General features: G+C 48.2%; 1 protein-coding gene and 1 pseudogene across 1 annotated transcript; both read right to left on the bottom strand.

The window, feature by feature from the left end:
* Positions 1-11,010: 11,010 nt before the first annotated feature.
* On the bottom strand, positions 11,011-11,098 carry LOC138570633 (U6 spliceosomal RNA; annotated as a pseudogene).
* Positions 11,099-19,740: 8,642 nt separating this feature from the next.
* Positions 19,741-52,113, bottom strand: AQP8 (aquaporin 8). The gene is made up of 6 exons (XM_069647367.1): positions 52,001-52,113; positions 36,982-37,240; positions 30,498-30,624; positions 29,784-29,998; positions 25,819-25,953; positions 19,741-22,702 (listed from the first exon to the last, which is right to left on the bottom strand). Exons 2-6 carry the CDS (start codon positions 37,230-37,232, stop codon positions 22,660-22,662), a joined length of 771 nt encoding a protein of 256 aa, XP_069503468.1. The 5' UTR covers positions 37,233-37,240; positions 52,001-52,113; the 3' UTR covers positions 19,741-22,659.
* Between the last annotated feature and the right edge of the window lie 19,976 nt (positions 52,114-72,089).

The raw sequence follows: 72,089 nt of genomic DNA, 5'->3' as shown, positions 1-72,089 counted from the left end.
AGGCGTGATTTGTCCCCGATCACACATATGGGGAATGTCATTTTCCATATTTGACGTGGGGTCTACATGTAAAACATACATAATGCAGTACTTGTAACAGGGTAACCAAAATCTCTAACGCAGGCTACAGCTAGTGTATGAAACATCTATAGATCAATGGACACAGAAGTACTCGTTATCTGTGTCGTTGCTGTGTTAAACAAGCCAAAAAAGCACTGACCTGGGGAGCTGTGTGATGCTTTTTACCCAGGAGAAAAATGCTGCATGAGCAAGGCCGGAAAATTAAATAATTCACCAGGATTTAGTATCAACAAAATTCCCTGATTATAAATGTGTATATGATTCAGCTACCACTACGGTAGAAGAAGCCTATTAGAGTGGTCTGCGTGCACACAGGAGAGTGCACCTGATAATGTTATCTTTGCTGGAGAATAATACCTGGGAAAGGTTCTTTCAGTCTACCCAAGCCCCCTCATCGTTTTAATTATCTAAGCATAATACTGGATGCCAGAGGACTTAAAAAGCCCCCACCATTTAATGTAATATCATTGCTGCACACATGGCACCACACAGTTATTTTAAATTGAAACAGCCACAATTTGCTTCTCACTCGGGGACTCAATGGCAGACTTCAAGGCGCGCACTGCACAATACCCTGTTGTCAGACAATGGCGTAGCACAAAATGTGTGCGGCCCCCTCTGGGCCATACTGTGGGCGCACCCAAGCTCCTTAACAAAGAACAGGGCACGCCACACCCCAGGCCAGCCCGGAGCACCACGTGTGTGCAATGCCCATGATTAATATGCCGCTGCAGGGGCATGCACTACTGCAAGTGAAAGAAGTAAATATGTTTTTTAATCAAAGCTTTAATGTTTCACGTAGCGTAGAAAGAAGGGGGCAGTGCCTGGTCCGCAAATATAGCAGCCACAAGTGGTGGCTGGTGAGTTGTTTTTTTGGAGGGTGTAAATATTTACCGCAAATTACTTTGGGACATTTTGCAAGTCCGGTGTTGGTGCCCTATCTTATAAGAATCCGAGTTTTGAGAACTGGGGTAATTACCTACCGCTCTGCTCTTACATATGGCATGTATTTAATTTCAACATTATAACAAGGGGGACATCACAGTTGGCCCCTTCTTTACTCTGTGGACCGCACTTTGCTGTCCTTTTACTGAAACTGTGCCTTTCTGCCCTTTTTTCTAAAGTTGTGTCTTTTAATATTAAAATGAGTTGGCACCCCTCCATTCACGCCTGCATCTACGTGCCCGCTATTGCTTCATTTTTTCAACTTTTTCATTCTTTTTCTCACTTTTGGCTTATCTTTTCCAACTTTTTCTTAAACTGTAACCTATCAAGTTTTTCACTATGGCAGTTAACACCAGATACCCAGCAGAGATAGAGTGCGGCTGTTCGCCACTGCCTGACAGGCCAAACGCGGGGATTGTGATTCAATCCTGTTGTACACTTTCAGCCAATGAAGAGAGCCAATAGCAAGACGAATGGAGTCCTGCATGAAAGTGCATCCGGCGAATTGTGAAGACCCTGAAGGCAAGCCGGAAATTGGATGAGGAAGCCGAGTTGGATGGCATTGTTCTAATCAATTCTGGAGGAAATTGATACGTGGATAGACATCGTCAAATATGCTGTACATAGGTGCGGTTGAGTACAGCGTGGTAGATGGAGATGGAAAAAGCAGAAATGAGTGACTACCATCACCTGTAGCTCAAGTGGACAAGGAAGGGCAATATTAATCTGAAGGCATCACGAGCATGCGCCGGCTCTAGACAGCCACTCGCATGAGGTGGGCACAATGGCCGGCGCCTTGCGTGCAGTCAAGTCCCCATATGCGGGCTTCTGATCTTAGTTGGATTCCCTTTACTCAGTTTGTAGACAGGGATAAGCAAGTGTTGTGAGCACAAGGGTTTCCTCAATTTTTTAAGGTGGCTGTGGTATGTGAGGAGAGATACAGCAGAAAAAAATGTACATATACCACTAGCTAGTTTGTAGACAGCCAACCCTGGATGTCTGAAAGGCAAGCTCTGAGTCTGGTGGCGCTGCAGGATCCTGAAAAAAAGGCCGTCCCTCTGTTGATTCCTTTTTGCAGCGGTGGAGATTGGATCAGAATTGAGGAAAGCAAAGAGTGAAAATGCCATATTTGAATTTAAATTGAAAAAGTCTGAGGTTCCTGCCAAACCTGCACTTCTAATTGAAAACAAAGGACAAAGAACGGACAAGCCTCGACTGACCTCTCCTGAAAGAGAATCGTTCCAGGAAATAGAAGATTATAAGGCGGGTAGACCATATCTGCGGATGAAAGCCCAGCATATTATTAAAAGACCAGATCAGCACCTTAGAGGGCAAAGTTGAGGCATGGCAGTGGGGGCATAGAGCAGAATTTGAGATGGTGCAGAGTGCACGCTCGCTAAGCAGCTCCTCCAGAAGAAATTATAGCCCTGACTCATAGAGCGTTTTCCAATGGGATTTTGCCATTATGATTCTGTGAATTAGGCCCTATATCTTAACAGAACTTTTTTTTTATCTCTGAAAGGCAATCACTATCAGCACCCTGTAGGGCCGTGGCCCCAAGTGTCCCCCCTGTCCTAAAATGAACTTCATCAGCATGGCTTCAAATGCCAGCGGCTGCCCGGCATAAAGCATGGGTCCAGGCCGTGTGCCTGGTGCAGCTCGGCACTCACAGGGCTGTTGGTGAACTGGACCACCCGGGAGCCAGACCGAGTGGGCCCAGAACAAAAGAGCCGGGCTGCATATGTGGGACAGCTCAGGAAGATTAGGGCCACCTAGCACTGAGCCATGTGAGTGGTGCTGCCTGGATCAGGTGGTGTGGACATGCCTCCTATCAGTGTGCCCCGGGTGCAGATGAGGTGGTCCCTGAAGAGAAGCCAACCCGGGCCACGTATGCTAGAAGTGGCACAAAGGGAAATGAAGGAGCGGAGCCAGGTTACCAAAGTCTACCCCCCACCCACCTCGGCCTGGACCGGGGCAGTAAAGAGTGCAAGTCCCGGGCAGGAACACCCATGAGGCCCAGACGAAGAGCTGCGGTGCGCGCCTTGCGCCGCACAGATGCAGAAGATGGAGAGGGGTGGGCGCTCAAAAAAACTCCATAATGGGAGTTCCAATGATGTGCCAGTGGCATCCCCATAGCTACGGGGATGCCACCAGAAGAAATTAATGCACATCCGATGTGGTGGTGAGCGTGGCAGCCCCGCAGGACATAGGGCTGCCCCACGAAGATGATGAGGGCTCTCAGAGGGTCTGCTCCCTAATTTACCCCACTCCTTGAGCTACTTCTGGCATATGCCATATGCCCGTCAGGCCCTGAAGCTAGTCAGCCGGAGACATGACCATGCTGCATGGTCTCTGCCCACCCCGCTTGCACGGCTCGGGGTGGGTGGCTCTGTACTTCTACCCACTACGCAGTCCTGGGGTCTTTTGATCTGGGACCACCCAGACTGTCCCCCGGGTAAGTGCCTGGGCTTGTTTATCAATGCTGATGGAGGAGCAATCCCTTTAAATGGTTACACTATCATTAGCAGATAGGATTGAGGACTTTAGGATTGAGGACTTCTCAAGAGTGAAGATCACAGCAAGCCGTACAATTGTAAAGTTATGACCTTTTTGCTTCGCCATGAATTGTGTATGTTGGCGCGGATCAGTTCTGTTTGTAACAGTTTTCATATATTTGGGGTATTGAGAGACACAGCTCAACTTAGTTTGTTCTCATTGATTGTTTGCATGGCTATGTATTATATTGATATGTCTATTTCACAAAGTGTGGTCTTTTGGGTTTGCGGCTTCTGTGTAAGGCAATACAGGTACTGCTTCCTTGATGTGACTCCCATTAGTGATCCTGGAGTTGGCAACAGGCTGACAGCGCCTGTTGATAGGAAGGGGTATGTGCCAAGCCAACAGCAAAGAACAGGGTCGGAGACAATTAACGCCCTTGTGTTGAGGATGGTCCAACCTCAGCTGTATTGGCCTGACATTTATTTCGCTTTAATCCTTGGTTGTGAAAAATGCTGACTTTGCTTTCACATTTCCTGCATTCGTTAATTGATATTTTTCTTATTTTTCGTAGGTGATGATCAAGTTTAATGTTAAACTCCCTGCTTCGCACTGAAGAGGATTTCTCACCACATTACGGCAACGTTTTTCATCCTTATTTGTATGCAAAAAGGACAGTGGTCCAGGGATTAATATCGGTTTCCAAACCATCAATCAGCCTCACACCTCTAGTTCACCAGAAGGGATCCGAACAGATTGTAAACACAAACAAATTATAAACCTCCTTGTTCAATTTCGGTAACGTGGACTGAACAGCAGGCTTGTCTCGGAAAGGTTGTGGATCATGGGTTTGTTGCATCACAGTGTAGCGGAATTACAACACAGCACACTTCAGACCAGGACTCTTTCCACTGGCAAGGAATGTGACGCACAATAAAATGCTTTTTATCTTCATTGATTTCGGATTCTATTTTGAGAAAGCATCCAACCCGACTCACACCCACCTTAACGAATACCCCATGTCGCAATGGACTATGAAACAGACCAGTGTGTAACAATTAAATATTTATAAATTTTTAGAATTCAAATAAAATCAAGCACATCAAAATGAGGGCAGCAATCTCCTGTATGGTGACAATACAAAGGCAAAGCTTATAATAGTGTTAATTCACCTTTGATTCAAATCATAAATGGCACTTATGTTATGCACTCCCCCTGCAACACTTCCCGAAACCCGGGCTAACTAAATTATGTGTAGATGGAAAGCAGTAGCAAGGAGTCAGCAAAAAGTGGGAAACATTGGTTTTGAAATTCGACCCATCACTCCAAAATGGGAGGCCAAAACCCTCAAAATGAGGGAAATGGCATACTCGTATTTCACTGGTTACTGAGAGGTCAGTTTACATTTTCGGTTGGATAGATAGGACAGAAATTCAAGTAGCTCTACTATAGAGACAATGAAGCTGACAGGCTACTGGGCAGGGCACGGAAGCAAGTGAACACAGGTAAGAAAACGATTTTGGGAAGGAAAACTGCAACAAAATCACACTCGGCAGAATTGCAATTTCTTATTTCACACAGGCTTTAAATTGTGAAACAGCTAAGGAAGTGGGCTTAGCAGTCAGAATCGAAAATCAGTTTTTGGGAGGGGAAACAAAGACACATCACAGAAAAAGTACTGAGGTAACAGGATGATGCTTTATGGGATTATGTTTGGGTTTTTTATGGGAAAAAGTTCAATCGGATTTTAAAGAAAAGCAAATAAACGGGCAAAATCGGTTTTGTTAGCACAATGATTAGTTTTAGTAAGATTATATTTTAATGGCTATACTATTCAATAAAGACACTGCATGCAAGGGGGTTCATTTGCAATTTTAACCAGCTTGCGCCGCGTACCTCCTTATAGGGGAATTAATTAATTTATTTCAAAGAATACTAAGGATTTAAACAAATAATTGAAAGAAATGGAAAAGAAAGATGCTAACAAATATGAACTAACATGGATTCTTCTAAGAAAAGGGTAAACAGAGAATACTAACAGTTTGGGATGTGACTAGGGTTCATATGGGGTTTTTATAGGATTTGAACAGAATGAAAGGTAAAATAGCGGGATATGCAGGTTTAGGGTGCGGGGTGATGTTGATACTTACAAAATACACTTGAATTGGGTAGTTTGGATAGCCAGCCGGGTCTCTGGATGGCAGGGTTAGGGATCTAGTCACTGGGTGGCAGGGTTAAGAGATCTGGTCACAGGGACGGCTGGGTTCTCTTGGATGGGAACAGCTGGACAAAGTCTGGTCACGGTGGATAGCAAGATGAATCAGCTGGACAAAGGGTCTGGTTACTGGATTCTCCTAAAGAGGGATCATCGGCCTCTCCTCTTTTCTCCCTGGATTATTGAGATGGATGTGGTTCTGGATAGGTAGTTCTGCCTGGACCTGGATCAGTGGTTTTTCCCTGGATCTGGATTTGGGTCTGAGTCAGCAGGTCAGGAAATCAGGCAGTCAGTCAGTCAGGAAGCAAGTAGTCAGTAGATTCAGTCAATTCTGTCAGTGCAATGCAGGTCCAGTTCAGTTCAGCGCAGTTCCTTGTGTCTCTCTGCCTCCGGCTTATATAGGCAAAAGGACATCAGAAACTTTTACTATATGGGTGGAAATATTCTGGACTTACCCCTCAAAGGGGATAGACCAGGCTACTAATGCCCTCACCTCCCTCCAAACTGATTGGTTTGGGAGACGTGGCCTCAGTTTAAGTGTGTGCGTTTTATTACTTGCTTTGTCTGACCAGTTACTTTTTTACCAAAAATAAGTTATGACACAACAACCTTATATTTACAATAGTCACCATCATACACAGATCAAATATTTCACAAGGAATTAAATCGTCCGATCGCCAACGAGGCAGCATCACTTTTGGACACAATTTTGCAGTTTTCAGGAAGCACATGACCTCTAAAATTCTGCAAATGGCTACATATATTCCTGCTAGTATCAGGCATGTTCTCCCCAGTTTCAATGTCTGTACCATTTATGCTTCACCCAAAAATGAATGCCTTTTTGCTGCCATCCCAGTTCACCACATACCAGAAAGGCGCACATGGTCTCATTGTGCTTGTCCACTAATCACATTAAAACTGTCATAATATCATATTACTGCTTATTCAAAAGGTGGGGAAAAAATGTCTTAAAGTATAAATGTTCTGCATTGTCAATGAGGTGAATTTTTCACAGATAGGGGTGGTCCTCAACCCCCTACAGCCAAATGTCCCCCCTGGGTCACCTTGCACAATGGTTTCCATGACTCCCCTTTTGAAGTCCTCCAGTGGATACTGGGAATAAATGGTGAGGAAATCACACCTACGAGCCAAAACACAGGCCTCGACTCTTCCTTTGTCCTTGGGAGCAGTTCTGCCAGGCAGTCTGGGGGAACCTGTAATTATCACTCTATCAGGTGCAAGAGAACAGAGCACATATCCGTGAAGCCTTAGTCACTGGTAGGTGTGAAATTAGCCTTGCTTTCCAACTGGTTTTGGCTGAAATTCCTGGGCCTAGCAAGGATGATTTGTCTTTTGGGGGAAAAACAGAGAACAATATGCATATGTTTTTAGCCCTCCTACCCCCAAGTACAATTGTGTTTCTGTGCGAGCTACAGTATTATTTCACATTTAATTTCACGAATGTCATTTTCCTGCTTTGCAAAAGCAGATTTCACACGTGTGCTTTTTCTCGTATGTTACTGTCATAAATGCGGTCTCCTTTGCATTTATCTTTCTGAAAGGCTCTTCAAAGATCTAGTCAGTTTCTGGACACAGTGATATGCTCAAAATAGTTTCTTGGTAATTGACATGAAGCAAAAGAGAGCATTTTTCCTTTGAAGTACTTTGCGTGTGTTGATTTATTTAAAAAGGTAAATCCGAGCAGTGCGGATTTAAAACAGAATTCTTCTGCTTTTCATGGACTTTCCTGATCAAACAATGCCGTTCTAGGAGGGATGGCCTTAACTGATGGTGTTCAAAATGAAATACACAGACAGGGCTGTGTTTTACTAGAAAGGAATGGGTGGTGTTTGAAATGAAAGCAGCACCAGTGCGATGTCATTTAAAATGCAGGTCTTTTTCCTGTGCAGCTGTGAATGTTTAAATGACAGAACAGCAAGGTACAGCCATTCTGAATTGAAGTGATTCTCTCTGGTTTCACATGAAGAAAGCAAAATGCAGCCATTCTTGGGGTGGCTAGGTTCAAATCTTGCCCCATATGTGCTCAGCAGACCAAAGAGCAACCGTTTTTGGGTGACTGCTGAAATGCAGTTTTTGTTGTAGGGGAGTTCTGTTTTGGGCTTTAAATGTACCCCACAACAGTAAACATACAATTATTACCCAATGATAAAAGGGACTGTCCAGTCAAGGTTGTATTAAAATATCTACTTTATTATTAGCACAACAGACAGTTCTAGCACACTACAAAATGCAACCCACCCTGTAAAGGAATGCAGAGGACAGACAGTTTCAAAGAAGGAACAGGGATGCACTGTGGATACTGACGGGAGGGTAGTTGGTAAAGTAATTAATTGCAATAGTTCATGGATGCTTAGTTTCAGCACAAAGGGAGGAATGGGTCATAGAATGTCAGTAGGGGCCTTCGGAGAAGGACCAGGGGGACAGCACCACAATGTACCTTGTGCTGTAAGAGTTCTTGTTGCTCAACAGGATTGAGTCAGTTTCCGGGCGCTTTGCAGCTTCTGTGACAGAGTTCAAGATGGGAGACCGCTGCGGGTATCAGGCAGCAGGCAGTTTGCCGAGCAAAGCTGGATGGAAGGCTGCAGGCTCGCCAACACGGCGGCTCAGGGTCAGGAACTGTATCAATGCTGGTCAGCGATTCTGAAGCACTGTTCGAGGCATCTCGGATGGCTTTAATGACTGTGGCATAAACACAGTCAGCGGTGCAGTCGGTTGCAGCTTGAGGTGCTTGATTGGCTCGAAAAGTCCTTTAAGGAGGATGATGGTAGATGCTTGTTGATGTACTCATCCTAGCTTCTTCACTGGGCTTGTGTCAACCTTTAAGGCAGATGTCCCAAAGCTGAGGAGAGTGTTGCAGGCAGCTGCATTGTCCTTGGTTAGGTTCAGAGACTCTCTGGCACTCCCCACCTAGGAAGCTTGCTGCAGAGCTTAGCAGGGCATGCTGTGTGCTGGCTGGGTATCGGTTCTGGAGTTGCTGAAGGGTCTTCTGGATGCAGTATCTCCCTCTGTTCACTGGGAGATATTTAGGGGAGAGATCTTGCTTCCGTCATGGAGGTCTTGGCCTTCCTTCACTGGTGGAAGATGTAAGGTAGACTGCAGCTTCAGCCAGGGACCAATGTTGAGTTCTTCTTGTTACTCCTTGCAAAGTCTTCAGATGATCTTCCCAAAAGAAGGTCTCAGACCTCTTTGAACTCTAAATGGATGAGGGGGATAGGTGGAGGCTACGCCTACCTTAATGAACCAATCCTGGGTCACCACCAACAATCTCCTCTATGAGTGCGGTCATAACCAGAGTTCTTTACAACAGAAAAGGTAAAAGGTGAAAACATGTACTACTAAATCCTACCCAACTTCCTGTCTGTTGTGGATCAAAGGGTCAGGGCAGATCCATGGGGCCTTTGTTATTTAATTAGATTGGCCATGACAGGGTGGGGGGCTTGGCCCTTCCCCTTCTGGAGATGCATTGTGTGCTCCACCTGTCAGATCCCAACTAAATATGACAGGGGTGACTGTGCCTGTTAGCTCGGTCCACCCAAAGTACACAGGTCTATGTGTATGTGTGTGGTGAGCATAGGAAAATGAGTGTAGATTAGCCATACACATTTTCCAGAGGTTGATCTACCATCATTAAATTAAGAAAAGCCCAGGAGAGTGCACACCCACCGTGCGGATGGTCGAATTTCTCACACAAGTGGTGTTTCAAGAGGTCTGCAGTGGCGAGACCCTATTAAACTGTTAAACTCTTCAGTATCTACTGTTGTAGGTGGTTCTTCTACTCACTCACCTTTGGGGGAATTGCATAAAGTGGGCATTCTGATGTGAAGTGTGGCACAGAGGCAAGTGGAGTTTCAAGTGTTCTGCAGTGCCGAAACCCTATTAAACTCTTCAATATCTACTGTTGGAGGCAGTTCCTCTACTCATTCACCTTGGGGGATTTCATAAAGTGGTCATTCTTGCACGGTGTGGAGGCAGGTGGAGTTACAAGTGGTATGCAGATACGAAAACCTGTTTACTGTTAAACTCTTCAGTATCAAATGTTGAATGTCGTTCCTCTACTCACTCACCTGTGAGGGATTGCATAAAGTGGTCATTCTCGCACAGAGCGCGGCGCAGAGACAAGTGGTGTTTCAAATGGTCTGCAGTGGTCCGTGGGAGTCAGCGGCAGCAGACCCTTCTGTAACGCGCTCTGTGTCTCTTGCAGAAGGAAGTGGTGCGTAACTCAAAACGGTAGGATTTAAGTAACTTTGTCCCCCCGCTTCAATGTCCTGTTTGAGTCTATGGTTTGCATATTGAGGAGCAAAACAAACCAGACCACAACGAACACAATGTCAGATGGCTCTACTAGTCTTCAGCAGGGCTACGGCTCCTTTGCTTATGCATCTATTCGGATTGTTGTCACTCATACTTTAACGAGCCAGCATGAGTCGGCTTGTAATGACCCTGGGGAGGCTCTGCAGGGCTCCTCCCCACAGGTCAGTATTTTGGACCCTCAGTCGTATGCCAAAGTGGTTGCTTCCGCTTGTGGGGGTGAATTATTAATGTCAGAGAAACCTAGCTGTTCTTTTGTCACTTCCACTATACCGGGGGTTATGGTCCTGTGGGATCGGACTACAGAGGGACTAGTGTTATAGATATTGAAGATATGAATATTGAAAGTCAGATGGACCTGATCTCTGGTGTTTCAATCCTAGCGCCCATAATCTTACATGAATTAGGGAAAAGGGTGAGTTTATCCTTGGATTTTAAATCTAAAAACTTGCATCGGTTAGGCGATATTACTGAGGTGCTGTTGCATCGCCCCTCCCCTGTTACTCCAACTGAAGTTTGTACTGTACACCTGCTAATAATATTAGTTCAGAAATTGAAGAGAGCGGAAGTAATCATAGAGCTGATTGTCTGATACTGCAACTTCTCCATGTTCTCCAAGGGGTTTATTACGAGCAAAAATAAGACAGCCCCAGACTATGTAAGAGAACAGAGCTGTAATACCGTGACGGAGCAAGTTGTTGATGCAATTTCGTTTCCCGTAATAACACGGTTATTAAGTACGATGGACAGGGGTTATGATGTCCACAATTTCAAAATGTGGGAAGTTCGTTTGGTGTTAAAGGACTTGTGTGCAAAAAGGAACTTTTTAGAAAGTGTAATCAATGCTATAAATTAGGATTTTAAGATTCATGTTAGGGTCTTGTTAATCCTAAAGAGGATGTTTGTATGGATGTTTTTTTCTTCATTTTTTAGTTGTTTTTTTTTTATATCTGGAACGCTTCAGGAATTTGCGTGTCATCCATGCTAATCTTCTCTGTATCGTTCTAATTTTAGTACATGTGCCAGGGGCGTTGCCAAGTCTGTGTCTGTTGCTCCTAATTTGGTCCCTGGTCATATTGACTGGGCATCAGCCCCCTTGCCTGAGGGATTGGACCTCCCATTGTTTAGACATTCTCCTCAGATTGTTAGTGGGGAGGCCATCAATAGGGAACCAGATGATAAGTCGTTATTGACGGTTTCCAGAATGGGGAGTCACTCCACTAAAGGTAAAACTCTAAAGAAACCTAAGAGTTGTCAGGATACTTCAAATCATCACTATAAAGGCTCCAGTACGTTTTTAAGAAAATTGAAGCTGGAGCTTTTAAATTCAAAAGAACAATCACTGAATACAATGATGGTTAAGAAAAAGACTGGTGAGCGTAATTGGCATGTTATGAAATGCCCTTCATTTTGGTCAGCTCCTACTCTAAGCCTGAAAAAGCTAAAGACAAGATAACACACACTACTCCGGCTCAGGGAAAGAGTGCTATTACTCGTTTCCTTAAGCCGATGCAAGTGCAAGGGAGAGAATCTTTGTTTAACTTGAGCAATATCTCAACGTATCCTGACTCTGTGGAATTACTGTCAATGGAGAAACAAAATGAAATATTAGAGGGTCAGGATGCTATTTTAGTACCTGTTGGTAAGCTGCAGAATTGCAGAATAGTACATCAAGTGCCCCTCACTTGGAGGGGACAGAGGGCTGCATGTTACATCCATCGGCCCCTGTTTTCTGCCCTAAAGATGTGTCAAATAAAACACCCACTCAAGTGTTCCCCATCTTCTGCACTTTGGGAGAGAAGAGGAAGTGAAAGGGATGGTTGTTGAACAATATAGTTAAGAAGAACATAGATACTATTGAAAGATCTACGAGCAAGGGGCACACAACGCTAGTTGATTAAAGGCGTTCTATGCTTACTGAATAAGCAGGGGGGCAATCCAAAGACTTCTCCAACTTAGACCCCTATCATTTCTTTTTGGCTCGTCTATTTGGGAAAACGGAAGAACGTCCTTAGCATCGACAACAAATCACGTGCTTGCTTGTGAGATCCCTAACCTGCTCTTAATCACATCACAAGATTTGGCACAAGTCGAATTAATTGTTGATAATTGCGTGCATGTAGTTAAAATTCATGTCCACTCAAGGAAGGTGAGAAATGCTATTTTAGCTCAGAGTCAAACATTCTTAATGTTGAGTTACGAAATATTTGAATGTATGGGCTTGGATGGTTCTATATTCCGTGATCCACCAGGACTTCGTGCCTACGTTTCATATGCCGTTAAGCGCAACACTGGGTGAAATAGCTTAGATAGGGGTAAATCTCATTCTACAGAAGTACACATAAGGTCTGTCAATTAAGACGGGCCCGTGATAACTCTTTACATAGAGAATCAAGGAGCGAATGGGTGGCTGAATGAGGACCCCGATTCGTTTTATTGTCTTGGCATACCTGGGGATTTAACCATCTGATAAATCAAAATGTTTCATTTGAAAAACATATGGTCCTTTGCTTCCAAGAATCCTGGTGCACGGATGTAGAGGTACACCCAACCAAAAGACTTGCTTTGCATCTGTGCCTCCATTTCTAAAAATCGTTTTGGGTTGGGTGTACTTCTACATCTGCGCACCCCTCTTGCCAAAAGGGGTGCCCAGATGTACAAATACATCCAACCCAAAAAGATTTTTAGAAATTGAGGGACAGACTTGCTTTGCATCTCTGCCTCCATTTCTAAAAATCGTTTTTGGTTGGGTGTACGTCTACATCCGCGCACCCCTCTTGCCAAGTGGGGTGCACATATGTACAAATAAGCCCAACCCAAAACGATTTTTAGAAATTGAGGGACAGACTTGCTTTGCATCTGTGCCTCCATTTCTAAAAATCGTTTTGGGTTGCGTGTACCTCTACATCCGTGCACCTGGGTGCACAGATGTAGAAGTATACCCAAACCAAAACGATTTTTAGAAATTGAGGGACAGATGCAAAACAAGAGCCTCTTGCTTTGCATCTGTCCCTTAATTCTAAACATCGTTTTTTTTTTAACCTGGTTTTTACCTGGTCCGCCAGAGAGAGACACAGTATGGATGGAACAAAGGGCCATCCATATTGTGTCTCTTCTCTGCCGCCCGGGGGGCGGGCTCAGCTCTGACTTCATTCTGCCGGCGGGTGCCCGGGCCCTGGAGCACCCGCGTACTCGGCGCCCCTGCCTTTTTCTGTGGTTTGTAACAGAATATTACTGTAACAAAATGGGCCATTTGCTATCTATGATGTTGAAATAGGTCCTCCCCCCCTCACTGGCTCACTGGACGGGCAGATGTGGTTTGTGCGGACTAGGTCGCTGTGTCCGGCACCCCCAGGTAATTGCCCATCAGTTAAATGTTGGTGTTGGGGTTGGTGGGGCTCGCCACTGCTAGGGGGGGGGGGTCGGCAGTGTGGTGAGGGGGTTGGGGTGGGAATGCCGAAGTTTGCGGGGGGTTTAAATGGGATTGTGGGAGGTGTGGGAGGGTGGTATGTTGGGTGAGTGGTTTAAGTTACAAAAGGATTCACGTCATCTCACGGTAGGTTGGTGTAAGATGTAATGCTAGAACCTTCAAGAGGCATGACAGACTGTAATATCATAAGCTGGAACGTCTGTGGGCTAAATAACCCAAGGAAAACTAAGAAAGTGATCAATTACTGTGAGAGGCAAGGGGCTAAGGTGATCATGTTGCAGGAGACCCACTTGATGAGGAGGGCCAACGAGGAGGTCGCAAAAACCTGGGACTCCAACAAATATTACAACTCGTACTATAATTATTCGGCAGGGGTGATGACACTGATTCACAAGACACTACGATTTCACTTGCTGGAATTGGTGGTTGATCCAGGGGGAAGAGTCAGGGATGTCATTTCACCAAAATGCCAGGGGGTAGCGGATGTGATATCACATGACCTCTGACCTCTGATGACATCACAGGAAGTGATGTCATTTGACCCAACCCTGAAGTGACATCACAGGGAGGGATGGAATACGACCCCCTGACAAAACAGGAAGGGGCATCATAGTCTTGTTCTTAAGTACAGAACGAAAAATATGGTAATGATATCACTATAATGTGATATACATTTCAAACAAGAATGGATCCCCATATGTATCATTAATATCAGTGTTTATAGGCCCATAATACCCAATTAATGTCAATTCAAGCATAGGTCCAGGGCCAAATGATGTGTTATTATAAAGCACTTACGCTTACGTGCTTTATATAGAACAAATATACATACAATATCACCCGACCTGTGTTGGTACTCATTTATTGACCTCAGATGAATGAAAGGCTGAGTTGAGGTGTTTAAGAACAGACTAAATCAGTGAGTCACCCCCTGAAGTGAGCCTGAAATAAAACGAGTCTAGCAATTATTGTATAGAATTCCATAAAGACAAATTATTTGTTATTCCTATACTTTCTCAAAGTTTTACACTTGTGCAGCACCGCTTTGTTAATATTTTTTTTTTAAGAGGCCTGATCAAGAAAGCCAGCCACTCCATAAACAAGGAGCCAGGAACTTACATTTAAAAAAATAAAAATAAAAAATAAACTTTTTTTATTTTATTTGTTTTAAGGGGTTGCAAGGAAGAGCACAGGGGAAGCAAGGGAGACCACAGAGGTCGTAGTTGTGACCCCTGGTGAGCCCCAAATGACGTCCCTGGGTACAGTTGTCATTGTGTCAGGGAGCTGGTCCCATGGTCTGGTGACATTTGTGAATATTTATGGCCCCAATGTTGATGGCCCTGGTTTCTGTGCATCCCTACTCTCCAGCTGATATAAGTATATGCACACGAATATTATCTGGGTGGGAGATCTGAATGTTGTTTTGAAGAAGTGACTGAATAGATCAGGGGAGAGTGCCTGCCCGACATCGCAGGTTGCGGTCCACGTAGGAGGGTGCATGGCAGAACTGGGCCTAGTGGATGTGTGGAGAGTGCTGCATCCGGGGTTGAGGGAGTTCTCCTTCTACTCATCAGTACACAGGATGTCGTCCATGCTAGATTACATTTTCGCTGGTACGTATTCAATGAGGATGACGAAAGACTGCGTTTTACTCTCAAGAACACTGTCAGATCATTCTCCGGTCCTGTGGTCTCTGGAACTGGGTAGGGGGATGCTACCCAGGCCCAGGTGGAGGTTTAACATGGCGGCCCTGGTAGATATAGTGTTTTGCAGCGAGGTGGCTGATGTGGTGCATCTATATTTTAAAGAGAATGTGGGCGCTGTTGACTCAATGGCGTTTGTCTGGGAGGCATTTAAAGTTGTCCTCTGGGGGAGGTGTATGTCCCTGGAAATTGGTATGTTGAAAACAATTAGGAGGCAATTAACAAGTCTGCCCGATTTCTTTGTTGAATTTGGATACGAAGATTGATTGCGAAAATACTAATGTATAGGTTGCTCCCATTTGTTTTGGATTTGGTACATGTGGATCAATCGGACTTTTATTCCCGGGAGCATTAAATCTTTGCAGATTCTTCTCCATTCTGGCTCAGATTGACCCGAAGGTACACGCTGCCACTGCTCTTCTGAATATGGAAAAGGCATTTGACTCTGTCATGTGGGGCTATCTCTTTGCGGTGTTGCAGGCCGTGGGGATCCCACCATACTTTCTCTCAGCAGTGAAGTTGTTATACTCTGATGCGTCTGCGAGAATAGGTCTGTTTGGAAAATTCTCTGACCATTTGAAGTTGGGAGCGGTACAAGACAAGGTTGCCCACTTTCCCTGCTCCTCTTCGCCATTGGCTATTGAGCCATTAGCGTCCAGATTGCGGAAATTGCATTTCAATCTGGGATTGGCGATGGGGGGTAAGAGGAATTGGTAGCTCTTTATGCTGATGACACGATACTCTATTTTAGGAACCCTGGTGAGAACTTGCACCATTTGGCACAAGAAGTGGGCGAGTTCGGGGAGTATTCTGGCCTTCAAGTGAACTGGTCTAAATCAATATTATTCCCTCTGACAGCAATAACGAAGAAACCTGGGGACATCGAAGAGTTTAGATGGGAACAAGCCTCTGTGAAATATCTGGGTGTGAGGGTTAGTAGGGATTGCCGGTCTCTCATGGCGAAAAATCATCTGGCATATCTGGAAGTCCTGATTAAGAAGTCGGACAGATGGTGTATGCTTCCCTTATCATTCTTAGGGCGGGTAGCTATTACCAAAATGCTGGTAGTCCCCAAGGTATTCTATATGTTCCAGAATATCCAGGTCTGGCCTGGAGTATCCTTCTATAGCACTTTGAGGTTGTTGATGGTTAGGCTGGCGTGGCACCCTAAGCCCCGAAGGATCGGGTGTAAATCCCTTGTTCTCCAGTGGGACCAGGGGGGCATAGGAGCACCAGATATGGAGTTCTATTTCATTGCAGCCAATTTACAATTTGTTTCATATTGTATACCGGGCTCACCGCTATACCCTCATGTCCATATAGAGAAATGCTCTGTGCGGCCGCATGCAATTCAGGAGGTTCTGGTATCCAGGAAGGTGGCAGATAATTGCAAATTTGACCCAGTCACATGCACAGTGCATGCATGGAACAGAGCACTTGGATGGCTGGGGGTTGAGTTCCCGTTTGACCCGGGGCTTCACCTCTGAAGGATTGAGTGTCTTGCCCCCACTTGTGACGAAGCGTTGGAGAGTGAATGGCGGGGGCCGGGAATAGGCACAATGGGGGATTTATATCCAGAGGGCGAGTTTATATGTCAGGAGGTATTTGCTGCTAGGAGGGGGGGGCTTCAGTAGACAGCTTCAGTATATTCATATTGGGGCTGCTTTTAAGGTGTGGTCCCCCACTTTCCCGGCTCTCCCGCAGCCTCTCCCTGTTCTGAAGTACCTCCTTCACTCTGCATCTGGCAAGAGTGTGGTGTCTACTATTTACAGAACGATACAATAGGACTCCCCAAAAGTGATGCTGAAGTGTTAAGGGGCAGTGGGAAAGGGATGCTGGGGTCTCATTCACTGATCAAGATCTAGATCACATAAGGGAGCGTCCAATACAGGCTTGCAACTAATCCAACTGAAAACCCTTCCTAGGGTATACTTGACGCCAGCTCGTCATGCTCTATTTGAGAAATCTAGTGCCCAAGGTGACGGAGGCCAGCTGCCGACACCCTTCACATGTTGTGGTCCTGTCCCAAGTTGGGGGAGTAATAGGGGGAGGTAACGGGCACCCTCGAGGAGGTACTGCACTACAGTGTACCGTGCTATTTGTTGTGCTGTATGTTTGGGTGGCTACCAGGGATCCCGGCTTGGAGTAGGAAACTGTTGACTACAAGCATGATAGTAGCTAGGAAATGCATACGGATGCAGTGGGCCAGCCAGCTTCCCCCGATGCTCGTACATGGCTGAATGGTCTAACCAGGGCAAGCTAACTATATAGAGACTATGGACTGCTGAGTGGACCAGGAGCGAGACCCAGAGATATATGGGACCCCCTGAAGTCCTATTTACTTGCGCAGTGCTCTGACTTGGCCGCTGAAGTGTCTCCCGCTGAAAAATGGATGTTTGACACCTCAGTCCAGTATTATTGCAGTGGCAGGCAGCCCTCCGTACTGTATTGGCATGTGTAACATATTTGCACTGTCCCATGTATCAGTGGGTGAAAAACTGTGTATGTGTGACGTGAATCCATGTTTAATAAACAACATTTTTTTATTTTTTTTTAAAAGAAGCTGGCTAAAGGGACATAGATTTTTGATGTCCCTGAGAAATGCCGAAAAGATGTTTGAATGCTTTCCCGTAAAGATGGCAACTGATTAAGCGCACGGGGCAACATTTTACGCAGCAATGTCAACATCACCAAAGATGTCTTGAAAAAAGGCAGAGCGTGTGATCCTAATAGTCACTGGGGACCGCGAAAGCAGGACAGAGGAGCAGACCCACTATCAGTGCCTTAATTCTTACTTTAGAGAATTTGTTATATCAAATTGGGAGTCAGCGCACTTTCGGCGCCGAGTCGTGGAGCGGCATCAATGGGATCTCCAGATGTTGTGCAATTCAGCAGAGGTGATGCCTTGCATGTCAAAGACGCGGACAAACGTCAGGTGGTGTGGGGTTGGTGGCGCTCGAAGTGCTGGCGGCCTTGGGTGGGGAAGCACAGACTTGCCTTCAGTGGTGAGCAGGCTCGGCTGGAATTGCGGTACTGTCATTTTTTCCATACCGCTGAACTTGGAATGTGGCCCAAAGGCTTTGGGCCTAGTTCACAGAACGTTTTCCAATGGGGTTTTGCCATTATACAAGGCTTCTGTGAATTACTCCCTTTGGTCTGACATCCGAAATGACTGAGCAATTGTGTTGCACATTAGATGATTTCTGGCTGTGTTTTAAGTGGTGAGTATTGGAACAGCTATCATCACAAATAAAGCCAGCTGCGGCTCTTTATTGGATAAAAAACACTCTCACCTGCCATCCTTGGCGATAGCTTGAGCGCTGCAAATTTCTAATTTGTTTTCGCAAAGATGGCGCTTAAGATCAGAGAAAGAAGAGTAGATATTGTTGCGTTGTCCCGTGGTTTTGCCGACAACAAACACTTACCATTACTTCGAAATTATATATGTATTTTTGCGGTAAGAGGTAAAAGGGGTGTGGGGAGTTGTTTGGGGTGAGGGTGGGAGTGGAGGTGAAGGGGGATATGGCCAACCCCCATTCCTGGATATGCTGCTCAGGATACCCCCCCCCCCACCCCCACACTGTATGACCACGAGGGAAGTGAAAGAACTGCAACCGGGCTCCAAAAACACCCGTGCAATAAAAGCATTGAGGTGCTCAGGCCCAAAAGCTCGTTCTTAGTGTGTGAATTCACTCATCTCAGGCGCACTTCCGCTAATACCCTTTCAGCTCATATCTCTGACGTATTTGGAAAATGTGCTCAAGGTCGTAAATGTTCCTGACCTGTACTTGTAAGCAAAGGGCAGAGTCACACAGCACCCCATTTCGCATGCATGCATACGCAGGTGTATCTAAAGATAGCCACCAGAAGATGGAGGCAGCAGTTTACTTCTGTGATGCACGCATTACACTGACCAGAGGAATGTCAATATCAGATACGTTCAGTGTCAGCGCTATTGAAGCTGCACAGCACTGCCTGTGTGGCAGGTTGCAAAAGGGACCAATGAGAGATACAGAATGAAGGCTAGGTCGACTTATCCGAAAAGTCTGGCATTGGGAGACCAGCGCACATCACCTGCGGGCAGAAGTTCTGGGTGGCGCTGGCACCTGCATTCTGAACTCCCGGGGCTTGTGCCCGCTGCCTAGGTATTTTTCTTAGCAATGTGTGACTCCGATTGTAGTTGGGCGAACGCAATATGTGGTAGGGTGCGTGCAACAGTTTGTTGTAGTTAGCATGGAACTGTCAGGGAATGCACAAGAGGGACACAGTTGTAGCCATGGCGTTGGGCCAGACGCGAGTGCGCCCGTGCCGCAGTGGAAGAGAGCAGCAGAGATGCTGGCTAGCTTTGCCTCACAGGAGCATTTCTACGCGCCTGCGCAGTTAGGAGATTTGGTCAAATCTGTCTTTCTGATGGTGCTCTACAAAATATTGTACTTGCTGCGACTTCTAGAGGCGGAAGTTCCCAGTCCCTCTGAACCACCCCCCACCCCCCTAAACACAGCTGAGGCTCACAGTAAGCAACACAGTTTTACATTGTTTTGACAATATTTATTTTAAAAAGTCTTTCTAGTTCTCTATGTACACGTTTTTACATATTACACAAGTGTTCCTGTCCAACAGCAGCAGGTCTGGGGTTCGCCTGGCGTGCGCCTCGCTGCTTTATCGTTTGCAATAATGTGCATAAAAGTCTCTAAATACTGCCCCGCCGTGACGTCACCATGGGTTATTTTCCCTCGCGGGTCTTATTGCGGCGTAATCGAGCAAAGATGTCATCAGCCATGCCGCAGAATGTGCCGGTTCAGAGGGACAGGTTGCGATTCGCATTGTCTGTGCGTGTGTGTTTTGGAAGGATTGTTGGCTCTCGTCTTGAAGTGGGGAGTCAAAGAATTCATGGGTAAAGCCAAGCCTGAGCCGAGCCATGGTGTCTGGCTATTTCTAAGGGCCGAATGCGAGCCACGTCAGCAAACGATTCACACCTTGCCGCCTGCCCCCCCATCCTAAAGCACAAAACCCATACCTGACATCTTGCCTTCTCGAACCCTACAACAAAAACCCAGTACCTGACATTTTCTCCCCTGTACCCCACCACACGAACCCATACCTGATATTCTGCCTCCCGGCCCTCATAACAGGAAAGCTGTGCCAAGAATGCCAATTCTGGAGCATATGGCATAGTGAAATTAAATCATTTGTCCAGGATCACACACTTTCTGTAAAATGAGATTAATCCCATCTGTATTTTACGACACGTGTCTGCATGTCTTTTAATCTCTAGCTGACATAAATGTGTGTTAATGTATTCTTTTAAGGAGCTAAAATAATGCTGCTTCATAAAGATACCTTAAAAGTACATGGATCAAATTATCAACCAACCTGACAAATATATACAACCTTATCTTATGCAAAAAGAGTGGTTGTAGCTTTATTGTGACCTTCCTGAATGGGACTCTACATGTACCAGAAGGCAAAGTAGTGCCAACCTAAACAATCCTGTATTTTGCAACTGTACTTTCAAGAGACAAAATGACAAAACTATGTGAAAACGTCACCTACTTGTAGTCATTGGTTCATACAAACATGGAGCTGGTTATTGAGCTGGTTATTGTGCACAGATATTAATGGGTTTAAAGGGGAGCTTGCCTCAGTCATTAAGCAGGCACAGGTCGGAGCAATAGGCGGTACCCACATGTCCTCTGTTGCCCAGCAGGAGGAGAGAGAAAAATAAATTGACCTGACAGGTTCCTTATACAGTAATGGAACATGCCTCAGGCATCAGTGTAGTTACAATCTATTTCACTTTCTCTTTAACAAAGAAACAGGAGCCACAAGTGACAGAGAAATGAGCAAGTTACAGGATACATCAGCCTCGTGTGTGCATATTCTAAATTGTCAATATTTTTGTCATCTTTGGAGCAAAAAATATAGTTTAAAAATGATATACAAGTGCACCTTATTGTAGTGCATATTTAACAGAATCCCTTCTAAGTGACTCCAGTTGTCGCCGCCAAAGGAAATATGACCCAGTCATGTAGAGTGGTTTGCCCAGGACTGCATAGATGGGTCAAGTGTGGAAGCCAGGTTTTTCGGTTGCACGGTTTGCGCTTTTGCAGGTTTTAGGGCACACATGCTCCTATTGCATCTCTAGATTTGACCAATGTGCAATTCCTGGCAAGAAATATGTGCAAGTATTTGATTGCATGCAGCTCTTTTAACTGACACTGCGGTGAGTGGCGGTGTCACTATAATTTGCTCTGTGAATGTAACAAAGGATGAAGGGATGCTTGGCTCGGCTCCAGTTGGGCTCTTCCTTCACATAGGGATCCAAGCCGAGCCAGAGCCAAGCATTTGCCCCTAACCAGGCCCGAGCCGGCTCTGGCTCCTTATGCCTCTAGTCTTGTCTTTGCTTCGCATTCCCAAAACTCCCTTCACTGCGGCCGCTCCCCTCTCACCAAAGTGCCCCATCACCCACTCGTCTCACTTCTGATACTTCCTCTGACTCATCCCTTACACTATTGGCTCGTGTGATTCTTCTTCCGCATCTCCCTCTTCTCGTTTCCCTTGCCTCAAGCTACCCAAGCTCCCTCCTTCCCCCTCTCTCTTTGTTCCTCCAGTTATCATAGCATTCGCCTCTAGTTTTCTCCTTTGTCTACCTCACTGTCGGTTTCCCTCTCACATGCTTTCACTATCGACATAGTCTTATAGCCTCGGAGGCTATAGGCATTCAACTTTCATGGTGACCCACAATTTACAACGGGGACCGAGAAAACGTTCCCACCAACCTACATACCTTCCTCCTTCTCACTCCGCCTTCTTCATTCCTTCCGTGTTACCTTCTTCCTTTTCTTCTATCTTCGTTCCATGTTACTGTCGTTCATCCATCAATCCTTCCTTTCTTTCTCTTCCTTCCTAACAACCTTCCTTTTTCCTCCCTTCCTTTCTTCCTCCTTCCTTCCCTCCCTCCCTCTTTCCCTCCTTCCTTCCTATTTCCCTCCCTTACTTCCTTTCTGCCTTCCTTCCTCTGCACACAGCAGTTAATTCCAGACAATGCTACTCAAAGGGGACTCCATTCCATCTCACACAGAACCTGGTTTAGCGACAAATGACGTATGGGTCTTTCAAATGGGTGAATTCAAGTAAAAATGCGTGAATGCGTGGGTGGAGAGGGGTACGAAGCGTTCATTTCCATAGCCCCGCGTGAGCCTCACTGCACGCCACCAGAACCCGTCGCTTCCATGCCAGAGGCTGAATTCTTCCATAGCTGTTTAGCAAAAGGTAATGGGCAGGTGCCCTGAAAGGAGTGCGTAATGGCATGCCACGGGCAGGGGGCGCAGGGCTGGGCAGCTGGCTGTGTGCTGTGTGCTTGGGGGCTGGGTCGTGTCCATCACGGCCGCCGTCAGCACCATAGTGTCCAGTGTCCATTATTCGTGGCCCTTTGGTTGATTCCTGGTGGAGACGCGGGGTCACTTCAGGAACAGGCGGGTTTTCCGGTCACCAAGCAGAAGCCTGCAGAGTAGAAAGAGACAAAGCTTGTGGTCAGCCATGCAGGTACCATTTTGAAGCTGAAACAGGTTTGTTTTTTAAAGTTTGGAGAAATATTACATTCAGGTGAGTTACAAAATGCCCTCCCTATTTCCTACAGGGGTACATTTCATTAATGTCTTGAGTTCTCTGTGCATAGCTGTCTTCCGCTATGTTATGTAAGTAGCCACTTCTTTACGTTTGAATGTCCGTCTCTGTCTGATTATGTCTTCGTGTCTAATCTATCAGTATTTTCCTCTCTGTCAGTTTCTTGGTGCGTGTGTCTTACTCTGTATGTGCATCTCTTTCAGTCTTTCCCATTCTCTGGCAGTCTCCTGATGTGTGTGTCTCAGATCACTCCCTGGATGTGCATCTCTTCCAATCTGTGTGTCTGTTAGTTTTCCCATCCATTCTCTGGCAGTCTCCTGATGTGTGTGTCTCAGATCACTCCCTGGATGGTCATCTCTTCCAATCTGTGTGTCTGTTAGTTTTCCCATCCATTCTCTGGCAGTCTCCTGATGTGTGTGTCTCACTCCCTGGATGTACATCTCTTCCAATCTGTGTGTCTGTTAGTTTTCCCATTCTCTGGCAGTCTCCTGATGTTGATGCCTCACCCTTTCTCTCCCTCTCTCACTCTTTATTTAATTCTCGCTCTTTCTCCCTCTTTCTCTCAAGCTTCGTGGACATCTTGATAAATCTCTTCGCTCAGTCTCTCTTTATTATGGAACTGTGCGGCTTTATGTGGGTGTCAGCTTGGCTCTCTCTTTCTCTCCCTCTCCCCCCCTTCCTGTCTCCGTGGTCGGTGTTTTGTTTCGGTGATTGTCACCTTCGGGTATGGCGTCTGTGTAAGTGCCCGTCTTGTTTCTTTTCGTGCTTATCTTTCTGGGGCCCTCTCCATTGTTTGCTTAAGTCTTTCTTTCATTCTGATCGTTTCCCTTTGTGAATAACCGTCTGTGGAAAGCAGCGCATTCATTTAGTCACGTGCCCTGAGGCCACCTGGCTGCCTTGCAGCGCGTGGAATAGTCACTCTGCTGCTGCCTCCCTCCCAGTCACGCTTTCTCTCATCTGTGCCTTATCTATGAGGCTGATTCACAAGGAAGTTCCCAGAAGTAACTCTGACTTCTTCCTAACCTACTGTTCTCTTTCCAGGAATAATTCAGGAGTGAGCTCTGAATTAAACAGTCTCTCTGCAGGAGTAAGTCAAAGTTACTGCCAGTAAATTCTAAGTGATTCAGCATATATCTGTGTATTTCTCAAAGACAGCTGTCTCTTTGTTTATGTTCTGTCAGAACCCATGTGTACTGTTAAGGAGCACAACCAAAAGAAAACAGATGGACTCATTCTGAACATGTACCATGTAATTGGTAGCAATGGAACCAAAACGTGGGTGTATGTAGCTACTTTTAGGGTGTAAGAGCTACCAACATGGATCTTGAGTAGAGGCCCTTTGTTGCACATGTTATGTCAAGGAAGTAGCAACCCTCAGCGATGACCAACTATATTAAGTGTACCATAGAGCTGGGGGGCTTGGGAGAGGTCGCAGACAGCCATTCTAGGAGCACTACATTACAGATCACTGGAACCTCAAGACAGTCATCGAATGTTGTATGATTACATACTAAAATGATCAGATTTGCACAGGACATCCAAACTACACAGCGGCCACTCGAGAACATCGAGAAGATAGTACACCCTCATAGTTGCATGGTCGGCTTCGTCTAAAGCAGGCTTGTCCAACCTTTTTGATTGTGGGGCCAAAGCATTAACTTTTTTTCACCCAGTGGGCCGGCGAGCCAAAAGTCAACAACCTCACCCAAAGCAGTATATTAAAAAGCGATATTGTGTGAACTTTGACAAAATAATATGATATGATAGGTTATTTATAACGCGCTTAATACCCAGAGGTTTCTACGCGCGGACCCAGGGATTGAACCTGTGGTGCTCTGTGTCGTCTTGCTTCCAAGGCGAGCACGTTGCCCCTGAGCTATCCTCCCGAGACAATCACAGGCAGTGATAACCATGCAGTCCCAAAGTAGGATCGTTGTCCGTCATCCCTTGTTCTCCTCCCTTGCCTCGTCGTGCCTTGAAACACATGTGTATAGGTGCGTTATAAATGCCATATCATATCATAAATGTCATATCATAACAGCAATCTGAAATGCACGTTCAAATTTGAAAAAATGCCCCTTTCCACGCTCTGATTTAAAAAAAATGTGCACAGGGGACAGAACAGGTCCCAGAATAAAGAAATGTATGTGAAGATAAAGCCCCCTGGGCCTGTGCTATTGCGCTTCACCATGTGGCTGAGTGTTTCTGCAGAGGAAGCCTTCAGATGCCCACTGTCATTCCAGTTATGTTTTTCCCCAGCCATGTGCCAATGCTCAGTGTCACAGAGCCTCTCTTCTGCTGCCCACCCCTCCCTAGCCAGCACCCCCGAGGCAAGTCTGGAGAGAAGGCAAATGTTCCCCTAGCAGACTGTATCACGTTTCAGTTTATTTATTCATGCAATGATTGTCGGATACCTGTTTCCAACAAACATTGCATAAATAAATTAATTAACCAGGTCATGGTGTTTCAGTCCTCAGCCATGACCCAGTTAAATTAACCGCGTCATTGCTGAGGACTATAACTTCCTCTGATGACCCCATTCATGGGGTCATCAGAGGAAGTTACAGTTCGCACGTAGGCACTTTATTTTCTTTTTTTTCTTTACTCTTCAGCCTCGCGGGCCACATAAAATGGCTTTGAAGGCCGCATTGAGACCCACGGACAGTAGGTTGGACATCCTTGGTCTAAAGAATACCCACAGACCACCAAGTCTTCTGGCGTGCCGCGTTCACAACATTACCATGCAAATACAACTCTCTAGTGTTCCAGATCCATTGCATTGCCAGAGGAATGCCCCAATTCAGTCTGCCAGAGCCACAAAATCACAATCGAGTGCTGCACTACAGTGCGCAGAATCTGAACTCACACCGCAAGAATATTGCGTAACAGCATGCTATATTTGCAGCATTCTCCTGGGGGTACTTTACTACAGTGTGCCACATTTTCAGCATTACTATTAAGACTGTGCCCTCTGGAGCCTTTCAGTATCTTACCGTATGAGTGTCCCGACTAGAGCACCAGCTATCATGGGGCCAACCCAGTACACCCAGTGATAGTCCCAGTAATTGGCCACCACCGCAGGTCCAAAGGCCCGAGCAGGATTCATGCAGGCGCCGGAGATGTCTCCCCTGCAAAGGAAAGGGGAGAAGAAGATCAGTGCCCAAAGACAAACATGACAAAAATAACCCATACCCCAGCGAAACCGGTCCCTTGGAATTATGTGTCGGTCTAAGGTCAACTGAAACACAGGCCCCAAAGTTAACAAACAATCAAAATAAATTACATCCAAGGGACAGAAATGGGTCTGATTTGATGAACGCGTGGACCGTACGTCGTTATAATGGGAATGTAAAAGGAGACTGTCCTTGTACTCCGACTTGGAAAAGTACCTCCTAATATTCCACTATCGATTTTATTCTTCTATCCGATTTATTGTTCGTTCTCGCAGAGGGTGCCTATGACTATTTTTGGATTTTTTAAGGGACTTAGGTTTAGTGCAGGGGGGAGTGCAATCAGGGCAGAAAGCTCTGAGTAAGTGCAGCCAAGGCAGCACGGCTCTAGTTAAGTGCAAGGACGCAGTAGACTGTAGGGATGCAGTTACATCCCAAGTGCGCGGTAGGCCTGGAGGCAGTGCAGGGGCCAGATCATGGAGAAGCCTGGTACCCAGTGGGACATTGAGGGTAGCCAAGCAATCAGGCGACGCAGCAGAGAGGTAGGTCAGCCGGGGGATGCTTACGGAACTTCAGGTGGTCAGGCTCAAGTTTGAGAGAGGCAGGGAGGCCATTCCAGAGGGAGGCACCTGCAGATGAGAGAGAGATCCACCCCCCACTCTATGCCTGGAGAAGCGTCTGACCCTCAGAGAGTTGGAGGTGGCTGAGCGAAGGGCTCAAGAAGGAAGGTATTTTGGAAGAGAGTGTTGGATGTAGTGCGGGTCCCCGCCCCAGCAGGCCTTGTGGACGATGCAGAGGGTCTTGAACTTGATCCTTGCAGCCACCGGAAGCCAGTGGAGAAATTTCAGGGCAGGAGAGATATGGTCCCTCGGCTTGAGGCCAAGGATAAGTCTTGCAGTCCTATACTGGATCAGTTGCAGAGGGCGGACTGTAGAGGAAGGCAGATTGAGAAAGAAGCTGTTGCAGTTATCCAGCCTAGCGAGAACCAGGGTTCTGGAGACAGTGAGCTTCTGGGGGAAAGTGAGTAAAGGAAGAATGCCTCTGAGGGGGTGCAGCTGGTAGTGGGCCTTCTTGGCAAGGTCTGTAATGTGAGGAGAGAAGGAGAGAGTGGAGTCAAAGATAACACAAAAGGTTTTATGCCTCACAGGAAGGCAAAGGTAGAGCGACCAAGGAGGGCAGCCAGAGTGAGATACAGAAAGCAGAAACAGAGCTCCCTTACTGGCATTAAGGCAGAAATCATTGGAGGCGCACCAATCCTGAATCGCAGATAGACAGTCAGGAATGAGCGAGAGAGGAGAGGAGGCTGAGGGGAGCCTGAAAGAGAGCTGGTTGTCATCCGCGAAGAGCACTGAAAGTTTGAGGAGAAGATAGAAATCAGGTGGGCTAAATGGGCCACGTAGACATTGAAGAGCCAGGGTGAGAGGATAGAGCACTGGGGAACACCACACGTGGAGAGAAAGGTGACTGAGAGAAAGGACCCAAGATGGACATGGGAGTCCAGTCCAGTAGGAAGGAGGTCAACCACTCCAGGGCCTGATCTGTAATGCCCAGGTTCTCATGGAGTCAATCTATCAGGATGGCATCCATTGGTGAAAAAGTGATTGCAGAAATTGGCCAAGGCTGGACAGAGGGTGTCTATGTGGTCCTTGATTGTTCTGGAGGAGCAGGGGAGCACTGTTTGGATGACACTTTCATAGATCGGACTTGTCTAGAAACATCATAAGGTGATGGTGTTATCAGATAGAAAGAGGAGAAAGGAGGAGAGGGAGAGACGGCCAGAGGGTGGCCGAGGGCAGTAGAGGGAGAGGAAGAGGAGAGCGAGGACAGGATGTCCTGAGTTTTAGTGGTGAAGTGAGAAGCCAGAGCCATACAGAGGGCCTGTGAGGGAACAGGAGAGGTGGAGACTGCAGTAGGATTGTCCAGCTCCATTTTGGAAGAGTGTGGCCGTGTTGTTAGAGGCTGCAGAGACACTGGCTTGGATGTGGACTCTCTTCTTGGACAAGACAGATATTCTGTATTGCCTTTGGAGCAGATGGCAGGCCAGTTTGTCAGAGGATGCGCCGGAGGCCCGCCACTTCCTCTCAGCCACCCTGTGCTTGCGTTTCAGGATGGCGAGGTCGGAGTCATAGCAAGAGTTGCACTTGGAGGTAGGCTTCAGACGGATTCTCATGACAGGGGCAAGGATGCCCAGAGTGTTGCAGATAGAAAGATGCAGGTTAGAGAGGCCTGTTTCAGGGTGTGAGTCAACTGCAGGCATAGGAGGAAAGAAAGTAAAGGCAAGGCATCCACTGACACACGCTATATACTCACTTAGCACCCAGTCACCCAGAAAAAAAACTACTGCTTGACAAATGAAGCAACAACCAAGGTGCCAAGTGTAGGGCATCAACTGAGTGGGGACATTCAGATAAGGACTCTCTGGGTCTAAGCAGCCCACAGCTTTGTGGATTCACACACGTGTGCCAGGAAAACTAGTTTGATCGTCCCTCTTCAGTCCCATAGAGAGAAGCACGGCTGGTTCTACTTGGTCCAAAGCAATCAGGCTAACTGGTCTCTTAGGCCCGTCAGCGCTTTAATAGGGCCTTGAGGCATGCAATGTAGACCGTAATTACCTTGGTAGGCTGGTTCCAGGAAAGGGCTGAGGGTTTTCAGAACCGTCACAACTCACGCCACCCTTGCATCATCTGGGTCAGCATGGTTATTCATGCAGGATGCCACCGAGAGTGGCTTTAGGTTGGGCTGGTGTCTACACACAAGGAGGAGCTGGAAGACCATTCATAGTCACATGGACCCAGTGCGATCTATGTGATTATCTCCGCAAAAAAATTCAGAAGCCGAAAATACTGATTTCTTTTTTCTTTCTGCACATTTCCATGCAATCATATGTGCGGGGAGACCCTCCGCAATACCTCCTCTTTACTCCCCATACATTATTTATTAACCAACCCCCCCACCTCACAAATAATTGTGTAGAAATGTGCAGTTAAAAATTCGTCATTTTTCGGCCTCAGGCTTTTTTGCAGGGAAATGATGGGGTGATGCCGACCCTTTGCAGGGTTTTCTAGACTAGCAGTGACTTGTGGGCATCAGTGGGTGTCATACGGTAAAATCAGGGTCTCCCAGTGGCGCATGGATGGGGGAAAGAGAGTATTTTCCACCAGTGATGGTTGTGATTGAGACCGAGACTGAAACGGAGAATGTCGAAACTTAACAAAAGCACAAGAGACCACAAACCAGCGTTATGCCACGGCCCTGCATGGAAGCCCCAGTTGACATATGCTTGTTGGCCTCTGGGATAGAGCCAGAATAGCAGATGGACACCTTCCTAAATAGGCGCTTAGGAGGTGTTGTGATGTCTCCATAGAAGGGAAGGTATGGTCTAGTGACTACATTTCTGACTTTGGAACCACAATGCATGGGTTTGAACAAAGGCGTTACCATTTGGCCAACCAACTGTACGACACTGAGCCAAGACCCTTATCTGCCCGTGTCTCGCTACATATCTGCCAAAATTGGGAGTGTTTACAAGTATGCTGAAAAGCAGTATCAAGCATTATATTAAAAATTAACTGAACAATTCTTTTCAGATTTGTATCTTTTCAGATTGGAAGCCCCTACAGGTGATTCATTGATAGTGCTGTGCTCGACAAGCGTCCTCACTCACTAGGTGCCATGAAAAGTGACCAATAAAAGCAGGCGGGCGGCCATTTTGCTCATCGATTCGTAGAGAATAAGCCAGAAAAGGAATACAATTTCCTGGAAGTGGATCTAACCGCTTTTCATCTTACCCGGCTAAGACATCCACCGTGACAGTGAAGCCAATGGCAAAAGGGGCCAGGGGGGTCTTGGTCTTCTCATTAATGGCTCCCATGCAGACCGCCAGCACCAAGTAGAAAGTCATGATGATCTCGGCCCCGATGGCGCTGCCTAACTGTGCATCAGAGTTTATGGTTGTGAAGGCGGCACCGCTGACGTTGTTGTATCGGTCTTCCGGGGTCATGGCCTGAAAGGAAGAGAATGTTGTTATATTCAATGCCAACTCCGACCCAGGACATGCGTGAAGAGTCAGATAACCACTCTGAGACAATGTAGGGGAGGCAGCATTTCCAGCGCATGGCATCTGGGCAATCGTCCATCTTGGGAAGGGATCATTTAACAACAGCTTCAAATGTCTGCCAGAGTCATTATATTCATCACTTTAATGAGTTGTCTTAATGTTTTGGTCTAAAGTCTGGTTAAAACTGAAAGCACTAGAAACTGACACCCTTTATATTATATGTGCACCGTAGAGCATGTGCAGCAGCAGTGCAAGCTTCTCCCACAGTGACGTGCCAGCCTACCTCAAACCTACCATGAATAGGACCGGCATGTGTGTGTGTGAGAGAAGGTCATATTCCAGGCCCATTTAAGCACGGCCGGGCCTCTTGCCAGCGAATACCAACTGTAGACTCTGTTTGTTTACGGTGTATATTGGAATCAATGTTGAAACACACGCCACTCACCTTGGCCAGGCCGGCAGCTATCAACCCTCCGCATAGCTGGGAAATCCAGTATGGTATCAGCAGGAAGAGATTCAGTCCACCCATGATGGTGGCTCCTAGGGACACGGCAGGATTAAAATGGCCGCCACTGTAAAGCAAGAGACTCTGTGAGAGATGTAGGATCCAGAGAAGCCGGTGGAAAATGCAGGGCAGTATTAAAAAGCATCCCCCATCAAGTAACCCAATGGCATGTGTGACTCCTTTGGCCAATCTTGGATTTTCGCTTTGCATTCTGGTATTCATATGGCATGCAGCCACTTGGCAGCTATGTTCAAAGTGTTTAACAGCACCAAGGCTGTAAAGTATTGGCACTCGTTGGAATTTTGTAAAATGCTTATTTGTAATGTTGTAAACCTGGCATCCTGGCATCCCTCTATTGGCTTTGTTCACGTGTTACCCTACATAACAGATAGTAAATTGTTTGGCTGTTTACGCAATAGTTCACATAAATTGATTGTGATGTACAATGCACCCTTTCAATGCATTTTTATTATTTTTATTTTTTTGCATTCGGGCGAGACCACTCCTAAATCCCTATAAAATGGTTTGGACTACCTCGCTAAACTCTGTCAGTTGCACTAACTTGGCAGCAATATGAATGCACCTCCAGTGGAAAAAAATCCAATTCTGCCACTGAAATGGAATGATTTATAATTTCGCAGCCCACTCTGTATACCCACGCCACCCTACACAAAAATCTGCCTCCACCACCCTGGGTCGGCGCTAGTGGTGGCAGTGCCCCAGCCAGAAAGCAAAAATGTGGTGTCCCTCCCTGTGCGCCCCTGGTCATGAGGGGGCCGCGGGGGCGCCACATTTTTCAATAAGCGCTGATGCAAAAGCATCAGCCCCCTATTGTTATTAAATGCACCCCACTCCCGTGAGTGCGATGCATTTAATTTCAATAGAGCGCCTGCCGTGCCTTCTCCCACCCGCCAGCTCAGGGGAGACCTTGAAAGACTCACTGAGCTGGCTTGGCAGGGGGCTAATGGCAGAGCACCCCGGGCGGCCCTGCCCCAAGGCCAGCCCTGCACACCAAACACATTGATATCAATGCCACCCTATGCCCAATTTAGAAGTGAGCAAACATCACAGGTGCTCCAACTTTTTGAACTCTAGAAGCATGGGCGGCGCCAGCGCTGGGCTTGAAGCATAATGGATCACTCTGCTCTGATGTGATGCCCAGGCCACTCAGACAGCGAGAGACTGTCAGATTTCTCACCTCGGCATACTATAACAATCATTCACGTGACCGCCCGGCAGCAGCAGCAAACACACAGCGGCAGAGGACAGAAGCCTGCCAAGGCATCCCTAGATCCCCCACCCCCCAAGGGGTCTCCTGAGTATGGGGCTCGCACCCCTGGGGGCCTCGCACGTTCTCAAGGGAGCACGGATCCCACAGCGTGAAGCACAACCTAAACCATTTAGGCTTATCTGCATTTCAGCTGAGATCATGTGCACGTTACCTCCAGCACACTAATGGAAATAAGCACAACCTGAAAGAAGGTTCCAGGCTGTGCTTATTTCTCGGTTACAGAAGTCTGCAGCAGAGTCCCCTGAAAGGGGCCTGCTGGCTGGGACCACTGTGGCTGTGAGAGAGGCGCCATATAGGAATCAGTAGCACATACAGAGCCGAAGGGAGAAACAGAACCGAAAGGATGAAACACGACAGCCACATCGATGTTAGGGGCGAAGGACAGGGCTGAGAGAGATCCGAGTCAGAGGGAAAGAGACACCGGATGAGAGGTCAAGGGATACAGAGAGCCAGATTAAGGATAGAGTGAGAGAGACTGAGAGAGTGGTACACAGAGAGAGAGACAGATGAACCTGGAAAGGTGGAACATTAAGAGTGATAGAGGAGATATAAGTAAGAGCGAGCACAAGGCAAGAGAATGTGAGGGAAGCAAGAGATTGAATGAGTGAAGGGAGGGGAGAGGGGGAGCTAGAGAGGAAGGGAAAGAGAGAGCGAGAGAGAGGCATATAGCAGGACAGATAGCTACAGAGGGATGGAGAGAGACAGACACAGAGCTATAGAATGTGTCCCTGTGGTATATAACTGGGCCATCCAGGACTGGATGACCTACTCGTGGATGGCATGGGTCCACTTCAGTGCTCTGGAGAAGGGGAGTCAGAGAGACAAAATACAAAATTGAAGAGGAAAATAGAGCATCGAAAAAGGAGGAGAAAGGAGGGAGAGAAAAGAGTGAAAGAGAAAAAACATGAGAGAGGGTAATAAAGAGAATGCGAGGGAGGACGATCCAAGCGACTGAAGCAGAGAAAGTGAGAGTGAAGAGACGGAATGGAAGTGAGGGAGAACCTGGAGACTGCATGAGAGGGACAGTTTAACAAAATATAAAGTTATGACGGAAGGAAAATAAGTGATACAGAAGGAACAGGAATGAGTGGCCAAGACAAAGCACACTATATAGTAAGGGAATGAAGCAGAACATTCATCAAATATGCAAGAGGGAATATGAGAACACAAAAGGGAGAGTGAAAGAGTAAGAGTACAAACAGAACATCTGAAGGAGGGAGAGAGGGAAGGCTGACAGAACAACGGTGGGACAGAAAGAACAGAGAAGGGAGTGTGAAGAATGTTGAGATATTGGAGAGAGAGAAGGCAAAGCCGAGTGATGAGGAAGAAAAGAAGGCAGTGTAAATTAAGAATCCGAATCGAAAAAAGACATATGTTCTGATCCAGCCTGTTCAATGCTCTGTAAATTACATCCTCAGTGATCAGGCTTTGGATCTTTTACATGTGAAGCATATGCCCTCTCCCCCCCCCCCCCACCTGCAATGAAACCATCTGAGACACTTGGTTCGATGCGCTGGCTTCGACCCCTCTGCAATCCTCCTGACACAGAAGCATACTATTCAATTCTCAGGGTGTTGTCTGGCATGGTACGCATGTTTACCCTCCTAGCAAACCAAATGTCATCCTGACCTCAATAGGACACCCCTCAAAAGCATTCCAGCTTGGCCTCCCCTTCAAGACTAAATAGGTTTGGTAGTATGCATTAGAGTAGGTTAAATGGCATCTCGGCATGCCGTCAGCCACAGCCAGCCCCTGGGCAAGGTGTTACTCGGCATACCACGTGCCTCCCTTTGGACATGGGCAGCTAACCCCATGACCAGGGATAGGTGGGGGGTGCACCCGTAAAAATGTTTCTTCAACAGGGGTTGGAATAAAAACCTTTGAAGACCACTGCCCTACCATGAATCTGAATGTTTAACTGCTGGGCTCTGCGTGTCGATGGCCCACGCCTCCCGGGATTAGCCACTTTGTTATATTACATAGCCTCTGAATTGGGGTGAAAGATGCATCCAATGGGCCAAAGGAGGTTGAAATAGCTATTCAACCTCCTGGGCTCAAATAAAGGGGGGGTTTCAACAGCACAATTGGTTTAATGGCTCCACTCACCACCAGCTTTCAAAACTGCCATCCAGCCCCCCAAAAATATCGAGCCCACCTCTGCTTGGAAGTAAGAAGGGAAACACTGATAAGGTGTTTTTCAGGTAAATATCCAGAGTAGCGGCTCACCGCTTGGTGAACGGCAATGATGGTTTTCGGCACAAATGTAGCTCAAACCGCCTCTGCCAGTGATGGAAGCACCATTAGGAAGCTCCTTTCTGTCTAGCGTGGACAGGAAACTCACGCCCAAGAGAACGTTCTGGATGACGTCACCAGCAAGTCGGGGGATTGACTTTCTCCGAGACTGAGACTTGTCCTGGCCCTGTTAAAGTGTCTCTGTAGCATAGGCACAGGAAGTGCAGGGGCTTCCTGCAGGCCCTGCATAACCAACACCTGCCAAGAAACATCTGCAGCGCCCAGAGGGACCTCTAGCCCGCCCAGATGTATGAATAGCTTTGGTGTATGCAACATGCACATGTTCACTTTCCCTGAACCCATGGACCGGGCGCTCAGAGCGGAACGTCGCTGAAGCTCGTTGGGGATTGTAGTTAATGTGACTCCTGAAATCAGGGGAGAGGCTGCCCAGAATTAGAGCCCTGCAGGATGGGTAGCTCCAGCGGCGCAACACCATTGAGCTGACCGGGCTTCAACCCCCCACCCCCAATCTCCCGAAATGTTGGCCTACGTTGATTCAACCTGGCTGACCTACGGAGCCGTGGCCAGACAGAACAGGACACAGATGTTAAACGGCGCATGGACTTCGCTGTTATCAAAGGCCCGGCAATTAGTAATGTAAAGCATTTCACTGTTAACACCTGCTTTCATAGGCATAATATTTTAGGCAATTGAAATTGTGATGTGGATTTAGTACTTGCATGCCAGGGGAGTGATTGGAAGGGTAGAGAGGGGACAGGGGACTTCTCATTCTCACAGCAGTCCTTAAGTGGGTGCTTTCAGACTTAAAGGAGAGAGTTAACTGCTTGTAACATTGGAGATGCACTAGAATAGTTTCATTGGAATGCGTAAATAAGTTAGATGCCCCCTACACGAATACGTTTGCCCCTCCCCCACCGTCTCTGAAGTTAGTGCCTCTCCCAGCATTTGAAGGGTTGCCCCCTCCCCCAAAATGTAGGTTTTGGTGCGCCCCTGAGTAGCTCCGCCCACCACTCATAGTACCCAACCCCCTGATGTGAGTTGGGAGCCATCGCTGCACTAATCCTCGGCAGGTCTCGCCAGAGTGCTGCTTCTTGCCCTGAAACTATGAGCTTTCAACCAGGTCACACTGGAGACTATTCCATTATTTGACTGCTCTGGTAAAAAGAACGGGTTTCTGTATATATCTTTTCGTAACTATTCCCTTGTTATTTTCTATTATGTTAAGAGTTTTATACAGTGCGATGTTCACCACTGTAGTGAACGAACAGTGTTGAGGCTTTTTCTGGAAGGAGGTCTATGGTGCCCACACCGGTATAACCAGACCTTAATCTGCAGAGGAAAGGAAAGGGGCATCAGAGGACAGGAAGGATGAAGGGGGAGCAGAGGAAAGCAAGCCTGAAAGCTATGTATTGGTAGGAGAGGGCCTGGACGGTAGTGATGGCGAATGAGTTGGATGTCATGCCAGTAGCGTCAGTGAAGAGCAATGAGAGTGTATGGCTGATCAGGCAAAGGGCGAGTGCATAACGCCGCGGAGACTGCGTGTGCACTCCACAAGGCATGTCCTGGTACCTTAAGGGAGCAGTGTTGGGCTGGGGCATAACATTGTCTCGGACACCAATGAAAAAGTGGCCCACAGTTGCCACTGGCAATTCAAGCCTTTTGTGACAGTACCCAAGGGGGAGCTTTTTGATAAAATGTGATGCAATTTGTGTATTTTAAAGAATATTCATTCAGTAACACTGGTCAAAGCTACTAGCCGCATGGTCAAGTCACTTATCAAAGTGGCCCACATGGGCCACAAAAGTGACCCACTTTGACCAAAAAAATTGGCCCACACTAGCACTTTGTGTTTTTGGTTCGGCCATGGGCCTATCGCCCTATAGGTCAGTCCAAGCCTGTAAAAGAGCACTGAAATGGGTCACATTGCAGGATGGGCTTAAGCTGTGCTCCAGTGCACCCTGGGAGGGTGGAGGCTTGTTACCGCAACTTGCCAGTTCCACACAGAAATGCCAGGGGTTGCCCAGCCAAATACCTTGTCTGAAATTGCTTGCTTATTTGGGTTATTTCTTTCTCTCTAGTCTGCTCTAAATTATGTACATTGCTGCTGCTAGTCTATCCCCTCCCAGCCTCCTTCACCAAAAGCAGGCCTATTAAGAAATGTTACTCGTTTTTCCTCTACAGTTCTAGGTTCTCCACTTTGCGTCCCTTGGTTTTTCCCAGGTTCATCAATATTTTTTAGGTCTGATATATGAGATCTTCACCTCTCTGTAAGACCTATTGGAGCTTGACATCAGAGGGAGCCCGTTGTTAAACAGCTCCTAAATAAATAGTCAAAAATGTCCATAAATGCGCAGAAACCAGCCATTCCCTACAGAACACAAAATATGACTTTAAAAGCATTAGTTTACAGATTTATGCGGGACCCATAGAAAAGATAAACACTAGTTCAACGGGCGGGGCCCGTAACATTATACCAAAATGTGTTTTCATTAACACTTTGAAAATTATATTTTGAGTTCCTGAATAGGAGCAAGATTTGGTGCCTTTATTAACTTTACGATTGTTCTCCATTAAACTACACAAAATGTATGCTTAAAAAAGCATGAACCATTTGCTTAGCCATTGTTTGCCATTTTGTGGTAACCAAAATCGAACACACTATTCTAAAGGGTGTCTTACACATGAACTTCTCAATAAACCAACTGCTCTTTTATCTGGGCTCACCATACATCTTCCGATACAGGGTAAACCACAGGCTACAACCCTCTTTCCAATAATCCTTTCATTTTCCATGTAGATTATTCCACCTGTGGACAGAGACACACACGCACGCGCACACAAAGTGCGCAGGAGTAAAGCCACAGGTGTCCTGATACCTACCTAATGCCCCCTAGGACTGCGATGCTGAGCCCCAGCGCCAGACCGTGTGCCAGGGCGGGCTGCAGCCTGCCAGTGCCGTCCGTGTTCTCCGCCACTGACATGATGCCAATGAAGAGGAACATGGCGGTGCCGATGACCTCAGCGAAGCACGGCTGCACGTACTGCTCGAAAAACAGGTGCCAGGAAGAGTTGCGCTTGTTGTCTGAGTCGCCATCTTTGATGGACATGCGGCTGAACTCTGCGTCGGACATCTTGAGACCTGCGAAGAAGAAAGAACAAATGCGGAACATGTCAACTGCGTTGGCTTCCGCGACTTTACTGAGTCCAAAAGCACACTGAGATGGTCAAAAGGCGACATGTTAATATGCAAAGGCCAATAAATAAAAACAGTTGACACGTTCTTACTTCCATTCGCGTCAGCACCTCCCTGCCCAGCTTTGTCCATCTTAATTTCCATCCCCAATCCCTATTTCTCCTACTCTCCTTTCCTCGCGTTCTCATCTCCCACTCACCCTGGTGTCCCAAAGAACTCCCAAGTGATCTTGAAAATTGCACCGAAAACGCCTCTCTCTTAAGCTATTACCCGCCATTTGCAGCTAAAGCAAGTGCCTTGTGGTCTGATGGTCAAGGATTGACTGTTCAGGGTTGTTTTTCATCCCTATGAGCTCTATGAAAGCAGCTTCCTCGTGTAATGACCCCATTCCCTCTGCCCTACTAGGAAGTACCTGGTGTCCTTTGCCTTCCTGGTGCCTGATGTTTAATGCCTCCTTCTCCTCTGGGGCATTTCTAAATACCTTCAAAGATGAACGAGAGTCTCCCTTACTTAAAAAACCCAACTATGACTCAACTGATCTCGCCACCTCCTACCATTGCCGTGCATTTACTTTCCCAGCAAATGCCCTGAAAGGTGCATGGACACACACCCTTAGCTCGACCTCCCCTCCAGTCGCTTGCTTCAGTCTTATCAATTGGTTTGGACCCGGATGTGACACTGAGACAGTAATCATGCATGGGGTGGGCGAGGCCAGGAGTGTGTTGGGTGGTGGTGACACCTGGTTTGCTCATGCTTCAAGACATTGCTTTTGCTTTTGACTCGGTCCACCAGGGGCACGGCTCTCTGTTTATTCCAGCCGCGTTAGAAGGGGGTCAGCTCCTTGACTGGAACGCATCCTTTTTCTCAGCGAGGTTTCTGTTTACTAGTTGGCAGTCTCCATTTCAGACCACCTTCCCCTTCCTGGTGGTGTGCCCCCAAGGGTCTATCCCGACACCTATGTTATTTAACATGTTCGTGGAGATTCGTTGCTAGCCCCAGGTATCTCCATCCACCAGAAGCGTGACGGCTCCATGTAATATCTGAAGGAGTCGTCAGTGGTGGGATACCCTCCACCCACGGGAATGCCTAGGGGATACAGAAGATGTCTCACTATTCTCTCAGTTAGAAAGAAATGTCTTTTAATTCCTTCCGTAATGTCCTTCCTCTGTTCAGACCTGACTGACTTGTATGTCTCCTACTTCTGTCTTGAAGAAACCGCAATCTCTTGCAGAGAAGTTCTCGATTGCAGGTGGATCATATTTGGCGCATGCCAAGAACACCCTACAGCTGGGTCTTCAATAAACTAGCAGGGAAGGATGCTCTGCTTATCCTGCTTCCATGCTTGGGCTTCTGAGTTATGGAATGTGCAGCACACCCATTGCTCCTGTGGTCTGGTTGGGTGATTTATTTAATCAGCCTGTGGTGGTCCTATCCAGTACATTTGCAGCCTGCCACCTGGTCTGATCCAAGCACTTTCACTAACCACTATCGTTTGAATCTTCACCGCAGGGAGGCGGGAGACTTTGGGGCAGGTGTTTTGAGTTTGGCTCTCTTGTGAAATACCTTGTTGCTGCTGTCTTGATAAATGTATTTCAATAAATTGGTGTTGGTCGGGTTGCATTTCCATTTGCCTTCTGGTGTTTTTCTTTGTGCTCGGCCCATTCTCTGTGGAGTTGGCATGTCTCATTGATAAGTGCTGGGACGAGGGAGAGTGGACGTAGCGGTAATGCCCAGATTAATTACCAGTAATATTCATTACTCCTAGTCCTTCTCTTCCTCGTCCCAGCACAAGTTCCCGCCTCACCCTTCCCTGCGGTGAATGGGCCTATTGGGCAGTGTTACGTACTGTTGGGTCTCAGGGAAGGTGGGCTGTTATGCCCAGAGGCGGGAGGTGGAGGGGACGGTGCCTGAAGAATTAAGAAGTAGAAAGAGAGTTCCTGTAAAGAGGTGGGACACCACATTGACAAGTCCTGGTACGAGGAAGAGTGGACGTGGAGGTAATGAAGCACGACTCGTTCAGCTCTGGGTGGAGTGACAAAGACAACTCTTATTTAATTGTGAAAAGAAACAATGAAGTGTGTAAAGTGTGCCTAGAAACGGATCATATCTTATTATTGATATACAAGTAGTGTGGAGAGATTCTAATGCCCAAAGAAAGAGAATTAGCACACCTGGGCTAAATAGGATTTAATGAGCCTCCACCTCATTTCCTAAAATAGAATAAGTGGCCCTGTTACAAGGCCCAGAAATCAGGCTTCTCAGAGGCGTGACCGCCAACTTTTAGCACTGTCAGCGGTTTACATGTTCTCATCATCATGCTAAGACAATTTAGGTGGCACTGACCCAGCAATAATGCCAATAACGCATGATTCTGCAATTTCTTGTCTGCTCCAGAGGGTTGTGCAATTCGTCTGTAAAAATGCCTGCTATTTTTATGTCTGAGATGTACCATGTGCAAGAGTTTTATATGCTTGTAACAATCTATATTTGACACTTGCACAATGCCAGGATTTTGGAAGCCGGTGCCAGGCATGTTGTGAAAGTGGGATCAATTTATTGAATTGAAAAGTACAGACGGTCCTCCTTGGAAGGGTGAGATGGTCAGATGACAAGGTCAAAAGAACCCCACAAACCTCAGGAGGGCCACGCATCTCAGGAGGCATGGAGTCACGTGCAAAGAGCAGACGAGTTGTCCCTTTGGTCACAGAGAACTTGAAAAAAAACTCTGGTTGCACAATTTATCACACAGACTGCTGAGCTATGCCGTAGGTCACATATATTTTACAAGAACCTCGGGATGAACTAGGTATTGTTCTCAGAGCTTTCCAATTATCCCTTAGGACGCACAGATCTTACAAGAATATCAGGGTACGCAAAGGATCTTGCATAGAATGACAAGCTATCTCTTAGGTCATGCAAATCTTACAGGAACCTCTTGATGTGCATAGTCTCCTATACAGAGCTGCCGAGCTATCTCTTAGGTCATACAAATCTTACAGGAACCTCATGATGCGCGGTGTCTCCTACACAGAGCTGCTGAGCTATCTCTTAGGTCATGCAAATCTTACAGGAACCTCATGTTGCGCGGAGTCTCCTACACAGAGCTGCCGAGCTATCTCTTAGGTCACACAGGTCTTACACGAACCTCTTGATGTGCATAGTCTCCTACACAGAGCTGCCGCGCTATCTCTTAGGTCATACAAATCTTACAGGAACCTCATGATGCGCGGTGTCTCCTACACAGAGCTGCCAAGCTATCTCTTAGGTCATGCAAATCTTACAGGAACCTCTTGATGTGCATAGTCTCCTACACAGAGCTGCCGAGCTATCTCTTAGGTCATGCAAATCTTACACGAACCTCATGATGCACGGAGTCTCCTACGCAGAGCTGCCAAGATATCTCTTAGGTCATACAAATCTTACAGGAACCTCATGATGCGCGGTGTCTCCTACACAGAGCTGCTGAGCTATCTCTTAGGTCATACAAATCTTACAGGAACCTCATGATGCGCGGAGTCTCCTACACAGAGCTGCCGAGCTATCTCTTAGGTCATGCAAATCTTACAGGAACCTCTTCATGCACGGAGGCTCGCACGCAGAGCTTCAGAGTATGCAGGCTCTTTTTTTAGCTAGCAGAGCTATCCCTCATGTTACACTGAGTATGCTGGCTCTTTCCTGAGACATCAGAACTTTCCCACAGGCTACACTGTTCAAGCCCTATTCCTAGAGAACAGAGCTATGCCACAAGATATATTCATTATGTAGATTATAGGGGTCATAACGAGTTTCGCAGTAGTTTGGCGGTAATTCTACCAAATGGAATTACCATTACCACCACTTTTTGTAGTACACAGGGTGCAATGGGGATTTTGAAGGAATGACTACTGGTAATGCCAATTTTTGGATGATAAGGTGGCGAATTTGCTTCCAGCCTTTTGCTGGAGGACAATCATCCACCTCACCTCTAGTACGGTGTTGTGGTAATGCGGCAGTAACTACATTACTGCCACATTACCGCTGTTGTTTATCAGTCATACTCTTAATGAACCCCTATTTCCTTAGATAACAGAGCTATCCCCAAAGTTACACTGAGTGGCAGGCTCTTTTCTGAGACACCAGAGCCAGAAATGTACAGGCTCGTTCCTCGTACAGCTCAACGTTTCATTAGGTTACACAGACCACACTTTCTCATTCCTTAGCAGAGCAATCCTTCGGCTTACAAAGATCATGCACTCTCTATTCTTTGACAGCAAAGCTATCTCTGGGGTTACACCATATATTCAGACTCATTGCTTAGAAAGCAGAGCTATCCCTCGGGTTACACTGAGTATACAGGACCTGATTCATAGAAATGTGCGCAGAAATCCTGAAGGGCCAGTCACTGAGTCGGTCACTGCGCGAGCATATGCGCAGAACAAAAAGTGCACAGCCCACATATTCATGGAATTACCCGCGCAGAACCACCACATGCACAGGCTGCTTGAGGAACGCCCATGTCACGCCCACACGCAGAGCCATATCAGCCATGGAAACAGATCTTTGCGCACTCCTTGCGTGCAATTCAATGCACCCCTGAAAACACACCTGCGAACCTCCACAAGCAGGCCAGCACCTGGCCGGGGCCCGTGGGGTTTCCGTAACTATTCCCAGCACCCCCTCAAAATGCATACCATATATCAAAAAAGTTGACATTAGCCGGTACATATGTGTGCAAACCCTCACAAACCACTCCTGCACACCAATACGATGCATTCGCACACCCATATAAGTCTGATCGGAACTCTGACTGTGTGCATGCATCCCATAACCGCCTTACAATCTTACCATCGCGCAGCAATTCTATGCGCAAGTGCCTATACAACTGCTTTCGGGTGGCAGATAGTATGAAGGACTTGCGTGGTCAATTCCCTGCTGAGAGGTTGAACGGTCGAATGCATGAATATGTCTTGTGCGACGCAATTGTGGGCGTGCGATGGACTGCCAATGGGCCGTGCCTCGTAACGCTCACTTTTTCGTAGGCTGAGTAGTGTGGGTTCACTCTGCTGCTCTTACCAGATCCCTACCTAAGTAATAAATTACAGACAACTTATGTGTATGGAGAAATTGTAGGCCGTAGGCATTTTATTTTCTTACAGAAAATCCAACACAACAAAAATAATTACACAGCCATATGCTTTTGGGCACATTGTGTCCAGTTCCGAAGCAGCTCAAGGCTCCTTCTGAGTCCTTGTTATCCCTGAGCCTTCGTTCCTGGGCACATGCCGCCTACGACGTTTCTTGGACCGTGTACCGAAAGAGTACTCGGCGTTCCTTTCTTCTGCCTATTCCCTCTTTTCTTGGACCGTGTACCGAAAGAGTACTCGGCGTTCTTACTTCTGCTTGCTCATTCATTTTTGGACCGTGTACCGAGAGAGTACTCGTCGTCCTGGCTCCTGCCTGCACCCCCTCTTCTTCCGTTTTTCTTGTAGGGTGGGTTGGGTGGCAAACGTTTTTCCTTCCCCTTCTCCAGGTACCAAGAGCCTACCCGAGAGAGGTGAGCTCTTACCTGGTTTGTGCCGCCTCTCCTTTTTCCAGGCTTACTTATACCCCCCCGGCCTTTTGATCCTTCCTGGGGGCGGCCGGGTTATCCCCTGATCCCTTGCTGTTACAATTTGCACCTTACCAGGTGCCGTTTCCTGCCCTTCCTGGTCTTTTGTTTCTTGTGGCGCCATTCGGACGCCCCTCCCTACGCTTTCGCGCAGTTTTCCCCCCACACCGCGCCTACACTCCCAGACCCTCTATCGTCCCGCATTTCATGCGGCCCGGGGCCTGGGTCACATTTTCTTCCCCATTTTCTGTGTTCCGCCCTCTGCGCAAGCCTCGTCCATGCTCTGCGTGGTGTCTTGCGCAAGGCACTCCATGCCTTGCAGAGATCTGCTGAGCCTGCGTGAACTCCACGCAAGTCCTGGAAAAGTACTGTGCATTCGATTCCATGAATCAACGGACGCTGATTTGCGCGCAGTTTGACACACAAGTACCCTATTTTCCACGCAAATTATTCCATGAATCAGGCCCACAGTCTCTTTCCTGTTAGGGTGCGCTGGTTGTGATACCCTCCGTGTCACTGCGCCCAGAAGTAGGGCTGTTCTCAGACACATAGGGCCTGATTTACAAAAGCGCTTTCCAATGATGCAATCCCATTGAGAAATGCTTTGTAAATCAGCGCCATAAAGTCACGTGGCTCCCAGAAGCAGGATGAATGGACGAAACTGTGAATATAGGCGCGAGTCCAGTAGCTCAATACATGGTAAAAGCTTTACGCATCAGGTGCTATTACAGGCAGACTTTTATGAGAGGAAGGAGTCCCGTGCGGTGAATTGCTGCGTTGTGAAATGACATGACCCCGCGGCCCAGGAGCATAAACCGGGAGACCTTTACAGGTGCGTTTAATAACACTGCTTCCATCACCGGGCTGGGTCACACGGCACTCGCATCCTCAGGTCCCTGTGAATAGCACCTCAGCAATACTCGTATAATTGTCCCCTGGCGAGGAAATGGCTGAGCCAGCTCTGCTGCCACTCGAGCAAGCGGATTTTAGGTTGCTCGGCTCACAGAGCTCCACTGCAGCCACGCAAGCCACTCTGCTACCTTTCCGTTATAATTACGTATTGGTAGCAGATGAGGGTAATCCGATTCGGCTACATTACCCTACAGTGCTTAATAAAGTGGCTTGAAGCGATTCCAAGAAAATGGGTGGCTTATTCCTACCGAGGCAGCCCTAGACACTAGGCAGCTTTGATAACGTGTTTCCAGAGTGGGACAGCTTTCGGGCTTTGGGGATGAGCGTGCTGTAATAACTAGTCACCGGTTAGAATATGTCAGGCTTCCCAATTATTCCTCTGGGTATTAATGGATTGCACGCTCCAGCCTATACCTGCGAATGAAGAATAGGTTTAAGTCCTGTTAGGTAATTCCTTATGTGTGGCCTTCCTCCCTTAAAGGAATTGTATCTGTAATCACTTCACTTTAGTAACCCTTGCATGTCACTTACTGATTCATGGGGCATGTTTGTTCTGCTGCGGTTGCTCTTTGGGTCTTGGCTCGGTATGGTGACAGTTGGACATTCTTGGGATCGTCGATATTCACTTTCTGTTTGTGATCACATGGGTATATAATAGGCTGGTTAATGTCCATGCATATTGAATAGATGTCTAGTATGTATATTTTGTAGGTTGATGAAGTATTTCATTTTATTTGTGGTTCTTTTAGAAAAATTGTGTTTTCCCTGATGAAGACATGGTGAAATGGATCCAATTACGCCGAAACCGGTCGTTCCTGTCTAAATGCCCGGAAATGGGATTATGATAACTAGTGTACATTTCAGGATACATGTGTCACTAAATGTGTCAATTTTTCTTTTGTTTTTTATATGGTTCCTCGGGTTTGATTCATAATATTCCAGTTATGAATATATGTGACTGTGTATGGTGGGTGTAGATGTGGGTATGCTTGACTGTATTCAGGAATGTTGTTTATTATGGTTGTTAGAGAAACATTGAGGGTGTTTTTTCATTGCCCTGCATTTATTAATTCGTCTTGCATGTATTCTTGATTTAATCAATATTTTGTAAAAAAAAAAATTGTATTGATACGTTTGTAAATTAGATCCTGTGGATTTTCTTTTTCTGTTTGTTAAGCTTTCCCAATTCACCAGCTTTGGGTACTAGCCAGCATTTAAGACAAAGGGTATCTCAGAACAAGCCAGCTTTCTTAAAAAGCTAGATTATGGAACCTAGCCTGCTCCAGAAATAGACAGCTGTCCAGGATCCAGTAGAGAGCAACCCATGTGGCCAGGCATGTGGATGGGTGCTGAGAGGAGTCAGGAGATGGCGTGAGTGCCGGAGACTCGCTATGTGTTCAGCGTGCCCAAATTTGTCATAGGTCTGTGCTGAATTCTGATGTCAGAGATGTTGAGGGGTAGTCTTGTGTGAGTAGGCGGAGACTTATGTAAACAGCACGGCCGAATTTTGTCATAGCCCTTGCTGTATTATGATACATGTTTGTAGCCATGACTGCGGCCAGTATCCACCGGAGTGGTGCATTATACGTACTGGCAGAATTCTGTGGTGATCTGTTGTTCCCACTAGAAATTATCCTGTTTATCAAGGTACTTTGTATGTCGCCACCCATCACACTTGGTGGCATGCGACTCAAACAGACCATGGTCTACATGTGGCCCACCTGACATGGGCCACATTATTATTATCTTATTCATTGTTGGTCATTTTTACAATGCACTGTTTTTATGGCGATGCTGCCATCTGTTGCTCGCACGCTCTCCGCCATGGAACCATTCTGAAGGATGAGATGTCACTGATGATATAATGTGGCATTTGCAGGCTCGAAACACTTCTCTTAATGCATCCATAAATCCAGAGTTGCCACCATCCTCAGAATGGAAGAACCAAGGAAAGAACAAATATAAAATGCAGTGATGTTGTAGATGATTTTTAAGAACATATGCCATTCTGTAAGGTGACATCAATGCCTTCCCACTGGGCCATTCTGTTGCAAAATCTTTTGCTCCCCATGGAGTGTGACATTTTGTCGCCTCAACCACTATTAATGGGGCCTGTTTGCTGCTTCTGTGGCATAACTAGTGCAACACTGCTTGTGGCACACCGATTTTATTCTGCCCTAGAATCAGGTCTGCCAATATGACAGCGATCCCTCCTCCATTTGCATCCACGCCTACAGAAACCATGAAGTAATAGTAGACAAACTATGTCTTGAGGAGGTTCGGAGGGGCTTGGGGGGCATCATTTAGGGACCCGTGATATCTCTGGTGGCAAACATAATGTTCACAGCTCTGCTTCTAAGTTTCGGCCTGGCACAGACTTTTCGAAACACCACGCCCATTGGTTTCCCATTCCCTTGCTCTTGAATGCTGTACCGGACCTAAACATGTTTTATTATTTTATGAGAGTTCCTGTAAAAACCTGTTTTAATACGACAAAGGACTAACACACATTTGGAAAAATTTGGATTTCAGATTCGCTTTTAGAACTTTTTCAGGATTTCGATTAGATGGTGTCAACAAATCTGCCTTCACACATTTTGGCAGTGAATAATGTTTTTTGTGGCTTTTCCAGGAACATTTTGTATGTAAAGGAGAGCCTGGCAAATGTGATCTCTTGAATGAGAAAGTCTATTCCCTTTCCATGTCTTGACTATCCCAACACTTTCTGGGGTTTGAACTGTTTAATGAAATGTGTGCTTCGTCGTTTGGGTTCTAACCAGTATTCTCTTTTGTATAAAAAACGAATTCACCAAAAATATGTTTTCCAGTTTAACGATACACGCTACAAAATACACGAAAATACTGAAAAATGCAAAACCATAAATTGCGATGAAACGTTGTCCAATGTCATAGCATCAAAATTGTACGTTTCCAGTTGCGCATTGGCACAACGTATCTGGGGCGATGACATTTGCATGTCTTTTGTACAGAAACACATTTCACACACTCCAGTCCCCGCCCTTTCTGTACTTGTGATGGTCACTCGCTCCATTGAGGCGAGATTGGCTCGGTCGTCTGCCCTGTCCTCCAGTTGGAATCGTCTTGCACTTTTGGGGTTATGAAGTTTATTGATCTACCCACCTACCCTCCCAGTTTGCTTTAATGCATGTATCTATGAAGCAGATTCTGTAACCAGGGATGCACACGAAGCATCCGTTACGCGATGGGTTGTAGTTTTGAATTCCATTTTAAGTTAATTTTTTTAATAACGTATCTCCACGTATCAATCAATGTGTATTTTAAGCCATTCGCGCGTGTGTGTGGGCCGGACATGCAAATGCACGGCTAAAGACCTGAGTGTGCTTTCAACAGTTGGGAAGCTCCCGCCCTCCCGATTGTCATACAGACTGTGTGATCTTGAGCACCACTTGTGGTCCTTGCCATGTGTGATTCTGTGCCTTTTCATTGGGATAAATGTATAGCGCTTCATGTAGTTTACAGCTGCTTCTTGGCGTTCATTGGAATGAGATACCTGGGGGCATTTTAGAGAAACGTTGCACCGGTGCAGGTGCAATTTTGCACGGTATTAGCTCTACGAGAACGTTTGCACTAGTGCAAAAAAAAATGTGGGCCATATTAAAAGATGTGTGCACTACTGCATGCGCAATTGTGCATGGTATTAACACTAGGGCAAAGTTTGCACTTGCGCAAAGTCCTCTCCTTTCAATGTATTTTTGCCGCAGGGTAACATTTTCCCTGGTGCTAATAAGGAATGGTGTTAGCACTAGGGCAAAATGTGTCTTGGTGAAAAAATACATTCAAAGTATGGTCCTAATTCAGGGGAAATGTAGCCCGGTGCAAAGTGACTTTGCACTGCAAAGTACTCTATGCACCGTGCTAAATGGGCAGTGCCAAGAGTACTTTTGCAGTGCAAAGTGACTTTGCGCCACCAAAACACACATTGCACCGCTCTGTGAATCAGGGTCGGCTCAACGTGTTTGTTGGCAGTCACTTTGCATTGCACTAAAATGTCCATGAATTAGGCCCCAAGGACCCGATTAATGGAATTCTTTGCAAGGTTCAAAGTGACTTTGCACTGCTGACAAAAACCCTGATTCATGGAACTGTGCAAAGTGTATTTGTGCAGTGCAAAGTCAGTGCAAGTAATTTTTTCAGCACAAATACACTTTGCACAGTTCAATGAATCTGGGTATTAGTTGGCAGTGCAAAGTCACTTTTCAGCAGTGCAAAGTCACTTTGAACCGTGCAAAACATTCCATGTATCAGGCCCTATATGTTTTTGCACTAGGGCAGTTTTTTCCTAGTGCTAATACGGTGCAAAACTGCACTTGCACCAGTGCAAGTTTCTGTAATCTGGCACAAGGTGTTGAAGAGTTGCACAGATTTCAGGGTTCAAGGACCCTCAACAGTGCAACACCGGAGTTACCTTTCTCGTCGTTCCATAGCACCCACCCTTCAGTGCTGTGGTTTAGGGGGCAGCTTTCGGGGTGTGTGTGGGGGGGGCATAAGATTCTTGGATTGGCCACGTTGTCGCGCCCCCCTCCTCCCTGGTCCCGTGTTTTTGGCTCGCTCTCTGCACTATCAGTTCCCGGTGCAGGGAGCCAGGATGTGACCTGCGCCAGGGAACGTTGCGCGAGGCCTTCGGCCGTGACACACTTGGCGAGCGCCTGCCGCGGGACACACGGGAAGCGAGGGAGCGGGGCAGCGGGGTCGCTGTCTCCCGTTCAGGGTCTGATTCTGAGCTCCCTGTAAAATTAGAAACGCGTCATTGCGTGGCTGAACGACCCTTTTCTTGTTTGCTTAATGTTTTGTGTGTATATGAATCGAGGCACACAATATGGAGCAAATATGAAAAGTGTCTAACAAAGAACATCTATTGTATGGGTAGCTCGGGATCTGCCCCTAAAAGGGGCAATAGCAGTGCTTAGAAGTGGGAGGAGGAGCTACATTAAAGCGGGAAATTATTATTTTTCAGCAGGAATAAAATCACAGCATCCTTGTTTCTGGAAAAACGTGGGAGCATTGAAAGTTACAGCCAGAGGTCTTTCCATTATAAGCCTGGCGGATTTGATTGGAGCAGCTGCAGTGAGACACAGCGTGACGTGCAGCCAGCGGCCATCCGTTCTGCCCCTGTCCTCGGACTCCCCCTAGAGCGCGTGCCCTAGCTTTGAGACTGGCACGCGCCACGCCCGAAGTCTAACGCGCGATCTAAAGACCGGGCCCCACCCCCGTGTCGGGCGGGCTGCGTGTGTAGTCTCCGGCCTGCACCAGTAGGCGCTGCGTTCTGCAGGTCCTGCAGCGCACGGAAGCCAGGGTAAGGCCCTCCTCACACAGGGGCCCCTGGTCCTGGCGCTGTATAAACCGAGTACGTGTCAAAGACACACAGAGGGCCTGATTTACAAAGCCTTTTTCAACGGGGGTTTCCCTTTCAAAAAGCCTTCTGTAAAACAGGCCCAATATTTGTCCCAATATTTGTCTAAATAAGACTTTCATTAAAACACTGCTGCTGTGGTGGGCAGGGGCGTCGCTAGGGGGGGCTAAGGGGCTATAGCCCTGGGTCTTTTGGTTGTAGCCCCGGATAGAAGCTCAGGGGTTACAACCAAAAAGGCCCGATAGCCCCAAAAGTAGCTTAGCTCCAGATCTTTTCCAGACATAGCAACACCCATGGTTGTGGGCAACCCACTGCTAACTATCTAGCAAACTACAGGGGTCCTGCTGAAAAAAATGGACCTTCAGCAGGAAATCGCACACGCCTGCCCTTTCCCGAGAGCTTGGGGACGTTCTGTTGGGCGGGCATTGAGACCAGGGGCCAGGTTACAGAAACTTTGCACGTGCAGGTGCTCGGATCATTTTCAATGTTTCCAGTGTTTGGTGATTTACCCTCGTTTGTTCAATAAAAATATATTAAACTCAAAGTTGTGCAGTATTAGCACTAGGGAAAAGTATGCACCATTTTAAAAAAACACTGGGACATATTAGAAACTGTTGCACCTCTACGAGTGCAGTTTGGCATGGTATAAGCACCAGGGCAAAGACTGCCCTAGTGCAAAAAAAAAAGAGACATTTTCACTGCATTGTTTCACCAAGCCAAAGTTTGCCCTATTGGTGATACCATGCAACTTTGCACTTTCACCAGTGCAAAGTTTCTGTAATCTGGCCCTTGGTCAGTGTCGCGCGGCTCAGGCGCTGAAGCAAGAATCACGTGTGGCGCTGCGAGGGATGAAAAGCTGCCTGCACGTTTGTGTTCCTGTCCATGGGCACGTTGGCCCCGTGAGCTGCGCTGGGTGACCGTTGGAATGCACGAATGCACGAGTGCGTGCAAACATGCATCCTCAAACGATCCCAAAAGCACTAAAGAACAAAGGCATGCGTTAATGAACTGGTCAATTCTGCAATGCTTGGTGGTTTGACGTGATTCTCTTCCGGGCACTGCTGTGTAGTGGGCGCACCAGGTGTCCAGAAGAGCTCTCCAGGGTCTTTCTGGGTAGGTGGTTTGGCGCGTATCTTGATTGCTGGGGTCCAACCACGGAAGGTAAATGAGAAGGAAACGCACACCACTGCATCCAGAATGACTTTTAAAAGATTGTTTTCGTATATGGTGCTTCATGTCAGACTCATGAGCTTCTAAGCACTGCAATAACCGGTGTTCTTATTGCCCCGTTTTGAACGGTACTTGAATTTCCGTCAGTAGCAGACACGTTATCCAGCCGGGCTATCACTGCACAGAAAACGTACTCCTGGGAACTCTGGCTTGTGTATTCGAGGAACTTGGTTAACTTGACCCCAACAGTTACAGGATCACCTTTCGAGCGCCAGGCAAGTAGCGCCATGCAAGCATGCATATGTGGCAATAACGCGGGGTGTTTGGGGATATGTTTAAAGCAGCATTAGAGCACATCTTTAAGGCATTAAAAGCATAATGGTTCATGTTCTGGACGCAGAGTTATGGGCGCATGTCTCTGGGAAGGTCAACGCGCAGCGAGCTGTGCACCCTCTTCTAATGGGTGATGTGATACCCTGAAGCCACGTTTAGTTCCTGCTCATCAAATCCTTATTTCCATTGTTGCATGTTCCCCGCCTGAGCCGCAAGGGCAATGCCGCCCTATACCCGCATGATTCCGGGCTTCCTTGCTTGCGTTGCTTGGATACCCAAAGTAGAGTTGTAATGGAACTTGCATTATTTCATCAGGTGTCAGGCTGGATGCTTCCTTGCTCGAAATGATATTGTCACTGTTTTGTCAATCAACCTTATTTTACACTTTTGCGGCTGTGGGGGTTGTGCGATCACACCACCGAACCTGCACATGTTGAGTAAATCATATTGAAACTGAATGAATTACAATTACCCATCCTCAGACTTGTATCACTGTGCATATGATAATGAGGGCTCACGAGAAAACCAATGTAGAGCCTGTAGTGCAAGTACCGTGGAAGTGCAAGCAAGTATACCTTCCCCAAGTACACGTGTATTTCCCGTGGGTCATAAAGACCATTCACTCAATACAAAGCAACACAACCCATTGTCCCTCAGGAGGGATCGCACGCACCTTGCTAGGAAGCCCCGCAACTGTTCCCTAGTTATCTTGAGAGATAAGGTGTCACCATTCTTTAACAAAAGCGGATATGTATCCAAATGTGGGATATACCCCGAAGCAGCTCAAAGGTACCGAAACACGTTAAGAGTTTGCATGTTACTGTGGTGCATGAGCTGGGCATGTGTTTTCAGCTACGGTGTAGCGCCTGGGCTATGCACCAGGTTCTAAAGGGATGCATGTCCACAACACGCCTGCACGGGATTCTTTTCATGTGCCCCCTTCACCCTCCTAGCCACCCTGGATGAGAGGGCTAAGCCCCTTTCGCCCTGAGACCTCACTGCGACATTTCAAACATGCCCGGTTAGTGAAAGGGTTAAAACTTCTCTGTAGCCAAGCTGTTGTCTTCACTGCTGTAGCACAAATGTGCAAATGTGCACTTGGCTTTTGTTGGACGACATAAGGATGTATACTGGGCATCGATTCGTGGATAGACCTAATGCCCGTGCCGTTAAATTTACATAATTCCCTTTGAAAGGTTGCATCTTTCATAAGAGCATCGCACAAGATACTCAGGTCAGTCTCGCATGTGTTTCTTTTAGAGCGCCCAGCTTTGGTTCGAATCCCTTCGCGGCGCTCCAACTGCTTACTCACCCTCTTCGCCGCTCTTCGTTCCCTGCGGGAGTGGACGGGTCCTCGCTGCACGCAGGTGAAGTGTGCTATGCTCAGGAACTCCCTGCCACCTGCCCCCCTGCCACGCCTGCAGAGACCGGAATGGAGCAGGCAGCGCAGCGCCGGTGGCTTTTCAGGTGCTGTAACGGGCACGAATATATTAAAAAAAAACGCAATGAATTGTGACAGGTGTCTGGAAGCCGCCAATGGCACGCGGGGTGGAGGCCCCTTATCTCGGAGTCTGGCAGTTGCGCAACACCGCAGGATGTCTGCCAGCTGGAAGGGGCATGCGATGGAAACCCTCTATCCGGATGAAAGGTCACAGCTCACATGCAACGCTAACTCTATCAGCAGATAGAACTGTTGGTGGCCTTTTTTTGATTATTTTCTTCATAAACACGTAAACTGCGCAGGTGTGAGCGCGGCCCCAATGTCAGAGTCCAAGGTTTTATGTCTAGCCCCATTAGAATGGGTTTGTGGCACAACAACACTTTCTTGCTGGGAGCAACAGGGCCACCATTTAGTCACAAGAATCCTTATTTAGAGAAATTAATGTACTTGGGTTGTTAGTTAGACCTCCCAGTTCTGGCCAGAGAATGCATCATTGCAATATCCTCAAAGACCGCATTTGAGCGAGGGCCATTGCAGGACAACATCTTGGCCCTGTAGCCCAGACGCCCCTTTGCCCCCTTGCAGACCACCTAAGTCAGTGCGAGGGGAAGAGCGCGTGCCAGTCACCTGGGCCCGACCACACTGACCTTCAACCCACTGTTAACAGAACTACAGGGACGGATCCTTGCATGTCCCAACCAGTACAGTAGTACCCGTAGAATGCTTGTGCATGAGGCGCATGACCCAGTGGCGCCCCGTCACTATGGGCGAGGGGGTGCCGTCCCCTCACCTGAGTTGCAGGACGTCACCTATCCTGAGAGGCAGGCAGCACAGTCACCGGTCTGCTTCACTTGCATGGGGGACTGTGCTGGCTGCCTCTCAGAAGGAGTGTGACACTGCACCCCCGCTACGCTACATTCACAAGAAGAAACATGAACACTGGGTCAAACGTGCATTTAGACACGAAGAATATTGCTGGCACCATATTGACATAAATAAAATTGCATAGCCAATGTATATGCTGAAATGCAACACAAACGATATACACATATAACTTGCTAACGTACAGTAATGAGCGGCCATCTTGTATAAAATGGACAGCAGAGCCTCATTAGAGTGAATGAAAACCCTTGATGCAGGGAGGGTCATCTTGCCGAATTCACTGAAATACAGATCCGTGCAGGTCAAACAGTGGCTGTGCAGCCCCTTTCCAAGGTTATTGCGAAATAAGGGAGGTTTGATGTCTCCAAAGAGAACAGAAGATAATTCCCAAGAGTAAGACATATTTCTTTTTAGATTAAATAAAGAAAACATAGCCTTTGAATGCCAAGTGCCAATTAATTAGAAGCTTAATACTGTACAAGGAATGGATCGACTAAGGGGGTAATTCATAGAATTCGGCGCACAAGTGGCGCATGCGGCTGGTGCACAGTGTGCGCGTGCGGCAGTCTGCGCCAACCGCGTGGACCAAAACCCATTTCATCGCACAGCATATTCATGGATTTCAACATCCGTAAGTAGCCGTGGCGCAGAGTGGCGCAGCGACCCTGTAGCAGCACCAGTTACGCCCCCAAACCCACCCCGTGCACCATGACTAGCGCACAAATCCAGTACATGGCGCAAAGGCCAGTGGACCAGCATACAAACCCCCAACCACGAAAACGTGTGTAAAACTACCCGCGCACCCCTCAGAATACACATACCCCTCCCGCAGCAGGGAAAACGCATGTAAAACTCCCAGCGCACCCCACTGAATACACGAACCCCGCTTGCGCCAGGTAAAAAGCGTAGAAAAATCACCCCCCTGTGGCATGGGCTGCCTGTGGGGCATGCCCAGGGTGGATGGGGTGCCTGCGTGTATTCTGGGGGTGCGCGTGGAGTTTTACACACAATAGGCCTAGTGCGAGTGGGGTACGTGTATTTCGGCGGTGCGCGTAAAGTATCACACGCGATAGGTCTAGTGCGAGCGGGGTACATGTATTCTGGGGGTGCGCGTGACGTGTTACATGCGATAGGCCTAGTGCAAGTGGGGTACGTGTATACTGGGGGTGTGCGGGACGTGTTACATGCAATAGGCCTGGTGCGAGCGGGGTACGTGTATTTCGGGGGTGCGCGTGAAGTATCACACGCGATAGGCCTAGTGCGTGCCGGGTACGTGTATTCTGGGTGTACGCGGGACGTGTTACACGTGATAGGCCTAGTGCGAGCGGGGTATGTGTATTCTGGGGGTGCGCGGGACGTGTCACATGCGATAGGCCTAGTGCAAGCGGGGTATGTGTATTTTGGGGGTACGCGTGAAGTATCACATGCGATAGGCCTAGTGCGAGCAGGGTACGTGTATTCTGGCAGTGCGCGGGACGTGTTACATGCAATAGGCCTAGTGTGAGCGGGGTACGTGTATACTGGGGGTGCGCGGGTCGTGTTACATGCGATAGGCCTAGTGCAAGCGGGGTACGTGTATTTCGGGGGTGCGCGTGAAGTATCACACATGATAGGCCTAGTGCGAGCGGGGTACGTGTATTCTGGGTGTGCGCGGGACGTGTTACACGCAATAGGCCTAGTGCAATCGGGGTACAATATATTCTGGGAGTGCGCGGGACGTGTCACGCGCGATAGGCCTAGTGTGAGCGGGGTACGTGTATTTCGGGGTGCGCATGAAGTATCACACGGGATATGCCTAGTGCGAGCGGGGTATGTGTATCCTGGGGGTGCGTGGGACGTGTTACACACGATAGGCCTAGTGCGAGCGGGGTACGTGCATTCGGAGGGGTGCGAGGGGAGTTTTACATGCATTTTTGCTGCCGCGGGGGGGGTACATGTATTCTGGGGGTGCGCAGTGTGTTTCACACGCGATAGGCCTTGTGCGAGCGGGGTACGTGTGTTCTAAGGGGTGCACGGGATGTTTCACACGCAACAGGCCTTGTGTGAGCGGGGTACATGTATTTCGAGGGTGCGAGTGAAGTATCACACATGACAGGCCTTGTGTGAACGGGGTACGTGTATTTAGGGGGTGCGTGTGAAGTATCACATGCGATAGACCTTGTGCGAGCGGGGTACGTGTATTCTGAGGGGTACGCAGGACATTTTACATGCGATAGTGTCATACCGCCGAGTTCTTGGCGTCTATGGAGCCGCTGGCGACGCGGAACCTAGCTTCGTTCGCTTCGGCCACGCCCCCTGTTTCCTGGTTTCCTTTCTCTGATTCTGATTGGCTAGACGCTCCGCGGCCCGGTGTTTTAACCAGCCACTTCCGGGTCACGGACGCGTTGCAACGCTTCCGGTTTCGTCCGTAGGCTGAGTTGCTTGCTGCCTGTGGCTTTCGTGCTGCTCTCTCGCTTGCTGCTGGTCGGGTCCTCGTACCCCGTCTGAACCTGTCTGTCATTCATTCCGCTGGATCGGTCTGCCTTTCCCTCTCTCTCTTGGTTCGCAATAATTCTCCTTTGCCCTCCTTCCATCTTACTTCCCCTCCCACCTTCCCATCTTCACTTACCGCATTTATCCTTTTCCTGTCTGTTATTCTTCCCGCTCTTCCTTCTCCTACCTTCAGTATTGCTTCTGTGACCTCCCGTGTACCAGACTCCGGCCTGTTCCCCTGGACTGCCTTTGCTTGCTGCCTCAGTACTTCCTCACTTAGCCTGTGTACCAGTTCCTCGGACCTCTTAATGGACTGCCTGTGTTTCTGAATCTTCACTCCACGTGTTTTCTTCAGTCACTTCTACCAGATCTTACCTAGAGTACTCCGAGTTCCACGTTTACAAGACACCCAACGATTCTACAGGGGTTTTTTGTGCCTAAGGCTTTTTCCCCTCTTGGTCGATCCCGGGGGTGGGCCCCCTGGTCTCCCTTCTTTGGGGAGCACGGTGGCTTCCTTCCAGGGTCGTCCCTATCTTCATAAAAAAAAAGGTGTCTACTCGAAGAAAAGAAAAGAAGGGTTCTTGGAAGGAAGAAGAAGGTGAGGAGTCGGGGAGGGGGAGATTTCAGAAGCTACACTTTCGGACGAAGATATCACCGACCCCGGTGACAGTTTGCAACGCCCAAAAGAGATGGCCACCCCACAGCAGGTACAAGAACTCATAGCCGCTGTACAAAGTCTAAGTCTAGAGATGCAGAACCTTAAGACTGCTAACGCCACCCTTCAACAGCGTATGACGGACAGAGAAAGACCTTTAGCCGATTTACCTCCACTTCCCTTAGTATCAGGGAAGTTCGATGGATCCCCAAAGAATGTTAAAGAATTTCTGGACGCATGCAATCTTCATTTTACCTTTCGCCCTCTGACCTTCGCCTCAGATCACGCCAAGGTGGGGTTTATGATCACCCACATGATCGGAAATGCCCTGGCTTGGGCTACCCCTCTGGTAAACCAGTCAGACCCGGTTTTACAGGACTACGATGCCTTTAAGGCCCTGATTCAACAAACCTTTTTGCGAACAGAGAGTACATACTTGGCCTCGGAGGACCTCCTTGACATCCGTCAAGGGAATTCTGATTTACTGACATACATCACCACTTTCAAACAGGTGGCTGCAGAGGCAGGTTGGCAGGAACAGGCTCAGTATGCCATATTTCGGCGAGGTTTAAGGGAGGAATTGAAGGACGAACTTGCCCGAATAGAAAGACCGGTGTCTTTCGCCGAACTTCTGACAGCTACCCTCCGAATTGACTTCAGGATGACGGAAAGACGTCAAGAAAAGAGGAAGATCAGGCTAAGCGTACCCCCTCCCATGGAGACTCCTTCACCAGCATCTGTACCCTTCCAACAGACAACTAAGGACGAACCCATGCAGATTGGGATCACCAGAGCCCCACTGACACCGGAAGAAAGGAAACGGCGCAGGGACAGTTCCTTGTGTATGTACTGTGGATCTTCATTACATTTATTAAGAGATTGTCCGGATGTACCACCCAGAAGACCGGGAAACGCTCGCCCTCGGTAAACATTGGGACGCATTACCGAGGGGCTGCTTTTAGTCCCTACGCACCACTTTCTGTATCCTCTACAGAAACATCTGAAGACTCCCGGTTGATGGTGCTCACAGTTTCTCTCAGAGTAGGCCCCAAAGAAGTAACCGCTTTAGCACTACTCGACTGTGGAGCAGCAGGAAACTTCATGGATACCCATTGGGCAGAACGACATGGAGTCAAGAGGATAGCCAAGAATGAAGATCAAAAGGTGGAAGGAGTTGATGGCGAACCTTTGAGCTCGGGTTTGATCACTCATACCACTAAAGCACTTACTTTATCCATCCAACAACACACCGAAAGTATCACATTCGATATCATCAGAGCTGCTCACTTCCCTCTTATCCTGGGTATCTGTTGGTTACGCAGACACAACCCCTGTATTGACTGGTCTAGAAACCTACTTAGCTTTCAGTCCTCACTATGCAAATCGGAATGTTTGCCAGAACCAAGATTCGAGACCGTCAAGACCACTAATAGCTGCGAAGTCAAAACGGTGCACTGTCTTCCCCAATACCTGAAGGAGTTCAATGAAGTGGCAACTGAAAAGATACCCGTAGAGCTCCCTCCTCACCGGCCTGAAGACTGTTGCATCGATCTCACCCCTGGTGCATTGGTACCCTTCGGTAGGATGTTTCCACTATCATTAGAAGAAAAACAATACCTCCGAAAGTACCTGGACAGCAACATGGAGAACGGGCTAATTAGGCCTTCCAAGTCCCCTGCAGGGGCATCACTGTTCTTCATCTCAAAAAAGGATTCTAAGGAGTTGAGGCCGTGTATAGACTATCGCGGCCTAAACAAGGTTACCATAAAGGACCGGTATCCTATGCCATTGATAACCGATATTCTACAAGCTGTACAGGGTGCTACCATCTTTACCAAACTCGATCTGAGGAATGCGTATCACTTACTCCGGGTGCAGAAAGGAGATGAATGGAAGACAGCATTCCGGACTCCTTTCGGACTTTTTGAATACCAGGTAATGCCGTTCGGATTGGTAAATGCGCCGTCGGTATTCCAACGATTTATGGACAGACTATTCTCAGATCTCCTGTGCCAAACCACATTGGTTTATTTGGATGACATACTGATATACTCTCGTACTCCCGAAGACCATGTGGAACATGTTAGGGAAGTATTCAGAAGACTACAGAGAAACCAGTTATCGGTTAAACTCACCAAATGTGTGTTTTCAGCCTCCTCCATTCCTTATTTAGGATACATTCTGTCAGACCACGGAATCTCTATGGATCCTAATAAGGTGTCTTCCATCCTTGAATGGCCCTCACCCACCTCAGTCAAAGAGATACAAAGATTCCTGGGGTTAGCAAACTTCTACCGAAGATTCATCCCAAATTTCTCTCAAAAGATATTACCTATCACCTCGCTCTTAAAGAAATCTGCAACTCCATTTAAATGGACAACGGAGGCAGAAGACAGCTTTGGTACTCTTAAAGAAGCCTTCTGTTCAGCACCCATTTTACAACAACCAAACCAACATCTACCTTTCATTCTAGAGACGGACGCTTCTTCAGCCGCAATAGGGGCTGTACTTCTTCAAGAAATCCAGGGTACAGAACATCCAGTGGCTTATTTCTCGAAGACCCTAACCTCCAGCCAAAAGAACTACTCGGTTATTGAGCGAGAACTTCTAGCCATGAAAGCGGCCTGTGTAGAATGGCGTCATCTACTTCAAGGAGGAAGGTTCCCGTTCACCATAAGGACTGATCATAAGAACTTACAGGTTCTCAAACAGTTCGAGTGTTACAATACTCGACAGGCCCGATGGGCTCATTTCTTTGCACAATTCGAATTCAGCATAACTTACATCCCGGGTAAAGATAACGTTGTAGCCGACTCTCTTTCCCGCCGGTGTGATTACCTGTCAGAGTCAGAGACGAATCTTGAACGGATGTTTCCCCAGTCCAGGACCATCGGAATAATTTCTAAATTCCTTCAGCAGGTACAGGAGGATTCTGGAGGTCGTTTTGAAATTGAAAAACACTCCAAAGATCTGGCCTATGAAATCAGGAACGGTCTTTACCTTGTAGGAGGAAAACTTTATCTACCCACTCCGGCTTTTCGTAAAACCGCACTTGTCTGGTGTCATGACTCTAAACTAGGAGGACACAGGGGTGTGGCTGGTACTCACGACTATCTACAAAGACATTTCTATTGGCCTACAATGAGAAAGGATGTAGAGCAGTACGTTCAGTCATGCATCATCTGTCTGAGGAGTAAATCATCCCGAAAGAGACCAATTGGTTTACTGGAACCTAATGCTGTACCCAAGGGTCCCTGGAGCACGATTTCAACTGATTTCATAGTGGATTTACCTCCGTCTGAAGGATGCACCTGTGTCATGGTAGTAGTGGATTCATTTACCAAATTGGCTCACTTCTCCCCATTACCTGGCATCCCTACGGCAGCCAAGATGGCGGAAGTGTTTCTCCAAGACATATTCCGGTTACACGGTCTACCTAACAAGATTATTTCAGACCGGGGTAGTCAGTACACTTCCCAGTTCTGGAAGGCCCTGTGTAGCAGACTAGGTATTGAAAGAGCTCTCACCTCTGGATTTCATCCACAATCCAATGGGCAAACTGAACGTTTGAACGGAACCCTGGAGCAGTACTTAAGATGCTTTATTAACAGCCAACAAGACAACTGGTGCACACTACTCCCTCTAGCTGAATTCTCTTATAATAACTCCACACATGCAGCTCTGGGGTTCAGCCCTTTTTTTGGTACTTATGGTTTTCACCCTCGCTCTATTCTTCCTGTCTCAGGCCTTTCCACTAACGTACCTTCAGTAGATTCTTCACTCACCCTCCTTAGAGAGACACACAAGAAGGTAGAAGAAGGCCTTAAGTCAGCCCAAGCCCGATATTGCATTCAAGCCAATAAACATCGTAGACCGGTACCAGGATGGGATGTGGGTACCCATGTTATGCTCTCCACTAGATATTTACCTCGTTGGGTACATCCCTCCAAGTTATCTCCAAAGTATCTAGGGCCATATGAGATCATACAGAAAATCAATCCTGTGGCTTTTCGCCTAAGACTACCAAATAACCTAAAAAGAGTACACCCTGTTTTCCATGCTTCCCAACTTAAGTCATTTCATGCTGATACATGGGCACGACAGGTTAGACAGACTCCTATTCCCCAGGGTTCCACTCGAGCTGAATATGAGGTCGCCCAACTCTGTGACTCCAGGTATCATAAGGGCAGGCTGGAATATTTGGTTAAGTGGAAAGGCTACCCTTCTTCGGAAAACTCTTGGGAACCCATCACACACATTAATGCTCCTGTCCTACTTCGCAAATACCACTTTTTCCATCCAGGGAAACCCGGAGGAGGAGCGTATAGGAGGGGGCATACTGTCATACCGCCGAGTTCTTGGCGTCTATGGAGCCGCTGGCGACGCGGAACCTAGCTTCGTTCGCTTCGGCCACGCCCCCTGTTTCCTGGTTTCCTTTCTCTGATTCTGATTGGCTAGACGCTCCGCGGCCCGGTGTTTTAACCAGCCACTTCCGGGTCACGGACGCGTTGCAACGCTTCCGGTTTCGTCCGTAGGCTGAGTTGCTTGCTGCCTGTGGCTTTCGTGCTGCTCTCTCGCTTGCTGCTGGTCGGGTCCTCGTACCCCGTCTGAACCTGTCTGTCATTCATTCCGCTGGATCGGTCTGCCTTTCCCTCTCTCTCTTGGTTCGCAATAATTCTCCTTTGCCCTCCTTCCATCTTACTTCCCCTCCCACCTTCCCATCTTCACTTACCGCATTTATCCTTTTCCTGTCTGTTATTCTTCCCGCTCTTCCTTCTCCTACCTTCAGTATTGCTTCTGTGACCTCCCGTGTACCAGACTCCGGCCTGTTCCCCTGGACTGCCTTTGCTTGCTGCCTCAGTACTTCCTCACTTAGCCTGTGTACCAGTTCCTCGGACCTCTTAATGGACTGCCTGTGTTTCTGAATCTTCACTCCACGTGTTTTCTTCAGTCACTTCTACCAGATCTTACCTAGAGTACTCCGAGTTCCACGTTTACAAGACACCCAATGATTCTACAGGGGTTTTTTGTGCCTAAGGCTTTTTCCCCTCTTGGTCGATCCCGGGGGTGGGCCCCCTGGTCTCCCTTCTTTGGGGAGCACGGTGGCTTCCTTCCAGGGTCGTCCCTATCTTCATAAAAAAAAAGGTGTCTACTCGAAGAAAAGAAAAGAAGGGTTCTTGGAAGGAAGAAGAAGGTGAGGAGTCGGGGGAGGGGGAGATTTCAGAAGCTACACTTTCGGACGAAGATATCACCGACCCCGGTGACAGATAGGCCTTGTGCGAGCGGGGTACGTGTATTCAGAGGGGTGCGCGGGGAGTTTTACATGCATTTTCGCTGCTGCGGGAGGTGAACGTGTATTCCTGGGGTGCCCCAACGCGAATTGGCAGTGTCAGTCCTCCCAGGTGTGCCCTCTCCCCCCTCCACAGGCCCTGCAGGCAGCCCACAACACAGGGGACTACCCTGCACCCCTGGCCATGCCCCGCAGGCAGCCCATCCACCCTGGCCATGCCCCCCAGCCCCACATGTCACCATGCACAAGTGAGCACCGACACATGTCCCTCTGCACCCCCACCCACCCAGCAGTGACAGGCACCTGCCAGCAGGCTCCGACTCATGTCCCCCCCACTCACTCACCCACCCAGCAGTGACAGGCACCTGCCAGCAGGCCCCGACTCATGCCCCTGCATCCCCACTCAACCACCCAGCAGTGACAGGTACCTGCCAGCAGGCCCTGACTCATGCCCCCCAACACGTCATGACAATCCACAATCATGGGCCTTTATGGCCACCCAAATCACACCCCACGCCACCCCAGTCCAAACACACAACTAGGTATTACATCCACCCCACAATGAAATCGGCATCACATGATACATCCCAAATGACAAGTATGCACATCAACACATTTCCGTCACACACACACAATGGGTGCATGTGATTGAGAAAACACACATCGTGACATGCATGAAAGCAAAGAGAGAATACCACACATTGAAGTAGGAAATAAAAATGTATTAAACACGAAAGCAAGGGAATGAAATGAAACATACAAGAATGGAAATAATGATCAAAAAGCTGCATGTCCAAAAAATATAAAAAAAGATGTAGGAAAGCAGAATCCAAATCAATCCAAAAGCATGTGTCCAAAGTGTCAGTCTGGCAAAACAAATACAAAGTGAAAAAACAAGACAAAACCATTGATCCATGGAAAAAGAAAAAATAAGAAGTGAAATCCAGTGTAGAACTATTTACAAAGTACAATTACAGGGTCCATGAGCCCAACCATTGAAATGAAACCTACAAAACCCCTACCTAATGAAGAACTATATACAAAAAGGTGGGGCATTGTCCAAGCGCCCCAACAGAAATAAAAAAAGAAAGGAAACCTAACACTAACTAACTATATACAATGGCGACGGGCAAGTCCTACGGCTCACTCTGTGATGTCCCGGGCCAGGGCATCATCGAACTCCATGTCGATGTCCCGAAGGCAGGCCTCTGCCGTGGGCCCGAGGTCTCGCAGGGATGCAGTCATGGCCTGTTCAAACTCACTGCGATTTGCCTCGAGGCACTGAGCCCGCCTCAACGCCCTGCGCATGGAGAACTCGGCCCTGACTATGGTGAGCCGTGCCTCTTCCACCCGCCGCCACTCAGCATCAATCCGCTGGCCCAACCACTGCCACACGGAAGACACTCCCATTCCAGGGTCCTCCTGCCCTCCGGCCGATGCCTGCCCCTCTGATGTTGATGGCCCCGAGCCATCATCGCTCCCACCTTGAGCCTGCTGCTGCTGTCCATGTGCCCTGCCCGATGATGCCGGCACATCCTCCATCTGCTGGTCTCCAGTTGGTGGGTTGTCCACCCCTGCTGGACCTCCGACTCCCGACTGTGGCAGGGATGTGATCTCCATCAAGCTGGCTGTGTTGGCGGGCCAGGTCCACAGGAGGCCCTGGTGGAATCTGGGCCAGAAGACGCAGGGAGAACGACTGGCGCATAGTCTCCACAGAGGAGGAGAGAGCCGCCAGAGTGCCCGACACATGTAGGAACCCTCCAACCATGGCCCCTCCCAACTGTGCCACGTTGCCACGCAGCTCTTCGTGATGGTGTGCGTGGTCCCCCCAGGAAGCACGCACATCATCACGAATGACACGCGTGCGTAACGTGACACCAATCAGGACCTAATACGGTCATGCGTCTCCTCGTCCGCAGGTAGTGGAGTGCCAGATGACGTGGGCCTCCCCCCTACCTGCGGACGGACCTGGGACGGGTCATCCCTGCTGGTGCATGGTGGTGCAGTCACAGGGTCCGGGTCAGGGACAGTGACATGCACAGGCCCCTCCGCGGTGACCTGTGCTGCCTCCTGGCCCTGGACTGCACCACTTGCACCAGTGGTACTACCCCCACCAGGCCCCATGTGCAGCTCAGTAGCGGCCTCCTTCTCCTCTGTGGAGACCACCAACCTGGATGGCTCCGCACCATCTTCCGCCATTGCAAGCCCCTGTGGGTGCTCACCCGGCCCTTCCGTTACAGCTGTAGTGGCAGACGCGGCACCAGTCCCCTTGCTCCCGGATGATGGCAATTCCTGGGAGGGTGGCTGGGCCTTGCGTCGCTGCCCGGTGGAGGCATCCCCGCCGCTTTGCTCCACAGCGCCCTCTCCACCCTCTTCTTCACTCGACGCTGCGTAGGGGGAGACATAGAACACAAGCATCAGGGTACTGTACAATAGTCCCCTAGACAGGAAGCAATAACACATGAGTGGCACTGTCAAACATCACTTCCATCCTGTCCCTCCACAACACATGGGTCAATGTAGGCAACACACATCCAGAAACAGGCACGGCACATGCAATCAACATCAGCATCCATATACAAGGTCCTCTATTGACATAAATGTTGGCTTCAAACTCACATGCATCATGGCTCCTACTGATCCCATGCACACACATCACTGGAGGGTCATGCATCAGGGCTCGTACACAACAGACACAGTGGCTACAAGGATGACTAGACTGCATAAGTGAATCAACACATCGTCACAGACATGTGTCATGCATCCATGGTGTTTCAAAGTCACACACACGCTACTCAGACACACAGACATGTACACCATACATGTACATGAGAGCAGCACCCATCTCTCACACCCCATCCCTGTCCAAGAACAGCGACAGGCATGCATTCATGTGTGCATTCCGCATGCTGCTCCCCATGTTGTATTGTAACACATGCACCATCCATGTGGTTCACGCATGACTGGTCTCACATGCATTACCATGATGTCCCTGCACACACACATCCATACATGGCCTATGTCACACATACAGGCAAGTAGCTGACTACCAGCACACTGCAACATGCCCAGTCTCACACAGCAATGCATGGCCACTTACTGCTCGACTCCAGACGGGCCTGCATCCTGAGGATCTGGTGGCGAAGCACTGGGCGAATGCGCTCCAGGACCCTCATTTGCTGGTTGGTAAACTGGCCCCGGCGCCCCACTGCATCCTCTGCCTCCAAGAGGCGCCGGGCCTTCTTGAGGGTCCTGGACTTGTAGTCCTCCCAGCGCTTCTGGACGTGTCTCAGGTCTCAGGGTGCCACCCCCTTCGCGTTGATGGCACCCACTATGTCCATCCAGATCCTCCTCCATCCTTCCTTGTCGGCACGCGATGGTGTAAAGAGGGTATCATAATGCCTCAGAACTTGCTCCACCAGGATACCAACTTACTCATTGCTGAAGCTGGTAGCCCTCTGCCTCTCTGGCTGGGGGTCGCCAGTGTTCTTGGATGGTGTTTGCCCCGACATGGCGATCCCCGAGACAGGTGTGGGTGGGCAACTGGGTCCTGGGGCTGGGCTGTGGAGCGATGGTATCCCAGTCAGGAGTCTTCTGTTCTAGCAGGGGTGGACACAGCTACTGCACCCCTGCAGATGGCTGACGTGCAGGCACCAGATAGCAGGGCACATGGCAGCAGGCAGGTAGGCAGCAGCAGATGGCAATTGGGAGCATGCTCGGGGCGCTGGGGGGCAAGAAAATGGCCTTTTGGGCAGGAGCGTGGTCTTCTGTGTGTTGTCGCGTGGCCAGCTTGATAAGAGGTGATTTGGCACGTGAAAAAAGTGCACATCAGCGTGTAATTAGAGGAAAGGCCCTTAGCGCGTAAGCGCGTCTGTGATATTATGCACGCGGGTGTTTCCCTCGTGACGGGTGCATAGTGATTCAGCACGTGAAAAAACAGCACGTCCGCGTGTTAATGCATGTAATCCGAGGAAAGGGCCTAAGCGCGTAAGTGATGTGATGTGCACGGGCGTTTCGCTCAGCACGGGTTAAAGGTGAGTGGGCCCAGCAGTTCGCTGTACGTGCCTTTCGTGGAGACCGGCGTGTGTGTTGCTACTTCGTGTTGTTTCGCGCACCATCACAACTTCACAGCAGATCAAGGACGTATCTCTTCTTTTGGCGGGGGTGTTGGCTACGCGTGTTTTTCATTATCACGCTAGCCTGACGGTGAGTCGCGCATGCTATTTTTCCCACTGCTGGTGCCCCTGTGTATCGCGTACTCATTTTCGAGGTCATAGTAGCCTGCGTGTCCCACGCGTACGTTTTTTTCGTGTCCCTGGGTGCCACAGCGTACTGTGGGAGGTTAATTCCACATACTTGGGTTACCGGGGTTGCGTGCACGGTCTTACTGCAGTTTTGGGGTGCCTGAGCATTGCGTGACCCGTCACTTCATCACCAGGGTCACATACAGCCTTGCAGGTGCATCAAGGAAGAAGCCTTTCTGTGCACAGGAACTGGACTCCCTTGTGGACTACGTGCAGGCCCACAGGCATGACATGCTAGTGGGGCCGAATTCTCAAACTACTGCTGCCCATCGGAATACCCACTGGAAGCATGTCGTGGATAATGTGAGTGCATTCGGCCATGAGGTGCGCAGAGGTGCTGAGTGCAAGAAGCATTGGGATGACCTCAAACGCAGCGCTAAGGCCAAGCGTGCCTCTAATTACAGCATGAATCTGGTGACTGGCGGTGGGCCACCACCTGAAGAGGATGACCTCACTCTGCACGAGTCACTCGTTGCAGAGTTCATACCAGCAGAATCTGTCGAAGGAGTGGGAGAGATGCAGGACTTTGATGCCCCGTCCAGTGAGTGTTGGTTCGTGTATGTCCAGCCCACGTGTGGTTTGCCTGTGTGATGTGTTGTGCTTGACTGCCACTACATGCTATGTGTACATGGTTCTCATGTGCTAGTCATGCAATGCTTCACTGATGTGTGCGTTCTGTGCAGGATGGTGGACATGTAGAGCAGACGGGGACTGTCCTCATCACCACACTTGCACCCTACTCACATGCCAGTCACCCAGATGCCCTCCGGTCCATGTTCCTGCTCCCTGGCCCTTCTGCATGTAGCCAGAGGTGGTTTTCCGCTCAGCACTGGGACTATGTCATTGCATGACTGATGTGCATGTGTCCTCTGCCTGCATGCGGGTACTCCACGTAGGCATGCCCCCTTGCCCCTCTCCCCCCCGCACCCCAATTACACCATTGCACTGGTGTGCATCATCTTGGCATACTGCAATGGCCTGTTCAAGCCTCCTGTGTACATGCTAACTTCCATCAGCTAACCTGCCAGACACATGCAGTGGGGTACATGCTCTGCCCTTCATGCAGGGTGTCTCACTTGGACTGGGCGGTTTGCAGATGCTCCGCAGGGACATGAGTCCCCATTCATGCTCCATGTGCATTCCATGCATGCCCCTTGACTGGATGATGATTGTAGTACGTGTCCAGGATGATCAACATTTCATGGCATTTCTTCAGCCATCCCATGCCCACTCTGGCCCAGTCCTGCATCACACACATGTTTGGGTGTCAAAGTCTGTGTGGGGCACAGTCCTCCCCCCAGTTTCAGGCCCACTGACTCTGTCCAACTGGTGTAGTGGCTTCTGCACACTTGGGTGTACTACTGAGGGTTCGTCATGTGTCCTGCTTACTGTCCCATCATCATCTGCTGTGTTGTCAGTTGACTCAGATGATGCCATTGATGTTAGTCAACACTGTCTGCCAATACATAGGTCTCTGTTCAGCCTTTTGCTACCAAGCAAGGCATCCATGCATTTTCACTGAGGGGGCGGGGGGCTTTGCTTGTAGCCATCCAACCCATTGCATGCACATTGCACGTGATGCCTGAACTAGCCCTTCCACTGGCTCCACGATTTGTGATACACATCATGAAGTACTTGTTCATGTAGATAGTGAGTAAGGTACACATGTTCTGCACTGCATCAACCCGCTTCTGAGCCATGTAACACGTTCTACATGCCTACTCACTGATGCAATGTCAAATGGACCAGGCATGTTTTGTGTGTGACATGTCTGCTTCATGTGTTGGCTATCTGTGTGATGTCTGTGTGTATGTGTGTCATGTGCATCTGACATGTGTACTAATATTTTTTTTCTCTCCACTTTTCAGGTGATGACGCAATGGAGCCAGAGGATGGTGTTGTCAGGCCAGGCACAGGGTTGTCATCACAACCACAACCCGGCACAAGTGGGGGTCGTGGGGTGGTAGACCATGAGAACCCACGTGTGCTCCAGTCCATCTTGTCTTTGGCTGGCTATGAGTCCAGCACAAATGACCACTCTGACAGCCATGTTGAGTTGGATGTGCATCAGGTCCATACGTCAGGGGTGAGTGATTCTGATGTGGACACTTCTCTGTCCGTGACACCTGCACTGAGGGGCCGGACAGTGGTGGGACCTCCGCCTGTAATGGATCGGGACGCAGGGTCACCCTCCACACCAGTCGCTGATGTGCCTGGGGCATCACGTAGACGGGGGCATGTAGTCGTGCAGCCAATAGTCGGTGCCAACCCAACGAGGACGCACAGTCCTTGGGTCCCGCAGGTGTCAAGCCCAGCAATGCAGTGGCCGCGCGCCACCGAGGTATACTGAGTGGGAGCAAGACATGACTGCCAATTCAGAACGTCAGGGGCAGCACTTGATAACATCGCTGCAAGCATGGAACGTGTGGCCCAATCCGTGCTTCCCCCTGACAGGCGGCGCAGTCCACAGCCCGCTCACTCAGGCTGGGCATGGAGGTCTCTGACAGGGCACGCTAGGCTGAAATGTTGTCTCTGCGTCAAGCAATTACTGCTCACGCAGAGGCACACGTGGCGGCCCTGAGGGCTGAGTCTCAGTCCCTCAGATCCAATCTGGATGCCCTCTTGACATCCCAGAGGGTGCGGTCAGAGAAGAGTTTTGAGCAGCTTTAGCGTACCATCTCGGCTGAGCTATATGCTTGCCGGTAGGTGCATCGGTTGTCCAGCCAGACCACGCAGGAAGATCTCCGTGCTACATGTGTTACCTTGCAAGAGGAAGCACGTGTATCACAGGAGGTTCTGCATGCAGACCTGCATGTCATTGCCGCACAGAACCAAGCTCACCCGTCCGGCACACTTGCTGCCGATGAGGGGCAAGCTGCGCCTAGGCGTGGTCAGGCTCCTGTGCCACGTCGTCCTTTACAGGATGAGGCAGACTCGGACGACGGATTATCTTCCACACAGGTCGTGGTGTGCAGGCGTTGAGCCCATGGATGTTTTTTTTTGTCTCATCATCATCGCATGTGGGTGGTGAGATGTACCCTGTACGTCCCCCTCCTGGGTGCCTCCCCCCCCCCGGGTCGTATGTGGCCATTTTTGATTTTTCCTTTTAGTTTAGTTAGTTAATATTAACTATTTGATAGTTATTTTAATTAGGTTATGTAGGTTGTTCATTGTTAGTTTAATTAGTTAATATAGTTTAATATTGTTTGTCTATTGTGCATTCATGTGACGGTGTGGTGCTTTGTGGCTTTTGAAAGCATCCACTGTCTGTTCCAGCTGGGCCCTTCAAGCTTGTCTTGTGTATGTGTTTGCAGCTTGGGGTCCTGACTCACATATGGCACTCCTGCTTCCCTCATCCATGAGCTCGCTAGGACGGTTCGGTGTTACAAAATATTTCACAAGGGCTTTGGACTTCCTTAATTACTGTGGTCTGTCTGCTGCTGTTCTACTTGTGTTAACACCCCTAGTGGGGATTGGTTGCGTTTCATCCACCCAATGTCTGTAATGAATTTGGGTGATTTCTCCATTAATTGATGTGGATTGTGATGTATGTTATTTTCTTGCCTGTATATGTGCTTGATGCACTTCATGCTGTAGACAGTAGCCTGCAACATTGGCCTGTCAAAGTGACAATGATGGTGGGAGGAGTTTGGATGTAGCTCTGTAACCTGGCCCAGTGACAACCAACATGTAGACACACACACAGGGAACTGTCAAGCCATATTAATTTATTTCATGCCCTTTCTGCAGGAAGATGAGCCTCCAGACTACCTTTGCCTGCAGACACAGGGATGACTAATACAGAAAACTGTGCACGTTTGGTGGTGCAGACGTGTGGATATGTGCGCAAGCAGATGCACAGGGCTTGTGCTCAGACGTCCGACTGAAGCAGGCGTGTTTCCAGGAGATCCTGGCAAGGTGAGCAACACAAGGGCCCACACCGCAGACTACCTTCCACCAGGCCACTTGAACATGGATGCTAAGTGGCACCAGTGCTGTGGAGCTTTGCCAGGCATTGTTGGAGAAGCACACAGTACAGATGACATGCATTGAGGGCCAAATGCAAAGTGCCTTTACTAGTTGTCAGGGGCACACGCAGGGGCCATAAAACATATCCTCGAGTACCCCCTGCTCCATTGAAGCAGAGTAATTAGGGTAGTAGCGTTCCTGGCCAGAAACTGATACAGCACACAGGGACAACCAGCGAGGCTCAGACTTGTGGTGAGTGCATGTCATTTGCATTTGCAAATTGCCACGTGCCTACTTAAATCTGCGGCGGCCAGAACGCAACTTGTACTGAAATTGCACCTTGCTATACGCGTCTAGCAGCTCACCCAGGGACCATTGTATCATGTCTGATCTTGACCCATTGGTCTTCCATTTCCCGCGCGGCCACATGCGCCGGCATTACTGCATTGACAGTGTATGTACCATCGGTGGCCCAAGCTAACGTATGGGTACATAGCAGCAGACAGGAGAGTTTGTGGAGATGTCACTTACTTTGGGGCATGTATGGGGGTGTGTGTGTGTTGTAAACACACATTCAGATTAGTAACTCATGCTCTCTTTGCAGCATTGAAGTGTTCCTGTTACCGGACCTGAGAGTGCGCAGGCAGGAGGCCAGCACTCACCCCACAGATAAGTGTCTCTTTGGCTTTCATTTGACTGATTTGGTACAATGTGCATGATGAACATGTTTTCTCTGATTGAGTATGTGTTTTTTTGATTAGTTATATTTTGCCTACTTTACCTTGCAAATCCACATCCACTCTCCTGCCCCTCTTTCCAGTTATCCTGAATAGCAATGCCTGTCCATGCAACATATCCCTGACCCTCCTTCCCCGCCGGGGTCTCAGAGGCCTGTGTTAGTTTGACCTTGCAGGCATGCAGACCATGGAGGGGGAGGTTGGTTCGTGCCACTCCTTTACCAGGACACCGGAGCTGTGACAGTACCCATCAGTTGTTGCATCATCATTGTATCTTCTGTAAAGTGAATGGTACCCATCCTGTTAGACCATTGTTCAACTGTGCTACCTTGGTTGTTCTATCATTGTGCTTGTACATGTGCTTTGACATTTCCTGCTACCTCAAGTCATCTACTGGAGACTCTTCCAGGGTTTTTTGGTGCCTACAGCCTTTTCCACTGGTTTGCAGGTTTGCCTACTTGGAGTTCTCTGCGATGTGGCATTTTTACCAGTCAAGGTGGGATCTGAGGGGGCTGGGCCCTATTTACACGCAAGCTGGAGCATGGAGTCCAAGGGGTAGGGTGACCCTGTAGCCAGGTAGACTTGATAGAAGAAGGCTACATACCCCAGAGACAGTTGTTTAGAAGGTCACAGTGATGTGTAAGTGAGGGCCTTTTGTTGTTGGACAGTTGGCTTGGCCTACAGTGTTTTGGGCACTCTGACATTGTAATTGTGGGGTACTATGTACATGATGTGTTGTGCTGCTCAATGCCTGTTCCTGTGTTGCCTTTACATTTCAGGTGTCAGGGGATTGGTGTGGTTTGACATGCTGGGGTGTTCACATGGCCAATGTTCACATGTGATGTGTACAGGACACTGAGGGTCACTTGATTTCACATGCATATATTGAGAGCATGTCCCTAATGACACACACAGTTGCACAATGATCCACCACGCGTGCATCCACCCTTCCATGGCCACAGGTGCACACAGATTGCATTTTCAGGGCCTCCGTGTGCATGCAGCCCATGATCTATTGCCATTTGGGTACCCTGTACATGTGTCATTTGGTTGTAGATTTCATTAGTTGTTTTCATGTGATGCTCAAGGTGTATCTGCAACACAATGGCTGCTCTAAGTGCTGTGTGCTGTGCAGTGTGTTGCAGGAGAAACACACAGCACACAGGTTCAGGAGTTTGGATTTTGCCATGCCCAATGTGCATGTGAACGGGCATTCAGTGTTGTGTTCATGCTACGACTGTTGGAAGGCATTTGTGTCTGACTTTGTATGTGTGGGAGGTTGTTGGTCAGTCATTTCATCTGATTCCATGTGAGGCATAATTGTCTCATGCCAGTTTTTATTTATGACATGTCTCTTTGTATATTATTGGTCATGTGTTTGTCTTTTGCTGTTGCATGCCATGTCATGGTGTAGCAGACAAGGGTGATGTGGTTTGGCAGGGTTTGGGTGACATACCAGGGATTGTGATGGACTGTTTTGCAGGGGTGTGTGATACACACCTCGTATGTGTTCCTTTTGGTCACACAGGATTGTTTGTTTTTAAGTAGCTTATGGGAACATTCTCAGGGTGGTAAGGTTGTGACAGTTGACTGTCTCTTTGTCATCATCGATGGTCACCTGGTATGTGCCAGGCCTCTGTGCACTCCGCAG

Source organism: Ambystoma mexicanum, chromosome 2q, assembly GCF_040938575.1.
Source record: "Ambystoma mexicanum isolate Mex_15411 chromosome 2q, UKY_AmexF1_1, whole genome shotgun sequence".
NCBI classification, from domain to species: domain Eukaryota; kingdom Metazoa; phylum Chordata; class Amphibia; order Caudata; family Ambystomatidae; genus Ambystoma; species Ambystoma mexicanum.
This window is presented reverse-complemented; position numbering and strand designations above follow the sequence as displayed.

What these genes read in the sequence shown, in the direction of transcription:
- AQP8 (XM_069647367.1), bottom strand. Translation starts at nt 37,232, where the DNA reads ATGTCCGACGCAGAGTTCAGCCGCATGTCCATCAAAGATGGCGACTCA. An exon ending in TAGCTGCCGGCCTGGCCAAG is followed by an intron (nt 29,999 to 30,497) that starts GTGAGTGGCGTG and finishes TCTTCCTTTCAG; the next exon opens with GCCATGACCCCGGAAGACCG. An exon ending in ACGGTGGATGTCTTAGCCGG is followed by an intron (nt 25,954 to 29,783) that starts GTAAGATGAAAA and finishes TTTCCTTTGCAG; the next exon opens with GGGAGACATCTCCGGCGCCT.